Source organism: Sus scrofa, chromosome 12 (assembly GCF_000003025.6).
Source record: "Sus scrofa isolate TJ Tabasco breed Duroc chromosome 12, Sscrofa11.1, whole genome shotgun sequence".
Lineage (NCBI taxonomy): Eukaryota > Metazoa > Chordata > Mammalia > Artiodactyla > Suidae > Sus > Sus scrofa.
The window spans coordinates 21,007,521-21,075,746 of record NC_010454.4 but is presented as its reverse complement, the minus strand read 5'-3'; the positions used below and the strand labels follow the sequence as shown (position 1 = coordinate 21,075,746).

At 55.5% G+C, this 68,226-nt stretch overlaps 5 protein-coding genes across 5 annotated transcripts in view; all 5 read right to left on the bottom strand.

Annotated features, from left to right (window-relative positions):
- The window catches only part of LOC110255312 (keratin, type I cytoskeletal 14), a 4,429-nt gene extending 3,647 nt beyond the window's left edge, over positions 1-782 (bottom strand). Inside the window, exon 1 of the mRNA XM_021067000.1 lies at positions 171-782. Within this exon, the coding sequence (XP_020922659.1) occupies positions 171-701 (531 nt within the window). The 5' untranslated portion in view covers positions 702-782. The remainder of the gene's footprint in view (positions 1-170) is intronic.
- LOC110255900 (keratin, type I cytoskeletal 16-like) lies at positions 22,733-23,960 on the bottom strand (the record flags this gene model as incomplete). Its single annotated transcript, XM_021066307.1, is given in 5 exon segments — positions 22,733-22,798; positions 22,920-22,959; positions 23,056-23,276; positions 23,578-23,735; positions 23,807-23,960. Coding segments are annotated over 5 exon segments (639 nt in total), but the record flags the coding sequence as incomplete, so codon positions are not given.
- Positions 34,004-38,398, bottom strand: LOC110255272 (keratin, type I cytoskeletal 14-like). Its single transcript, XM_021067002.1, has 8 exons — positions 37,812-38,398; positions 36,509-36,591; positions 35,786-35,942; positions 35,451-35,612; positions 35,240-35,365; positions 34,934-35,154; positions 34,783-34,829; positions 34,004-34,248 (listed from the first exon to the last, which is right to left on the bottom strand). Exons 1-8 carry the CDS (start codon positions 38,340-38,342, stop codon positions 34,157-34,159), a joined length of 1,419 nt encoding a protein of 472 aa, XP_020922661.1. The 5' UTR covers positions 38,343-38,398; the 3' UTR covers positions 34,004-34,156.
- On the bottom strand, positions 45,872-51,352 carry LOC100737113 (keratin, type I cytoskeletal 17). Its single transcript, XM_003482984.3, has 8 exons — positions 50,804-51,352; positions 49,661-49,743; positions 49,148-49,304; positions 48,394-48,555; positions 47,641-47,766; positions 47,325-47,545; positions 47,183-47,208; positions 45,872-46,105 (listed from the first exon to the last, which is right to left on the bottom strand). The coding sequence occupies exons 1-8, from the start codon at positions 51,278-51,280 to the stop codon at positions 46,011-46,013; spliced, it is 1,347 nt and encodes a 448-aa protein (XP_003483032.1). The 5' UTR covers positions 51,281-51,352; the 3' UTR covers positions 45,872-46,010.
- On the bottom strand, positions 53,624-61,565 carry LOC100737030 (keratin, type I cytoskeletal 42). The gene is made up of 8 exons (XM_003482983.3): positions 60,973-61,565; positions 57,688-57,770; positions 57,418-57,574; positions 56,165-56,326; positions 55,474-55,599; positions 55,074-55,294; positions 54,049-54,098; positions 53,624-53,920 (listed from the first exon to the last, which is right to left on the bottom strand). Exons 1-8 carry the CDS (start codon positions 61,432-61,434, stop codon positions 53,823-53,825), a joined length of 1,359 nt encoding a protein of 452 aa, XP_003483031.1. The 5' UTR covers positions 61,435-61,565; the 3' UTR covers positions 53,624-53,822.

Here is a 68,226-nt window from a genome sequence, read left to right as displayed (position 1 = left end):
GAAGGGAGGCCGTGTTCTCCGAGGCCAGCTCTGTGCGGGGCGTCCAGAGCCAGAAGGAGGGGTCTAGGGTTGGAGGCTCTCGTGTCTAGGAAGCTCAAGTTGCCCGTGGCCGTCTATTGCTCCTGAATGAAGTGGCTGGAAAGGCACCTCTTGTTGCCTGGCCCACGCACCTTGTTCCGCAGGTCCTCGATGGTCTTGAAGTAGGGGCTGTAGTCCTTGGACTCAGCCGGCCGCTGCCTCTGGTACCAGTCGCGGATCTTCACCTCCAGGTCGGCGTTGGCCTCCTCCAGGGCGCGCACCTTGTCCAGGTAGGAGGCCAGGCGGTCGTTGAGGTTCTGCATGGTCACCTTCTCGCTGCCCACCAGGAGCCCGTCACCACCCCCGAAGCCACCCCCGAAGCCACCACCGAAGCCACCACCGAAGCCGGCGCCAAGGCCACCGCCATATCCTCCACCGAAGCCGCTACCCAGGGCCCCACCGAAGCTGCTGCTGCTGCTGAAGCCGCCACCGTAGCCGCCCCCCAGCCCGCAGACCCCTCCGGAGGAGTAGCGGGAGGAGGTGACAGACAGGCCCCCGTAGGCGCTGGGGGCCCGGTAGGAGCCTCCGCCCAGGATGGAGGATATGCGGCTGGAGCCACCGCCAATGCCACAGGAGCCCTTCATGGAGCTGGAGGAGGTGAACTGGCGGCTGCAGGTGGCCATGGTGCCGAGGAGGGAGGTGAGCGAGCGAGTGAGCAAGTCGCAGAGAGAAGAGAAAGGAGCTCGGTGGCTGAGTTCGGAGAGGATGCCCGGCTTTATACTCCTCGGTAGGGGCGGGCCTGGCATTTTCCATTCCCCTTGGCTTTCATCACCCAGGAGCCTGTGCCAACTCCCAGGCAGATCCCTCCTCTCCTCCGCCTCATCATGTCTGTCATATTTTACTGGAAACTCATTGTTCGGGGTGTTTGGGGTTTCTTGTCCCGCCAGGTGTGATTCACAGGAGGAGGTGTGGACCTGCAGGCTACACTTTCCCTTCGGGCCCCAGGAGCCTGCTCGCCAGGCTCAGCCAGGCGGTGGGACTGGAGCCTCTCTGCACCGCAAACCTAGTGACCTGTTAGTTCCCCCATTAACTAGGGGGGCCTGTGACATCCACCTAGATGAAGCCCCCCGCTCCAGGTGACACCTGGCTGGAGGAGCATCAACATGGCAAGGTCACATCAGGCAGGAGGATGCCCACTCAGCAAGACCATCCATAAAAGAGGCAAGGTTCGGGGGACTCTGCTGGGCTTCGCTAAGGAGCTTGTTACATCCTGGAAACATGCCCAGCCAGTGGTCAGGGGGCTCAGGCTTCCATCCCGACACCCCTAGTAAAGGGGAAGGCAGACCACGCTCCCCAGCCCTGGGCTCAGACCCTAAGCCTCCATGCGCCTGTGGATGGGCTCACAGCATTGGCTGCTCAGTCTGGCCAAGGGCATGTGGTGTCCCAGGAAACATCAGGAAAGAGCATGGCATCAGGGGAGTTCCCGTTGTGGCGCAGGGGTTAACGAACCCGACTAGGAGCCATGAGGTTGCGGGTTGGATCCCTGGCCTTGCTCAGTGGGTTGATGATCCGGCGTTGCCGTGAGCTGTGGTGTAGGTCACAGACGCGGCTCGGATCCCGCGTTGCTGTAGCTCTGTCGTAGGCTAGTGGCTACAGCTCCGATTCGACCCCTAACCTGGGAACCTCCATATGCCGCAAGAGCGGCCCAAGAAAATGGCAAAAGGACAAAAAAAAAAAAGAGAGCATGGCATCAGATCAAGTCATGGCTCTGCTCTTTACTCCTGTGTGACCCAGGACCTGACACTTGGAGTCTCAGTGTGCTCGTCTGTAAAGTGGGAGTGAAGACCACCTGCCCTGCTGCTGCAGAGTCAGCTGTGAGAATCCAACATGGCTTTTGCCAAGTCAGATGTGGCACAAAGTCTGGGCAGCATTGCTGTAGGCTAGTCTGGGCCCCTGAGTGGGTGGAGCGACACCCCCCGGAACAGGACTGGAGGGTGCATCTTTGCTTTCAGACCCCCCAGGGCAGGCCCCACGGGAGGATCTGGCTCAGGCACTCTTGTTTGAGCCCTTTGTGAAGCTGACCCAAGGACTGTTTGGGGTTTTTTTTGGGGGGGTTGCATGCAGGCACCCAAAAGTGGACTCCAGGACCCTGGAGAACTGAGGCCCTGAAGGTCAGGGGACATTTCCAGGGGTCCATCTGCTTTTGCCTCAGAGATTTGTATGTCAGGACCTCGGCTAACCCACATCTCCCAGACAACCTCCAAAGGCACCCACCATCCCCAGCCTCACCCCCTCCTCCCGCCGCCCCTCCGCGCCACGGACCCCGGCAGGCATGTCAGCAGGAATGTGGTCGTGTCTGAGGCTGCCTGACACGTCCCATCTCCCCAGACAGGCCCCAACAGCCCCCGCTGGAGGCTCCAACCCTCCTAGGATCAACTGCTCCTGGAAGGGAAGCGGAGCCTCCTCCTCCTCCTCCTCCCCCTGCCCCCAGCCCCCACCTCCCCCACCTGCCAACGCCACCAAAGCAGACGTCAGGGAGCCGCCCTCCCCCCCCACCCACCCCCCACCCCCGACTCAGAAGCCAATGCTGAGACAGGCACTTGAGGCTGTGGGCTCCCCAGATCCGCCAGGCTGAGGACGCTCAAAGATGTGAGTAAGCCAGGGCCCCGCCCCTCCGCAGCCACCCTGACAGACACTCCTAATCTCCTTGCAGAGGAGGGTCCCCCACCCCGGCCCAGCCCTACAATTTCCTCAGTCAGAGGCAGCAGAGATTTCAGCTGAGGCCAAAATTAAGGATGCTTTTGTCAGGAGACATGTTGCCGTCGGCTGTGGGGTGGAGGGGTGGGGGTGGGGCTCTCCAGGAAAAAACAAAAAAAAACACGCAACATCCAGAGGGACCCGGTGAGCAGAGTGGGTGCAGAGCCCAACACCTGCGCCCTCCATCTCTCCCACCACCCTGCCTCCCTCCACCACCAGGGAGCCTGGGATAGAATCCCTGGAGCACTGCACACAGGAAAGGTTCTTCTTCTCTCTCTCCTGATTCAGTGGAACCCAAAAGAGGCGTCTTCCTTGCCCCTCTCCAAGGGCAATCCAAAAGCTAAAGAAGGCAGGGAACCCGGGACACAGAAACCCATGCACACAACCAGGAAGAGACTTTTGCCAGCGCCCCCTACCTCCATGAACCCTGGAACCCCAGTATGGGATGCAGGCCTGGTCTCTGCCACCCAAAATGAGAATCCTGGCTCAGATCCTAAAGCCACCCCCCCCACCCCACCCCACCCCGCCGTCGCGCCCCCTGCAGACATGGAACCAGGTGCAAATAGCCTAGTCTGGTGCTTCTGACATTTTGAAGAGAGGCGGCTTTCTGGGGCAGCAGATGTTAATGTCATGGACGGGTGGTTCTTCTGTTGGGGCTGGAGTACTCCTGACCTCTGCACTCCCAGGCAGGCTTTGTGTGGCAGTGGCGCCACTACTAACCCGTCCTCCAGCCGCCCCAGGAGGAAGGGTGCTGGTACAGGATGAGCCTGGGGCGGTGCCTCTTGTGGTTGGTGAGTCTCCCGGCACCAGCCCCGGGGGTGGGGGACCGAGGCCAATCCAAACAGGTGAAGGGACAGGGCCAGGCAGCCCCCCCCCCCCACAGAGCCTGCATTGTGTGCTGGGGACCGGGCTGGGCACTGAGGAGGGCACCCAGGGGACAGCCCAGTCTGAGGATGGAGGCACAGCCCCTGCCCTCAGAGCCTAGCCTAATGGAAGAGACAGTCCCTGGCCTTTGGAAACCCCCAGCCTGAGAGGGAAGAGAGGATACCCACCAAAATGATAAGAACAAACGTAAGCAAAGTGGGATTCATGTGTATTCGTTTCCTGGGGCTGCAGAAACAAATGACCACAAACGGAGTGGTTAAAAAGAACAGAAAGTCTTCTCTCCCAGTTCTTGAGTCCAGGAGTCTAAAATTAAGGGGTCGGCAGGGCCAAGCTCCCTCCGGAGGTGCGGGGGGAGAATCCTTCCTGGCCCCTCCCAGCTTCTGGCGGCTCCTGGCCTTCCTTGGTTTGAGGCAACAAAGCTCCGGCCCCTGCCTCTGTCCTCACGCTGTCTCAGTCTCTGCATGTCCTTTTCTCTTTCTTAACAAGGACACTCATTGGCTTTAGCGCCCTCCCTCACCCATGTATGATCTGCTCTCCATTCTCGCATCTGCAAAAGACTCTATTTCCAACTAAGTTCACGTTCAGAGGTTCCGGTGGCCGTGAATTTCAGGAGGGCTCTATTCACCCCGCTATGTGGTAGAACAGATCCAGAGCTAACTACGCCGCAGCAGTGAAAACTTGTTGGCGAGATATGGAGATAAGATGTGGGCAGGGCCAACCAGGAAGGCTTCTGGGAGAAGCTCAGCAAAGAAGAGGGCCGGGGAGCGGGCAGCAGGGATGCCCAGAGTCCCATCCATCTGCCCTTCCCATCACCCAGTTCTTCTGACTCCTTCACCAACAAACTCCTCTGGGAGCAAGGTAGCAAGCACTTTTTTTTCTTTCTTTCTTTCTTTTTTTTTTTTTTTTACTTTTTAGGTTGCAGCAATTTTTTTTTTCTTTTTCTTTTGAAACAATTTTTTTTCTTTTCTTTTTTTTTAGGACCACACCAGAGGCAAATGGGAGATCCCAGGCTAGAAGCTGAATCAAAGCTGCCACTGCTGGCATACAGCTCCCAGCAACGCCAGGTCCTGAACCTGCTGAGTGAGGTCAGGGATCAGATCTGCATCCTCATGGATACTAGTCAGGTTTGTAACTCGCTGAGCCACACGGGAACTCCCTTGAAACAACGTGAGACCTTCAGGAAGAGTTGCAAAAACGATACAGGTTTTCTGTGTACCCTTCACTCAGCTTCCTCTAATATTGAACATATCACAGAAACATGACCCAGGGAGTTCCCTGGTGGCCTAGCGATTGGGGATCTGGCATTGCCACTGCTGTGGCTCGGGTTCGATCCCTGGCCCGGGAACTTCCATATGCTGTAGGTGCGGCCAAAAAAGAAAAAGAGAGCTGACATAAACATTATACAATGATCAAAACCACTAAAGTAATGTTGATCCATTATTGTTAATTACCTACAGACCTTATGAAGTTCACTGGTTTTTCCACTAATGATTGTTTTCTGTCCAAAAACGATCCCAATCCAGGATTCCACTCCACTGGTTGTCATGTGTCCTGCAGTCTGTGACAGCCCTCGGTTTTTTTCCTTGTTTTTTAAGGCCTTGACACTTTTGAAGAGTCCAGATCAGTTGCTTTGTACAATATCCCTCAGTTTGGGTTCTTCTGCTATTTTTCTCAACATCAGATTGAGGCTGTGCACTTTGGCAAGAAAACCACAGAGGTGTCCTCGTGCTCTTTTCCGTGCATCATCTCAGGCATCTAAGACACGTGTGGGTGTGTCTCAGGGCTGGTGACCTTAACCTTGGTCGTTGTCTCTGGTGGGGTTTGCTAGAGTTCTCCACGGTAAGGTTACTGTTTTCTCATTGAAACTAATAAATACCTTGAGGAAGATGCTTTGAGACTATGCCACTTATCCTGCTTCACCTTAAGCCTTCACCCACTAGTTTTCACACTCTCCAAGGAAGGAGCCCTTGATGCCTGTTGGCTCCAGAGCCTCATTCACCCGGACTTCTTGAGGGTCTGTGGCCTTTTTTTTTTTTTTTTTTTGGTCTTTTTAGGGCCACACATGCAGCGTATGGAATTTCCCAGGCTAGGGGTCGAATCGGAGCTACAGACTACACTACACACAGGGGTCGAATCAGAGCTACAGACTACACTACAGCCACAGCAACTCAGGATCTGAGCCACGTCTGCAACCTATACCACAGCTCACGGCAACGACAGATCCTTAACCCACTGAGCAAGGCCAGGAATCAAACCCGCATCCTCATGGATACTAGTCGGGGCCTGTGGCTTTTATGAGAGACTAGGGGGAGGAGGCAGGTCCAGGCCCATGAAAGAGCCCTTTCTTCCTCTCTTGTCCAGCCCCAAAGCCAGCCTGGGCCTCCTCAAACCCTCTCTGTACCTTAAGGTATCCCTATGCCTCTTCCCTTGAAGAGATATCAAGTGGTTCTCTAACCATGAATGTCTAGAATTTTTTTTTTTGACCGCACCCACGGCATATGAAATTTCCCAGGCCAAGGACTGAATCAAAGCCACAGCTGCAACCTACACTGCAACTGCAGCAACTTGCCAGATCCTTTACCCCACTGCTCTGGGTTGGGGGTCAAACCTGCACCTCCACCGTGACCCAAGCCATTGCATTCAGATCCTTAACCCCTGTGCCACAGCGGGAACTTGGATATCTAGAGTCTTTTCCTAACCCCCACCATCCCTGGGGGAAAGGAGGGGACAGCCAGGTCCTCCCTGTGCCACAGATGGCAAGTCTGAGTCCCAGAGAGGCTCACGGTCAAGTGACTAGTTGGAGCCCTTCTTGTGGTTCTCAGACCCACCTGACTAGGGTCTGCCCAAAGCTGGGCTTCTTCTCTCCTCCTGGCAGAGCCCTGCATCCCCTGCCCTTCCTTCCCTGTCCCTCCACACCCACCCCCTGGCTTTGCCCATCCCTCTCCGCACCAACTAAGTCCCAGCCACCTGTGCCCAGTGAGGATAAATTCTTGCAAGGCTCAGAGTTCCCTGGGAGCCTAAGGGTTAAGGATCTGGCATTGTCACTGCTGTGGCTTAGGTGGCTACATGGTGCAGGTTCAATCCATGGCCCAGAAATTTCCATATGTCATGGGTACAGCCTACCCCTGCAAAAAAAAAGTCTTCTGGAGCAGAGGGCTGTCACTTCTAGGAATGACAAGCCAGGGCTTGAACTGATCTGCACCTCAGCCTCTGTCACCAGAAAGACAGGGCCAGCGCAGAGGTTGGGGGCAGGCTGGCAGGCAGCACTGCCAGCATAGGAGGCAATCGGGAGCCTGGAGCGTCGGGTTCCCCTTTCCTCTAGAAAGCTCTGCCACCCGCTGGTTTCCCTGACCAGCCTGCCTGTCTTGCGCCCAGCATCCTGTGAGAACCTGAGCTGACACAACAGATGGACCGAGCCAAGTGCTTCTGTGTCTACGGGCCAGTCTGAGCCTGCCAGCTGCGAGAGCTGACAGAATAGAGACTGACCGTCCCACGTCACGGGGACAGAACGTTCAAAGGATCAGGAAATCCCCAAGGGCCCGCATCGAGGAAGTTGCTCGGCCAGGATTCAATCCCATCTCTGCCTGGACTGCAAGCCTCGCACTTCAAAGACAGGTCCCCACCTGCTGGAGGGTCCCCAAAGTCAGAACCAGAATGGACCTCAGGGGTCCTCTAGACCAGTCTCTTAATTTTACAGAGGGGACAGCTGAGGGCCAGAGAGGGGAAGCGTCCAGTTCAAAGTCACACAGCAGAACCAATTTGAAAGTGCCAAGTGTTTAGCAATTGTCACTCAGGAATCTGAGCAAGCAGGGTGAGAATGTGTGGGGTGAAAAGAGCTGTGCCTGCCCCCCAGAATCACATTCAGGTTGCTAAGCACGTTCATGGTTAGGTGGCCAAAGGCCAGCAATAGAAAGGGTTCACTAGTCCTCTCTTAGCTCCCTATTTCAGGGGAAATAAGGCTTATGTTTTCCAGCCAATTGCTGGTGATGCCCAGTGCAAACGGACCTCCACCCCAAAAGTCCAGTCACCTCATTGACCCTACATCCCCACCCGGCTCCCAGCCTCTGCCTGAATTTCCACGTCTGTCTTCTCTTTCTGCCCAAGTCCATCACCCTCTTTGAGGGCAAGCCTCAGTTCAACCAACAAGTTTATGACATGATTTCTGTAGACTGCGTGGCATAAAGTAGATGTTCAATGAAAGACAGAAGAGAAAGAGAGAGGGGCAAAGAAGGGAGGTAGAGAGGAAAGGGAAGATGGTAAGGAAATATGGAAGGATGGCTGGATGGATGGATGGCTGGAAAGATGGATGGGCAGGTGGGTGGGCATTGGATGGATGGATAGAACACTAACAGATGAATAAATAGAATAATGGAAGGTGGATAGATGGTAAGCGGGTAGGTGGGCAGGTGGGTGAAGGATGGATGGAATACAGAGAAAGGGAAGTCATCCCACCCACCCCAGGGTGGGCGAGCATCCTAGAGGGGTTCTTAACTTAGCCGAACCTTGATGATAAACAGATGCTCAGGAAGTAAGGAAGGACATCCCGTTTGCTCGGGGAAGCACCTGAGCAAAGACGCAGAGGCATCGGGACATGGGTCTGATGGACAACGCAGGAACGGTAAGCATTGCTGGAGCGCCTAGCTGAAGGCTGGATCTGCCCGATGGAACAGAGCGGGGGCTGGGTGGTAAAGGCTGTGCTAAGGAGTTCAGACTTTATCCTGACCACTCTGGGAACAGTGAAGCGTTCTAAGCAGGGGCGTGACACCGTCAGATGTGTTTACAAGGGCTACTCTGGCATCCGTGTGGAACACGCTTTGGGAGAGGGGGCAGCTAAGGGAAAACCAGGAAAGAAGATGCCACTTGCCATTATCCAGGTAAGGAATAGTGTTGCCTCAGACCTATCCGCTTCCATGAAGTCCCGCGCCATCACCGCAGGCGACCTGTCTTTCCCTTTCTCAGGCCTCCCACCGCTTCTAAGGTCTGTGCAGCCCTCGGCTCCATTATACTTACTGCAGCACCTTAGGGGGCCACAAAGTGTCTCATGCAACTGATGTTCGGGGGGCATTAATGTCCTGTGAATGGTCTGGTCTGACAGGGGAGACAGTCCAAAAGCGCCCTTGGGGACATCCAGTCTGACAGAGGAGGGCGCATGAGCCTAGAGCTTTCTCTGCTCCATAGGCTGAGGGGAGCCCGGAGCTGAGGAACCACCAGGTGGGGTGGGTAGCACATGGAAGGCTTCTTGGAAAAGTTTGAGTCAGGTTTGAAAGAAAGAAGATCCCTGGCTGGGTGGAGTGGGAAAGGGCATTCCCAGGCAGGGGCGGGGCTGTGGGAACTCCAGCGCCAGCACTGCGCCGGTGAGTCGCCGGGAAGTCAGCACCTGGGAATTGCAATGGCTGCGTCAGGAAATTGAGCAATAGTCCAGCAGGACGGGGGAAAGGGCCAGAAAGGCAAGGGGCCCCTGGGCTGTTCCAGTCTCCAGGGTAGAAATGAAGGAATGGGTGGGGACGAGGTTCAGCGCCCTGCAACCCACTCCGTTCCCATCAACAGGCTGAGACAGTGAGGAGCCAGGGAGGGAGCAGGGCCTCCCAGGTCAGGCAGACTGGGGTTCCAGCCTGGGCTCCCCCACTGACCAGCTGTGTGACCTTGGACAAGTAGCCACACTCTCTGAGCCTGTTTCCTATCAAATGGGCATCATGATAATTCCTACCTCACAGGCCTATTGAAAGGAATAGATCCTTCATGACACATAGCTGGCAGGGTGCTTGGCACAGAGGAAATGATGAAAAACTTCCCTCACTTGAAGCCCTGGAGTTTGACCCACAGTGGGCAGGGGCTGAGCACCAACAGAAAACGGGCATCACAAATCCAGCAGAGAGGAGTTCCCATCGTGGATCAGTGATTAACAAATCCTACTAGGAACCATGAGGTTGTGGGTTCGATCCCTGGCCTCACTCAGTGGGTTAAGGATCCGCCATTGCCGTGAGCTATGGTGCAGTTTGTGGATATGGCTTGGATCTGGCCTCTCTATGTGGCTGTGGTGTAGGCTGGCAGCTGCAACTCCGATTCACCCTCTAGCCTGGGAATGCCCATATGGCACAGGTGCAGCCCTAAAAAGCAAAAAAAAATTTTTTGAATTTAAATTTTTTAAAAACCCAGCAGAGAAGTTTCCATCGTGGCTCAGTAGTTACCAGATACGACTAGGAACCACGAGGTTTCGGGTTTGATCCCTGGCCTTGCTCAGTGGGCTAAGGATCTGGTGTTGCCGTGAGCTGTGGTGTAGGTCGCAGATGCAGCTCGGATCCTGCATGGCCATGGCTGTGGCGTGGGCCGGCAGCTATAGCTCTGATTGGACCCCTAGCCTGGGAACCTCCACGTGCTGCAGGAGTGGCCCTAGAAAAGGCCAAAAAAAAAAAAAAAGAAAAGAAAAGAAAAGAAAAGAAAAGAAATCTAGCAGAGAGAGAGAGACTAAGAACAAAGAGGAGGAGTCCAGGATAGCGCTGGGGCATCAGAGTGACAGGGAAGGGAGGCCCTGGGAGAGCTGCTGAGCCCAGCAGGCCACAGTGATGAACCGGTGAGTCTGTGCGGGCCTGGCCGGGGTGGAGTCTCTGGGAACCGGCAGGCCTGGAAGCCCTGCTGAGGGAGAGTCAGCAGCACAGTCTGGGTGTGAGGAGAGAAGGCGGGGACCTGCCGATGGGTCCACGTTCTGAGGATGGAGGCTCAGCACCACCTCCCCCTGGCCTGGGAGGGAGGGAGGTGGGGAAGCAGCCACTCAGGGGTTCCACTGGGGTCCCGAGGTGGGGAAATCCCTCTGGCCAATCATCATCACCCAGGGCCTGGCTCTTCTCCTAGACCCGCTCTCTGTGCAAAGGGGGCAGCATCTCTCTGCGCGCGTGCACGCATGCGCACACACACACACACACACACACACACACACACACACACACCATTGCTGTGTCACTCACTTCCAAAAGAGGAGACTGGGCATCTTATGAGAAAAGACACGCGTACAGCGGAGCAAAGGAAACTTTAAGCAAAATGTAAAGATAACCCACAGGCTGGGAGAAAATATTTGCAAGCTACGCAATAAAAGGTTAACTTCCAAACTATACAGACAGCTCAATATCAAAAACAAACAAACAACCCAAATCAAAAAATGTGCAGGAGTTCCCGTCGTGGCTCAGCAGAAATGAAGCTGGGAGTTCCTGTCGTGGCGAAGTGGTTAACGAATCTGACTAGGAACCATGAGGTTGCGAGTTCGGTCCCTGGCCTTGCTCAGTGGATTAAGGATCTGGCGTTGCCCTGAGCTGTGGTGTAGATTACAGACGCGGCTGGGATCCCGCGTTGCTGTGGCTCTGGCATAGGCCAGCGGCTGCAGCTCCGATTCAACCCCTAGCCTGGGAACCTCCATATGCTGCGGAAGCAGCCCAAAGAAATAGCAAAAAGACAAAGAAAGAAAGAAAGAAAGGAAGGAAGCTGACGAGCATCCATGAGGTTGTGGGTTCGATCCCTGGCCTCGCTCAGTGGGTTAAGGATCTGATGTTGCTGTGAGCTGTGGTACAGGTTGCAAATGGGGCTCAAATCCTGCATTGCTGTGGTGTAGACCAGCAGCTTTAGTTCCAGTTAGACCCCTAGCCTGGGAAACACTCTATGCCTTGGGTGTGGACCTGAAAAGCCAAAAGAAAAGGGCGGGGGGTAGAAGCAAGCTGTGGCATAGGTCGTAGATGCAGCTCAGATCCAATGTTGCCATGGCTGTGGTGCAGGCCTCAGCTGCAGCTCCAACTCAACCCCTAGGCCAGGAACTTCCATATGTCCCAGGTGCAACCGTAAAAAGAAAAAAAAATGGGCAGAAGAACTACATAGACATCTTTCCAACGAAGACATACCAATGGCCAATAGGCACAAGAAAAGATGCTCAACATTGCTAATTATTAGAGAAATGCAAATTAACACTCTGATGAGGTATCATCTCACACCAGTCAGAAGAGCCATTATCGAAAGTTCTACAAATAGTAAATGCTGAAGAGGGTGTGAAGAAAAGGGATACCTCCCACACTCTTGTTGGGAACGTAAGTTGGTGCAGTTACTGTGGAAAACAGTATGGAGGTTCCTCAAAAAGTGAAAAATAGAGTTGCCATATGATCCAGCAATTGCACTCCTGGGCCTATATGCAGAGAAAACAAAAACTCTGATTCAAAAAGATACATGCACCCCAATGTTCATAACAGCACTATTCACAATAGCTAAGACATGGAAGCCACCTAAGTGTGTCCATCAACAGAAGAATGGATCACGATATATATATAATGGAATACTACTCAGCCATAAAGAAGAATGAAGTCATGCCATTTGCAGCCACATGGGTGGACCTAGGGATCGTCATACCAAGTGAAGTAAGACAGAGAAAGACAAATACTATATATCACATATGTGGAATCTAAAAATATATGTATATATAAATCAACTTATTTCCAAAACAGAAACAGATTCACAGACATAAAAAAAAAAAAGTATGTGTACCAAAGAAACTGGGAATTGTAAAAGCTGCCAGGCTGGTGTTCCTGTTGTGGCTCAGCAGGGTAAGGACCAAAAGTTGTCTCTATGAAGATGTAGGTTCGATCCCTGGCCTTGCTCAGTGGGTTAAGTGGTTGTGGTATAGGCCAGCAGCTGCAGCTCAGGCCGCAGCTGCAGCTCCAGTTCAACCCCTGACCCAGGAACTCCCATATGCCTCAGGTGCAGGCATTAAAAATAAAAGAGGAAAAAAACCTCAAACTGAGTTTTCAGGTTTTAACTATATAAGCCAGTGGTATGCAGGTAAATGTTTAACTACCATATATCCAGGGGGAGGGGAAATATATATATGTATATTTTGTGTATTATTTTTAAATTATATATTATAATTTTACTGATATATAATTATATAATTTTATAATATATGTATGTATTATATAATAATACATGTTACAGATTATAGATGATAAATATATAATTTGATAATATATAAAATTACTATATACTACACATAATATATTATATAGTGTATATGATATATTATAATGTATTATTGGTTATTAATTACTTAATATATTAATATGCTCTTGATATTATATATTAAATATTATAAATATGTAATAGTCATATAATAATATATTGTGATAATATATAGACAATACATAATATACAAATTTTATAGTCATATATTTTATGAATTTATACTTAGTATATTATAAATTATGTATTTATAGTAATATTTCTAAATTGTATAGATATAAATATATAATCTATAAATTTTACTGATCTCAGGGATGTTTAGCACTCAATTTACAAATATTAAGATACACTCTTTCATTATAATTTCATTATAGGGTCAAACGATTCCCATAGGATGCTTTCATCATTTTGCCAAACTCGTGCAACTATAACCAAGCAGGACCCCATGAGCCTTCTCAGAATAAACCCCCACCCATGTCTTCTGCTTGCCTTTTTTGTCTGTAGAAAAACTTTCATTAAAGAAGCAATTTAATCAGAGAAGAAACAAAATGCAAAAAGAACCAAAAACAGTCAAGCGAGAAAATATAATAATAGTTTAGCCATTCAACAAAGCCAGGGACACTTAGTTCTCCCTCAAGGGCTGCAGATGATGTTCTGAGCCATGCCCTCGGAGCTGTTTGGCAGGTACTGAAGCCCCCACCGTGTGGAAGAAGTTCGCTATCTGCTCCCCACAAGCACGTAACCCCAGGCCACTTGGAATCAGAAGGTTGGTGAGGTTGACTCCCAATTACGTCACCACCAACCAATCAGAATGATGTCCACGAGCTAACCATGCCCTGCTCCTTGAACACTCTAAGATCCCTCACTGCCCCCCTGGCGAGGGCAAGGGCACACAATTGTGAAGGCACTGCCTGCTTTGGCCCCCTTTGCCTGGCAAAGCAACAAAGCGACTCTTTTCTACTTTACCCAAAACTCTGTCTCCGTGATCCCGTTCAGTGCCAGCGTACAAGGGGCCAAGTTTTCGCAACACAACGTCTGGTTGCATCTGATAAACAAGTATTGTTCTGACATGAACACAGGTGAAATGTGTGTTTCTGTTAAGGGATAAGATAAGAATGAAACAACAAAGACCTAGGTCCTAACTTCAGTCATTTGTCAGTGAGGTGGGTCTTTTTCTTTTCTTTCTTTCTTTATTATTATTATTATGGTCATGATTATGGTCTTTTTAGGGCCACACCCATGGCATAGGGAAGCTCCCAGGCCAGGGGTTGAATCCAAGCTGTAGCTGCCGGCCTACACCACAGCCAGAGCAACGCGGGATCCGAGCTGAGTCTGTGAGCTACGCCACAGCTCATGGCAACACCAGATCCTTAGCCCACTGAGCAAGGCATGGGATGGAACCCAAGTCCTCATGGATGCTAGTCAGGTTCATCGCCCCTGAGCCATGACAGGAACTCCCGAGTGATTCTTTTCTAAGTCGGATAGCAGATTCCAAATCCTAAAGGTGTATTTTCTTAAATTTTTTACTAGTTACGGTTCAATGGCTACAGACATAATTTTCAGATCAATCTGCATTATTTTTAACTTTTTTCCCTTGAAATGGTAAAGTCTGGACTTTAAGTCATCACAATCAATAAAACCCAGCAAATCAAGCCCAGATTTGTAGCGCTGACCATTTCCACGGGGTAAATGCCCACCGCCTTACCTAGAGGAGGAGGAAGGGAAGCAGAGGCATCAGCCAAGACCTGGCTGCCAAGGGAGCCCTTGCCCACTGTGAGCACTGCCCCCTCTGCACACACCAGGAGCACCCTTAGGAAAAGGACAAAGAGTGCCAGTCCCTGCACAGAAGCTGTAAATCAGTGCCCATTGATCCCTGTAACCCCTGCCCTGCGCCCACTCTGAGCCCAGCAGCTTTCAAGTGGATGTGAGCTGAGCTCACCGGGCTTCTGCAGGAACTCGCCTTCTCCGTGACCTGATCTAGTCTGCTTAGGCCAGTGGTCTGCTCATCTGGAAGATCGACACTGAGGTGCATTGGAGGGGGGTTCTTCACTGGGACACCCCACCTACCAGCCACGTAACCTTGGGCAAGTTGCTCATTCCTCCTTGAGCCTCAGTTTCCTCACCTGTAAAATGGGACGAGTGCACAACAGGGAGACAGCGAGGAGTCTTGGCAGAAAGGGGGTGTTGAGGTGGGGGCGGGGGTCGGGGGGAAGGAGGGGGAATTTTTGCTCCAGCTCAGCCTTAGCAGGCAGGACACAGCGCCTGCAAGAATCAAAGGAGGCGACAACAGGTCGGGCTGCTTTGAAAACTGTTTAAGAGAGGGAAGGCGCTCGCCAACATTTCTTGGGGGCCTACTGTGTGCTCTGGCCACTTTTTATCTCCTTTAATCCTTGCAGGACACCTTCAGGTAGATTTCAACAATTTAGACAAATTTAGATAAATTTATCCTAAATTGACAGAAAAGGAAACGGAGGCTCAGAGAGACGAAGGCATCTGCTCCAGGTCACGCTCCGAGTTTAATCCATGTGGTCCTCTTGCCTCCTTCCAGCATCCACGTTACCTTCTGCAGGCACTGCCATCTGGCTTTACACTTTTCTTTCTCTTCTTTTCAGTGAGCACTTTTTTTTTTGCTTTTTAGGGCCACACGTGTGGCATATGGACGTTCCCCGGCTAGGAGTTGACTCGGAGCTGCTGCCACCGGCCGCAGCCACAGCCACAGCAATGAAGGAGCCGTGTCTGTGATGTACACCACAGCTCACCGGATCCTTAACCCACTGAGCAAGGCCAGGGATCGAACCCGCATCCTCTTGGTTCCTAGTCGGGTTTGGTACCACTGAGCCACAACAGGAACTCCCTTGGGTATCACTTTTAATGTATATAGTTATATTATTATCTAAATACAAGGTGAATTTTAAAATCTATTCAGTGGTGTCGCATGCCACAATGTGAATGACCCTAGAGGACATTATGCTGAGCAAAATGAGCCAGGCACCGGAAGGACAATTACTGCGTGACTCCAGTCGTATAAGACCCTAGAGGAGTCGGCATCATGGAAACAGAACGTAGGAAGCTGGTAACCAAGGCCTGGGAGGAGGGAGGAGAGAGAATTAGGGTTTGGTGGGTTTCAGTGTTGCAAGATGAACGTCCTCAGCTCTGCTGCACGACAAAGTGACTATATTTAACACTACCGAACTGCACACTTAGAAATTATTAAGATGGGTGTTTTGGTTTTTTTTTCCTGTCTTTTGTCTTTTTAGGACCGCACCCACAGCATATGGAGGTTCCCAGGCTAGGGGTCTAATTGGAGCTGTAGCCGCCGGCCTACACCACAGCCACAGCAATGCCGGATCCTTAACCCACTGAGCGAGGCCAGGGATCAAACCCGCAACCTCAAGGTTCCTAGTCAGATTCGTTTCCACTGCACCAAGACGGGAACTCCAGGTTTTTAAAATCTATTACGTAGCACTCTAAAATTGACAGGGCAGGGTATTGGTGTGGGTAATCTGTTTATAACTAGGAATTTGACATGGTAGTCAACAAATTAACTGATTCTGTGGCTTTTAAAACTTTTGTTTTCTTTGTCCATAGACACACATACACAATTTTAGGGAGATACATATATATCCATAAAAATATATATATAAATAAATATATATATATATACATATATATGGAGTTCCCTGGTGGCTCAGTAGGTTAAGGATCTGGCATTGCCACTGCTATGGGATGGGTTCGATTGCCTCATGCTGCAGGCTCAGCCCCAAAAAAAAAGTATGCCGTCTTTTTTTCCTTTCCTGTTTTTCTTGGATACCCTCTTCCTTTCTACTCCCCCCCCCACATCAGCCTCCCACCCCACTCCCAGGTAATCCATGCTAATCACATCACAAGTACTCATTCACATGTCTGGTGCTCATGTAATTGTACACACACGAATACGCATTTACATAGACGGGGGACTGGGCTTTGTTTACCCACACGTGTGAGGTCAGTATCCTGCATGTGCTTTTCTGCATGGGACATTTCCCTTCCCACAATGCCTTGAGGCCTCTCTCTTGCCATCCGACGTAGCTCCGATTTACTGATTGCGATGCCTGCTGACTACTCCATAGAGTGGACCGTTACCTACTCGACTGTGGACTTCCTATGCTTGTCACTCGGTTTTCCATGTTCAGTGACTGCAAAGAAGGCAGCAATAGGAGTTCCCCTCGTAGCTCAGCAGTTAACAAACCTGACTAGGATCCATGAGGATGCAGGTTTGATCCCTGGCCTCGCTCAGGGAGTTAAGGATCCGACGTTGCCAGGAGCTGTGGTGTAGGTCACAGAGGCAGCTCGGATCCTGCATTGCTGTGGCTCTGTTGCAGGCTAGCAGCTACAGCTCCGATGTGACCCCTAGCCTGGGAACCTCCATATGCCATGGGTGTGGCCGTAAAAAGAGACACACACACACACAAAAGTATTCAATATTCAAAAAAAGGATTCAATATTCAAGTATTCAATAAAAAATACTTTTGAAAAGATCAAAATCATCTTTGTCCCTGCACTCACACACAATAAGGCCAGAATGGAGCCTGGAAGAATTAAAAACCCTGGGGACAGAACAATGGATGAATGTTTTTATTTTTTTATTTTTATATTATGTTTATAATATTTTGTATTTATATACTATATTTTATATAATATTTTATATTTTTATATTATGTTTATAATATTTTAAATATTTTATGTTTATAATATTTATACAACATTTCATGTTATGTTTATAATATTTTATTTATTTTTTATATTATGTTTATAGTATTTTGTTTTTAATATTTTATATAAAATTATAAATATATTATGTAAATAATATTTTTATGTTTTTGTTTGTGTTGTCACAGGGGGCAGATACAAGATGGAAGGAACCAAACATATCTGTGTTCTGTGTGATAATCCTATCATGATAGGAAAGAGGAATCTTTGGATTCTAGTAAGGGGTTAACAGGGAACAGAGTTAGAAATGGACTCTCCTTCTAAATAGCCATTTGTGCTTTAATATCCCTTGATCTGCTTAAAGCCCTTCCCAGGTCCTGGGCACTGGGGGAAGCTACGCCTGCCCAAGAGAGTGACCACACAGCACATGAGAGGAAAGCCAGATAAAGAGCTGCCTTGCTCGGTGTCTCAGCTCTCCCAGACCTGGCTCCATCCCTCCACGGTTCAAAAAGAGACCTGCTCTCTCCTCCGGGGCAGGTCATCAACACCGACTCCTGGCGGCTGCCTGGGACCAAGGTGATGAAAGCACGCGGAATCCAGAGAAGCCAGTCCCCAAGAAACTTGCTTAGGAGAGGTTTGGAGACCAGACCAGAGGAGCTTTGGAGACCAGAACTGCAGAGGCTTCTATACCAAATCCATGGCTTGGCTTCTCAAATCATAGGTGTCCCTTACATGCCAGGTGCTGCTAAGTGTGCTGGGGACAGGCAAAGCAAAAAGCTTCATTTGTGTTTATGTTTCAGGAAGCCTGGCAGCAGATTTTAACGAGCTCCAGCAGTGGGAAGGCAAACAGAAGAAATCACTTATCTCAGATACCAGGAGTGACACTGTGTTTTTAATAGCTCTTCGCCAACAATGGGCCCAAAGAAAGCAAAACCTTACAAGCTTACCAGTAAGCTCTTGACATCAGCAGATATGCTTTATGGGCTATCATTAATTCTCACTCTAGCCATTGTTTTAGCACTCTGTGCAATTACCTAAAACAGTATTTCACAAACTTTGATACTAACTCAAGCATCAGGAATCCAAGGGTGTGTTCAATACAGATGAGTTACCGGGAACATTCGAGAGCACTCAACCTCCTCATCTCAGGCACCAGGATCTTAGGAAGTGGGCAAGGCCAGGCAAGAGCAAAATGCAGTCTGCTTTGGGGCTTGAATCTTAGCTTGAGAAATCCGGGCATTTCCAGATGGAAAAGCTGCTGCCTTTACTGAAGAGGAAACTCACATTGGTTTCAATAGTGTTTTTCTTTAAACCCCGGGCTCATGGCCCGGAATCAAGATGGTGGGATAGAAAGACATGAAGCTCACCTCCTCCCAATATATCAAAAATCCATTTGCATGTGGAATAATTCTCACAGAGTACCTACTGAACGCTGGCAGAAGACCTCAGACACCCGGAAGTGCAGGAAAGACCTGCATGTCACCAGGTAGGAGGACAGAAAAAACAAAAGAGAAGGACGTGGGATGGGACCTGTGCCCCAGGAGGCAACTGTGGCAGAGGAAAGGTTCCCATATTCTGGGCAGATCTTTTACCAGCTAGAGGATCAGCTGGGACAGAAAGGGAGTTTGAGAGGCTAGGAGAGCACAGCAGCCGGTTTGCAGCAGGCAGAACAGAGAGAGACCAGCACAGAGGAGCCAGGCAACCTCGCTGCACTTCCCAGTCAGAGAGGTATGCCTGCTGCTACGTATAGGGTCTGAGCGCTGATACTCAGGCTTCAGAGAACAGACCTAGGGATTGTTAGGTGGTAATTGTAGGATGGAAAAGAACTGAAATGTGGCAAAAGCCGGAGCGGCCTCGGAACAAAGATTCTCATGAAACAAAGCTTCAAGACAAAAACAGCCGGAGAAACTGTGAAATTGCAACAGTATAGCCTGTATCGTCCCGTTTCTTCCTGCATCACAAACCTGTGCTAAAAATAGAATCTGCTAAAAGTAGAAACTATCCCTTTCCCTATATAACTAGCTGCTCCCTGAGCCGGGATCTTGAGTCCTCTCTACGCACTGGTCTCAGCCACGCTGTTGGGCGATAAACCTGCTTGAGATCTCATCGCTCTAGTCTCTGCCTCCTCCTTCCCCGCCGTTTCTAACAGGAATAGGACTGGGGTTGGCTGCACAGAGACAGCCTGAAGGGGCCAGAGCGTGGGCGTACACAGAAAAAGTCCAAGGCCGAGATATAAGCAAAGCGCCGTCGTTAGGGGGCGTGGGAAGGGAGGGGCCCCTGGCAGCCTCTCTCTTTGCCGGCCCACAGTGGGCGTGGCTTGCCCGTGAAACCTCATTGGTAATGATCGCCTGGGAAGGGAGGGGCGGGGCCACCGTCGCAGCCTCCCAGGTTCTCAGCTGGTTTGGCGCCACCTTGAGGAGCTCTGGGAGCCTGCAAGTGCCAGCCCGCACAAAGACGTGGGGATGACATCAGATCTGATCCCCAAAGGCCCCGCAACTTAGGAAGCAGAGCTGAAAGCTGAGCCCTCTCCTCATAGCTATGCCATCCTCAGATTTATACTACTGGCACTGGCTTTGTACACTCAGCCTCTGAGGGTGATCTGAGAGGACAACCCGTGCTCCAGTGGCTGAAACAGGTCTAGACATAGCAGCTGTAGGTTTTGTGGGTGTGCACACATGGAGGTTGGGCCAGGGTCTGGGCTGCTTCCATAGCTCCCACAGGGGGTCCAGGTATACAAGTACTGCAGTCCTGGTACCTGACTTCAGTGAATCAGCACCTACAGATCTGCGTTGGTGGCATTGTGACACAGTGCCTGAGCAACACTGGTGCTGACTGCCTGCATTCTCACAGTTGAGGCAGGGCCAAGGGCAGGGCCAACACCAGTGTACTTTGTGAGAACAACAGGCGACAGGTGACACCACAAAGCACACTCCCTGGTGAACAGCTCTGGTGGAGGAACACTCAGTGGCTTCTCTTTCAGCAGCAGTGCTCCAATCCCACCTACCGCACACTGCAGCTTAGAAAGGGATCTGGGGGCTTCTACTCCAATATCTAGGGAGCAGATCCGGCCCCCAACAGGGCTGCAACAACCACAGAGCAAAGAGGAGGCCCCACTCAATACCCAGTGCAGGCTCTGGTCACCATAACACCAGTGACATCCCTTATCAAGGGAATAATAATTAGCACACACTGAGGAAAAATGTGGCTGACATCCATACTAAAAACAGCCCCACACCAAAAATATTAAACCCACACCAGCTCGAGAGGGGCACACTCACATAAAAATAGCTCTCCAAGACCACAGCAGATAATTGTTTCTCCTGAACTCATATTGTAAGAGAAATATAAGGAAAGTGAAGAAGCAGAGGAATGACTCGCAATTAAAAGATCAAGAGAATTCTCCTGAGGAGTTCCTGTCGTGGCTTAGTGGTTAATGAATCTAACTAGGAACCATGAGGTTGTGGGTTCGATCCCTGGCCTTGCTCAGTGGGTTAAGGATCCAGCATTGCCATGAGCTGTGGTGTAGGTGGCAGACGAGGCTCAGATCCTGAGTTGCTGTGGCTCTGGTGGAGGCCAGCAGCTACAGCTCGGATTCGACCCCTAGCCTGGGAACCTCCATATGCTGCAGTAGTGGCCCAAGACATGGCAAAAAGACAAAAAAAAAAAAAAAAAAAAAAAAAAGAGAGAGAGAGAGAGAGAATTCCCCTGAAAGAACAATGTAACAAATCTCTCCAATTTCACAGACACCGAGTTCAAGGGGGAGGTAATAAAAATCCTGAAGGAATTAAGAAGGGCTATAAAAAGGAACTTAGGAACTATAAAGAGGAACTAAAAAGCAAAAAAAAAAAGAAAGAAAGAAAGAAAAAGAAAGAAAGAAAGAAAGAAAGAAAGAAAGAAAGAAAGAAAGAAAGAAAGAAAGAAAGAAAATAGCATTAGACTTCTCAACTGCAATACTGGAAGAAACAATACTTTCCAAATGCTGAGAAAAATTATTTCCAACCTAGATTTCCATACCCAGCCAAACTATTAGTCAGGAGACTAACAATATTTTTCAACAATGAAAAGTCTCAAAAAATTTAACCCCTATGAATCTTTTTTTGGGGGGGCTGCACCCACAGTATATGAAGGTTCCCAGGCTAGGGGTCTAATCAGAGACACAGCTGCCGGCCTATGCCACAGCCACAGTAACTCAGGATCTGAGCTGTGTCTGCAACCTACACCACAGCTCAGGGCAACGCCAGATCCTTAACCCATTGAGCAAGGCCAGGGATCGAATCTGCATCCTCATGGATACTAGTAGGATTTGTTTCCACTTCACCACAATGGGAACTCCCTAGATAAATGTTTAATGTTTACATTATTATGACTATTTAAATATTTTTCCCAGTCAAGTCATATTTTGTACTAAATTAAATTTCCTCATAATAAATATGTTTGCAGCCCTAAAAAGCAAAAAAAAAAAAATTGTCTAAGGCCAATAAGAATATTCTTGTTGAGGAGAGGCAGAATTCCCATCGTGGCACATCAGAAACAAATCCAACTAGAAACATGAGGTTGTGGGTTCGATCCCTGGCCTCCCTCAGTGAATTAAGGGTCTGGCATTGCCCTGAGCTGTGGTGTAGATCACAGATGTGGCTTGGATCTGGCATTGCTGTGACTGTGGTATAGGCCAGCAGCTATGGCTCCAATTCCACCCCTAGCCTGGGAACTTCCATATGCCACAGGTGCAGCACCCACCCCCCCCAAAAAAAAGACAAAAAAAAATTCATGTGTAAATGTGAGGTAAAGAGCTCAAACTGTGGAGTCTTTGGGTGAAACTATCTAAAAAGAAGAGCCATATAAAAGAAAGGCATGGACTTTGCAGCAAGACAGACCTGGGTGTGAGCCACAATCATGCCGCTTACTGTCCATGGGGCTTGAAGCAAAAAAAAAAAAAAAGAACCCAACCACACCCTCCTCACAGAGCTGCCTAGGGAGTCAGAGGAAAGAACCCCTCGTTGTAAAATGCCTCGCCCAGCAACTGTCAACACATGGGAGCTCCCTCCCATCCCGGGTCCGAATGCCCAGTTTCTGTGACGGCACGGAGGTCTAGGAAGACGCTACAAGCTCTTCTGAGCTTTGTTCTCTCCTGCATCCCTCAGGCTGGGAGGTTCCAGAAGGCTCCTGGGAAGCACTTCCAACAACCTGTCTATCAGCAAGAACAGAGGAGACACAGTTTCTCAGGAACAGAGACCACACAGATTTGTTGCATCAACCAGAACGTCAGCTTTATTAGCCCACCACCATCGGAGAGGAAATAGAGGGAGCTGGGGGCTGCACTGGGGGAGCAGGAGCTGGACCCAAGCCTTCAGGAGGCCAGGCTGGCAGGTGGGCAGGAGGCTCTGGTAGAGACCGTTCAGGGCTTGGAGCTCTGGTCCTGGCAGAGTCTGGATGAGCCCTGCTCCTTGATGATGAGCTGGGTCTGGCAGTCAAGGGAGGATGGTGAGGAGGAGGAGAAGACTGTGGGGAGAGAGAGGAGGTGAGAAGGGCTCTGGGAGGGAGGGCTGGGGCTCTAGAATGATGCGGACCTTCAGGAGCCTTACCTCTAAAGGAAGAATTGTTTCCCTGTGCAGGGAAGAGAGGCTGTGGGCAAGAAGAGGCAGAGCAGTGAGATGTCTCAGGGGGGCAAAGGTGGGGCTGAAGGGTCTGTGGGGCAGGACAGGGAGTCCAGGCACTCACTGGGCATCCTCGCCCTCCAGCAGGCGGCGGTAGGTGGCGATCTCCTGCTCCAGCCATGACTTCACATCCAACAGGATCTGGTACTCTTGGTTCTGCTGCTCCATCTCGCAGCGCAGCTACGCCAGCTGCTCCTTCACACCACTGATCAGCTCCTGGATCTGGGCAAGCTGCATGCAGTAGCGGCCTTTGGTCTCCTCCAGGCTGTTCTCCAGGGATGCTTTCTGCAAGTGGGAGAGAGAGAAAAAGAAAGTCAACGGAGGTGGTCCCCCCACCCCAAATCCCTGGGCACCTTCCTGAGAGGTGCATGGATGCTGACCCCAGGATGGGCCAGACAGACAACGTGGGGAAAACTTTTCCACCATTGGTTCTGGGCCTTGATTTTGCCATCTATAGAGTGGGTACAATAAGCCCTCCAACCCACTCCTAGGAAAAGAGAGATACAACTGTACTGTGGCCATGTTCCACGGCAGGGTGGTGCCCTTGCTGGTGACTTGGGGGTGGGGCTGGCCTGGTGCCTCATACCATGCCGAGCTGGGACTGCAGTTCCACTTCCAGGCCCTGAAGCACCCTCCGGAGCTCATTCAACTCATGGTAGCAGTTCTGCACCTGCTCGCTGTTAGAGGCCACTTCTCTGTTCAGACCCTCCGTCAGAGATAGGAAAGAACAAAAGGTGTGAGGCCCTCCAGAGGCGCCCTGGCTGGGAAGTCCTACAGGAGAGCTGAGGACCCGGGTCCCACCTGGCTCAGGAAGCAGGCCTCAGCATCTCTGCGGTTCTTATCTGCCATCTTCTCATACTGGTCTCGCATCTCATTGAGGATGCGGCTCAGGTCCACACCGGAAGCCGCATCCATCTCCACATTGACGTCCCCGCCAGACAACTGAAGAATGGGCGCCGTGAAACTCAAGAGAACGTTAACACAAAACAAGACACAGAGACATTTATCTTAATTAAAGGTGGGAACCAGGGGACTCAAGGTCTCAGGGACCAAGAGCCCCACCTCAAGAAACCTCACTGCTTCTATTGTGCTCTTTAGGATTATGTCAAGTGAGGAGGAGGTTGTAGGTGCAGGATATAGTTTTTTTATTATTATTATTTTAAAAGTCATGTAGCTGGTAGCTGGTCAAGCTTCTACTCCGACCTTTAGGCATTTAACAATCATTAGCATTGAGGAAGCCTGGCATCAGCTGTTTATGTATAGCATCTAAAGAATCACCATTGTGCTTCTGCAGACACAGCAGGCAGTGTGCCTATCTTTGGGGCGTGCCTGTGTCTCCGTGCTGATGCATATCCTGCTAACGACCCTTCATAAACCCCCCGGGGCCATGAGATTCCTCTTTCTCTTATTTTAACAGGACATATCATGCTGTGCAAAGGAGGGTGCCAATCTGCACAGGTCCCCCATGCCTAGACCCACGCATTATGTCTTCATTCAGCTGACCACATGAATAACTAATGCCTTTAGGTCTTTCTTCTGAAGTCATTTACCAGCACAGTTTTTCAAGCAGGAATATAGGATAAAGTCAAGCAGGACAAAATGGAGTTTTCTGCATAGAAACTAGAAGCCGAGAGGCTATGAAACGATTGTAGAAACCGGTCTCCCGACAGTGGTAGCAATAATAATATGGTTCTCGTAGCACGGGTTGCAAGACAGAAGGTCTGCCATTCAGGGGCTTGATGTGTGTGACGGTGAAGACGTCCGTGAAAGCCGTGTGATGGACTGACTCAGACATCAGTTGGGACAATGACAAGGCTCTGCCTTGATGGTTGCTGGCAAGAGAAATACACTGGGAGATGGTGGTGGAGACAGGAAATCTCTCTGCCGTTCCCCACGCGCGGCTTCTGCGGACTGGAGCAGGGACACGACTCTGTTTTCCCTCATCCCACCTGCCCTGGGGCTGGAGTTTCTCAGAAACTCTGAGACGAGCTGCGTCTGTCTTCAGTGGGAGCCCCACCTAGAAGTTCTGTGCCCAGCGGAGGAAGGTGTGTCGGGGGACCCTGGCCACCCCATCAGCGACCCTCAGAGGTCACTAGCTCTTCCCACCATGGATGCAGCACTATGGTCAGGGAATTCTAGGTACTGTGACCTCCTCTTGGAAACTCGATGCACTTTTAAAAAAAAAAAAAAAACAAAGGCTTTTAAAAGTCTTGCCAATATAGAAAACTGGCTGCTGCCACGGTGGGATGGGGGGGGGCTGTATGCTTGCCCAGCCCCCCGTCCCTCCCATCACCCACTGCTCTCACCGCATCCTTCAGCCAGGACCAAGCCCCTTATCTGCCTCCAGCGCTAGACTGTGAGCCCCATGGGGAAAACGGACCTCATCTATTTTTTTCACAATTGTATTGATTTCCAACCCCTGACACAGAAAAGGCACCGATAAATATTTGTCAAATGAATGAACACATGAATGAATGATCTGAAGAAGGGATTAAAACAGACTCTAGGAGTTCCCATCGTGGCACAGTGGTTAACGAATCCGACTAGGAACCATGAGGTTGTGGGTTCGATCCCTGCCCTTGCTCAGTGGGTTAAGGATCTGGCATTGCCATGAGCTGTGGTGTGGGTCACAGATGCAGCTCGGATCTCACATTGCTGTGGCTGTGGCATAGCCAGTGGCTACAGCTCCGATAAGACCCCTAGCCTGGGCACCTCCATATGCCACGGGTGTGGCCCTAGAAAAGGCAAAAAGACAAAAAATAATAATAATTAAAATAAAATAGAATTAGAGATTTTCGTAAAGAGGGACACAGGCCACACCTACCTTTCCTCACTATCTTCTAACCTCACACTGGGTTGTTTCTGCTGGGTTTTATTGGTTGGTGATGGTGGTGGCCCATTCCCTTGAACTTTCTCTTTGGTTTCACGAGCCTCCCCTCAGATAGTCCCAGTGGTTCTCAGTCTAGTAAAAGTCACAAGGATCCAGCATTACCATGAGCTGCAGCGTAGGTTGCAGACGCAGGCTCAGATCCCACGTGGCTGTGGCTGTGGTCTAGCCTGGCAGCTGCAATTACAATTCACCCCCAGCCTAGGAATTTCCATATGCCACAGCTATGGCCCTAAAATAAAAAAAGAAAGAAAAAGCCAAAAAAAAAAAGAGGGAAACTGATTTTGTTCCCGAGAGCACCTCAGGAACCCGAGGCGGAGAGGGCCAGCAGCAGCCTCAACATGTAGGAGGGACTCGGGGGGAAGGGAAACTCGGGGAGATCAAAGCACACGAGGTTATGAATGAGGTTTACGAGGGTTGGAGTGATAGGTGTTGGAGCCAGGATTCTCAGGGGCACCCAGCTGTCACTCTCATTCCTCCACTCTCCGCTTGGTTACCCCGTCCTCCCGTGGGCCGGCCCAGAGCCAGGACCTTCTGGGGGCCCCCGAGGACCCGGGAAAGCATCCACAGGCAGAAGGTCGCCCATCTCCTTCCCAGCTCTTTGTACAATCACTGCTTCCCCCAGGAGGAGATTCTGACAAAACTTTGCCTCTTGTGTCTCTGAATTCAGGGGGGGCTCAAGAGTTGTTGGAGATCAGAGAGGGCAGGAAAAAAAGCACCAGCTTTGGAGCCAGGCCAAACTGGACTTCAGCTTTTATTTAGTCACGGACAAGCTGTGTTGCCTTATTCACGTTATTCACACGTTATTCACCCTCTCTGAGCTACAGCATCTTCATCTGTAAAATGGTCATAATAATCCTGCTTTGCTGGATCGGACCTCTTTTTTTTTTTTTTTTTTTTTTTTTTTTTTTTTTTTTTTTTTTTTTTTTTTTTTTTTTAGGGCTGCACCTGCAGCACCTGGAAGCTCCCAGGCTACAGGTCACATTAGAGCTGCAGCTTCCAGCCTACACCACAGCCACAGCAATGTTGGATCTGAGCCACATCTGCGACCTACACCACAGCTCATGGCCACGCCGGATCCTTAACCCACTGAGCGAGGCCAGGGATCAAAACTGCATCTCGCAGAGATTGCACTGGGTTCTTAACACTGGGAACTCCGTGACCTCTTATTTTAGATCCTGGCTCCACCACTTGGAAGCTGTGTGATCTTTGGGGGCAAGTCATTTAATCCCTCTCAGCAAGTTTGCTCATGTGTGAAATGAAATATGAACAGCAGGAGTTCCCTGGTGGCTCAGTGGGTTCAGGATCCGGCATTATCATTGCTTGCAGCTCAGGTTGCTGCTGTGGCAAGAGTTCAGTCCCCGGCCTGAGAACTTCTGCATTGCAGTGGGTGCATCCAAAAAAAAAAAAAAAAGGAGTTCCCGTAGTGGCACACTGGTTAATGAATCCGACTAGGAACCATGAGGTTGCGGGTTCGATCCCTGCCCTTGCTCAGTGGGTTAACAATCCGGCGTTGCCATGAGCTGTGGTGTAGGTTGCAGACGAGGCTCGGATCCCGTGTTGCTGTGGCTCTGGTGTAGGCGGGTGGCTACAGCTCTGATTCGACCTCTAGCCTGGGAACCTCCATATGCTGCAGGAGCAGCCCGAGAAATGGCAAAAAGACAAAATAATAATAATAATAGTAAATCACTTGGTGAAAAAAATATTTCCTTTCTCCATTTTTTAATCTTCTGCTCAGTCAAGGAGAACTTCTCAGACCCTAGGGCCCCGCTTACACCCTTCCACGCTTGACAATCGCCCTGCTTAACAAAACCAAAGCCAGCCTTGGAGTCAGCACACTTAGGAATCAATCGTATCTAGCTGGAAGTGAAGTATTTATTTCTATCATTCCCTTCTATTTCTGGCAAGTGATTCTGATTTTCATTTTGGGGTTGTAACATAGGATTTTCTTCATGTTAGATGTCTTTGTTGAAATGAAAGCTGAACTGGCCCTTGGGGTTGATAGATGCAAACCATTGTATTTAGGATGGATAAGCAAGGAGGTCCTGCTGTACAGCACAGGGAACTCTATCCAGTCACTTGGGATAGAACATGATGGAAGATAATATAAGAAAAAGAATGTACATATGTCTGACTGGGTCACTTTGCTGAGCAGCGGAAATTGACAGATCATTGCAACTCAACTATAATAAAAAAACATTCTTTAAAGAAATGAAAGGGGCGTTCATATAACAAAATGTTTTAAATAATTTAATGGCTAGGAGGACTAAATATGTTAAATAAAAAATGAAAGAGGGGAGTTCCCGTTGTGGCTCAGTGGCAATGAACCTAACTAGTATCTATGAGGACTTGGGTTCGATCCCTTGCCTCCACTCAGCAGGTTAAGGATGCCATGAGCTGTGGTGCAGGTCGCAGACATGGCTCGGATCTGGCATGGCTGTGGCTGTGGCATAGGCCAGCGGCTACAGCTCCAATTCCATCCCCTGTCTGGGAACTTCCACATGCTGTGGGTGCGGCCCTAAAAAGACAAAAAAAAAAAAAGGAAAGAAAGAGATAGTACAAAAAGTACTGAAGGCATTTTGTGAATGCCTAATACCTGGGAACTTCTTAGCCCAAAGTCAGTGGCAAGTGTGTTGGTTAGAAACCTTTTCAAAGTTTCCCTCCAAGCTCTGCCTGTGAGCCCAGCATCCACCTGCAATGTGATTAAGGGACCTGGGAAGGCCCTATTCCAGGCCTGAGCCCACTGCTATGGTCCTTTATGCATCTTCCTCCCATCCCCATGCTGAGGCTGCTACAGTGGAATGGAAAACCCAGGGCCAGCTAGATGGAGCAGAGGTTGGGCAGAGCCAGGGGGAGCCGACAAGGGGAGAGCCGGCCAAGCAGCACCTCTGGGGCCCTGCATGTACATCCCCTGCAAATACATTCACGCTGGGGGATCCTAAGGACCAGGCCCCTCTGTATCAGGGTAGCGGAGACCTGCCTGGCTGACCAGAAGCTCTTGGCTATGGCACCCCTGGTCAGCTGGCTCTAGAGAGAATGGCCTATTTCCAGCCCTGATCCCAAGCCCACCAATCCCTGCGCTCAGCCACCTCCTCGACTTCCCACCCTCCAGGCTTGCCCTAAGTCGCATTCAGCCCAGAGCAGTGGGCCCCTGTTCTCAGGATTCCATTGCAGCTGCCCAGGAAGGCCGAGCGCCCGTGGGGACCGCTGCACAGCCAGCCCTCTCCCCACACCCTCTTCCCGGAGTCAGCAAGATGGGACTCGACAGTCTGTTTGCTCAGGGTTGGCCGTTCTCTCCCGAGGCCACCTCTGCGCTCACTATCTGGCCTCCCCACTAGGAGGTGCTTCCCAGCCCCACCCCTGGGGCCTTGGCCTGGGTTTCCTCACGAGCAGCCCCTTCTTGCAGAGTTGTCAGGGGCCATAAAGACAGTGCGTGTGAAGGAGTTCCCATTGTGGCGCAGCGGCAATGAACCTGACTGGTATCCATGAGAATGCAGGTTCAATCCCTGGCCTCGCTCAGTGGGTTAAGTTTCCAGCATTGCCAGGAGCTATGGTGTAGGTCACAGATATGGCTCAGATCCCTAGTTGCTGTGGCTATGATGTCGGCCAGCAGCCACAGCCCTGATTCAACCCCTAGCCTGGGAACTTCCATATGCCGCAGTCTCCCTCCTCTCCAGCTCTCTGTCTGGCCCAGGGAACCAAATTGGACAAGCTGGGGTCAAGGATGAGGGTAGTTGGCACAGCCCTGGCTCAACCAAGCAATTTCCTCTAGGTCATGTGACCTGGCTACCTCTTCTACTCTCTCGGGGCTCGGGGGCTACCCTCTGAGCCCATATCCAACACCCCGGTGGGAAACTTCCACCGCATGGGCAAGAACAGGTGCTCCTACCGCTCAGGAGACTGAGACCCAGGCTGAGCCACCTCTGCAGCCCCATGGGCAAGGCTGCACCTTCACTGCAGTGCCAGCCTCCCCCATGCCAGCCTTGCCCTTGGAGCGCAGAGCCGCTCGGGGTGAGAAAGGGCTGCGAGGACCCAGGCAGACAAAGGAGCAGAGAGGGAACCACACAGTTCCACCTATAAGTGTCCCCAGAGGGCAGGTGGGCGGGTGGAGACTTAGGGGTCAAAGACAGCCTTTCTTGGGCCACAGGAACTCCATGGCTTGCCTGTTACCAGCTGCCCTCACTTCCCACCTGCCTCCCCTGCCGCGACTCGCTGTCTGTCACTGAGCCCAGGTGGGACCGAGGGAGGGCCCTGAGTCATGTGTAGCTGGTTGCTGAGGGAGGAGGACAGGAGTGGCACCTGGGCCCACCCCTCCATTAGCCACCTAAGCAGGGCCAAGGCGCCTGCACATTCTGTCAACGCTGATTCCTTACTCACACTTTAGGCACTTGCCACCACCCCACCCAACCAGACTCCCGCCCAGCCACCCACAAGACCAAGGGGCAAGGGCTGGTGGGGGTGGGTAGGCCCTCAGAAGGTTCCCCCCTGAGCTTAGACCACCCCCAAAGCCCTGGGTCTGTGAGGACACATGCAGCAGAGGAATTCCAGGCACTGGCTTTGGAGCCGGCCACTTCTGAGTCTAAAGTCAAGTTCTTCTACTTAATTTGGAGAAAGTCACTACCCCTCTCCGAACCTCAATTTCCTCCCTCTAGGTCTGGGTTCAGCCTTTATGGAGCCCCTACATGTGCCAGGCCTGTTCTGAGTTTTGGGGATGAGGTCAAGAGCAAGTCAGACAGAACCCCTACCTTCTTGGGCAGCTAGGGAACCAAACAGACCCGCAGAATAAATATGGCGAGGCTGAGCGCTGTCAGTAGGAAAACGGGGTGCACACAATGAAGGTGTGGCACACGTAGGGAGATGGGGGCCTGAGAAAGAGACACTTGAGTGAATGGTGAGTATGAGCCAGTAGAAGGCGCTGGGGTGGGGGTGGGGCAGACAGAGCATGTGCAAATGTCCTGGGGTGGGAAGGAGCACAAGGGCAGAAGGCCAGCGTGGCCAAGGAGCAAAGAGTTGTCAAGCAAAGGATTTGGGTGGTGAAAAGTAGTTCTAGGAATTCCCATCACAGCACAGTAGTTAAGAACCCAACTGAGATCCATGAGGATGTGGGTTTGATCCCTGACCCCGCTCAGTGGGTTAAGGATCCGGCATTGCCATGAGCTGTGGTGTAGGTCACAGATGAGCTTAGATCTGGCATTGCTATGGCTGTGGTGTAGCCTGGCAGCTGTAGCTCGAATTCAGTCCCTAGCCTGGGAACTTCCACATGCTGTGGGTTCAGCCCTAAAAAGCAAAAAAAAAAAAAAAAAAAAAAAAAAAAAAAGTTCTGTCGTCAGTGGGATGCTGGGAAGCTCAAAAGGTATGTAAAGGTGCAGGTATGAATCCAGCCCACAGAGGGACCTTCTCCTGACTGTCAGTGGCATCGTGTCCATGCCCTGTGAGCTGTGGTGTGGGATGCAGACGAGGTTCGCATCTGGCTTTGCTGTGGCTGTGGTGCAGGCCAGTAGCTGCAGCTCTGATTCAGCGCTTAGCCTGGGAACTTCCATATGCCACAGGTTCAGCCTTTAAAAAAAAAAAAAAGAGAGAGAGAGAGAGAGAAAGAAAGAAATTAAAAACGGAGTCAAAGAAACACAGGATAGTGAAGGCCCTGGGCTTGGACCAAATTGTGAGGCTCGTTCATTCATTCACATGCATTTATTAACGCTCACTGTTCCGGGTGCGGGGAAACCTCAGGATGAATTGAGACAGGCTGAACAAGGAGAGGGACAAAGTGGGGAGGAAGGCGGAGAGGAGCCCCGCGAGAGTGAGGCAGCGGGTGGAAGGGGAGCCCCGGGCCTTGAGCCCATCTTAACTCCCACTCACCCGGGGGCACAGCCCTTCCACCTCCTTGTTCAGCTCTATGACTGTGGCCAAGGTGCTTACCCTCTCCGAGCCTCAGTTTGGTCACTTGTAAAGCAACAGTCAAATTAGCAGCGATCTCAGATTAAATACAACCGGGCAGGCAAAGCAACAGGGAGTCTGACCTGCAGGCCTGGCGGGTCTTTGACGGAAGGAACCCCGGGCCTCCAGCCTTTGTGTGCCTTTCTCCCCAGCCCCACTCAGCGCGGGTGAAGGGGGGCTCACCAGACGACAAGGATGGATCAGTGAGAGGGCTGAACCTCAAGTTGTCCACGGAGCCCAAGGGGAAGTCCGGGCGCAGGCACGAGGCCACTGACAGTCAGGAGAAAGTCCCTCTGTGGGCTGGATTCATACCTGCACCTTTACAATGTCAGCTCTTTTGAGCTTCCCAGGCACCCATTGAGGACAGATCTTTTGGGGAGGGGGGAAAAGGCAGTGGGGGAGGTGGTCTTTCCTTTGTCCAAGTGAATGGCCCAGGACTTTTGTTGAATACCCATGGCACCAGCCCATGTAGAAAGGAGCACAGGTCAGCAGCTGGACCCTGGGTCCCCAGGCCCCAGCATCCCTAGGAGTCTCCTGCAGTCCCTCCCCCACCCAGGGTCCTATCACTTTAAGGGCCCCGGAACCCCCCCTTCCCAGATTCCAAGGAAGCTCCTCCTTCAAAACTCCTTCCTCCCTGAACTGCCCCCCGATACCTCCAAAACTCTGTCATTCAGCCCCAAAGTGGACCACTCTAGTAAAATGACCTCCCGGAGTTCCAGGTATCTCTCCCCTGGGGTGAAGACAAGGTCCAAAGAAAACAACGTCACCTATTCCTTTTCCTAATCACCCACCCTCTTCCGCTTCCATTTATAGAGCACCAACTGTGTGCCAACCACGAGGCTAAACTTGTTGCCGCATGAGATCATTTGAGCCTCCGTGGCCGTGTGTCGTGAGGGTTTCATTCCCCGTCTCCCTCGCAAAAGAGGATCTTGTCCAAAACCCTTCCAGGCTGGTCGGTGAAGGAGCATGACTCCAACTCAGGATGGCTGATTCCTAAGCCCAGGTTTTTAGCCCCCTGGCCTTCAAAGACTGTCTTTCCTTTCATCCTAGTCCCACCCTTGACCCTCCCCTCGCAGCTTCATTTCTGCCGCCAAATGAATGAGCTCTTGAAGTCAACTCAGGGACTAGTCAACTCTTTCCTAGCCCAGGGCAGTGAGCCCTGCCCTCCTCTGGAATCTCTGCTACTCACTCGGGCTACGTCTCCCCTTTTCCCTCTCTTTCCAGCCCCCCAAAAGGGAGGAAAAGGCACTCCCCACCAGAAGAGGCTCCTACAAGCCTGGTTCTTGCAGTGTGTTCACTCACTGAACCCCGTATCAATTCCTAGAGGCTTAGTGGATAACTGGGGAGACCGAGACGCCAAGGTCCCAGCACTAATTCAGAGCAGTATCAGCCTTATAAACGAGTCGCTCTGTTCCCAGAGCCTCTAAAACACCCTCATTATGGACGAGAGTCTCCATGTCCTAGAGACAGCTCAGAGAAGAGACTCACTTTCACAGCCGGGCCCTGAGCCTGCACTGTGCCAGGCACTGTGCTCCAGGGCTGACATGCGAAGCCTGGCAACAAGCTTTCAGGGGAGGCACTGTCATTATGCCCACCTTACAGATGTGGAAACGAGAGGCTCATCAACTTGTTCACTAAGAGCCAGCAGAATGCACACCCAGCTCTGGAGGCAAGAGCAGATGGGATGGAGGGAGACAAAACTCCTTGTAAACATAGGTTCTCTCTGGATTCCCGGACCTCCATGGATGAGCTGCAGGAGACCCGGGAATGTCATGAGTTGTATGCAAATGTGTGTATGCGTCTTCGGGTTGGGAAGAGATCTATAGCTTTCAATAGCTACTCAAAGGAATCCCTAAAGACAACCTAGGTGAAGCATCCCTATCCTAGCACCGTGCCTGGCACACAAAAGGCCCTCAGCAGTACCTGGGGAATGAATGAATAAATAAGAAAATGGAAGAGTGAGGGAATGAATGAATGCTCCTCCTGCTCCAGGAGACTCCGCCCATGACCTGCTACACACACCCATCTTCTGAGATGACGAAGGCAACCCTGGGACCTGAGCCCAGTCCACCCCCAGGTCCTTTCTCCCGGTCCCAGAGGCCATAGCCAGGTGCTCTGAGAGCTCCAAAAAGACGCTTCCCCCGCTCTCTTCCCACCTCCACCCCTGACCATGACCAGGCAGAGGCAGGAGTTGTGCAACTCAGAATGAAGCTTTATTGATTGCTGGGAGGGGCAGGGGTGAAACTGGACTCAGGTATGAAGTGCTCGAGGTGGGGGGAGAGGGGATCCCCCAGTGTCATCTGCGGGGGGGCGGCTTCCTAGGCCTGAGCTGAGCAGAGCAGCCTTAGTTATGGCGAATGATTTGATTCTGGGAAGACACCACCTTGCCGTCGTGCACGTCCATGACTTGGGTGCGGATCTGGCGAGTGGAGGTCACTGGGGAAGCGGAGAGAGAGGGCGTCATCCGTGGTGGGCAGACCATGGAGAAATCAGGAGTGGGGAGGCCAAGAGCTAAAGGAACTTGAAGGGACTCTCTCGCTGCTGCCCTCTGCCCTGATGACCGCTTCACTCACTGCTCCTGCCTCCGCACGGAGAGTATCAGCACGTCTCTTTCAGGCTAGGGCTCCCTGAGGTGTCCTCAGACTGGGACTCCCTATTAACTCAGACCAAAGTGGTTCGGTCTGCATCTGCCCAGACGGCTTGGTCTTGGTGGGAAGACCCACGTGGGGCTCTGTCCCTGGTGCTGACCACCAGAACGAGGGGGTCTGGCACAAACATCAGGCCTCTAGCAGCTAACCCCAAGGAGGGTTTAGCAGAATGCCTTCTTCTATCCAAAGAGGTGCATGAGGAAGGGATCCTGGGCGGGAAAACCCTAGTTCGACTCCTCCAGAGCCCCCACCCAACATCCTACACCTGCTGGGAGACAGGGGGTGGTCCTGAGTCCAGGTTTGATGAGGAGGAAGGTCTTACCATCTCTGGATGACTGAGAGCCAGAGGAGAACTGCGAGGAAGAGAGGCTGTGAAGACAGAAAGGGGCAAGAGCGTTAGACACCTGGGGGCACTGAGTGAACAGTCGCAGGCAGGACGGGGAGGGGGAGGGGGGCTCCCCCAGAGCACTCACTGGGCATCCTCGCCCTCCAGCAGGCGGCGGTAGGTGGCGATCTCCTGCTCCAGCCGCGTCTTCACGTCCAGCAGGATCTTGTATTCCTGGTTCTGCTGCTCCATCTCGCAGCGCAGCTGCGCCAGCTGCTCCTCCACGCCACTGATCAGCTCCTGGATCTGGGCGAGCTGCATGCAGTAGCGGCCTTTGGTCTCCTCCAGGCTGTTCTCCAGAGACGCTTTCTGCGAAGGAAGGAAAGAAGATGGGGAGTCATTCCCTCCCTCCAGGGCGCGGTGAGCGCACCCCGGGCCCGGCAGCGCCCCCTACCATGCTGAGCTGGGACTGCAGCTCGATCTCGAGGTTCTGCACGGTGCGCCGGAGCTCGGAGATCTCGCTCTTGCCGCTCTGCACCAGCTCGCTGTTGGTGGCCACCTCGCGGTTCAGCTCCTCCGTCTGCAGCAGAGAAACCAGCGTTCACAATGCAACTTCCGGGAGGCGGACGTCCCGGGAGGCAGGGGCCCCTCAGAAAGCCACCCACCTTGCTGAAGAACCAGGCCTCGGCATCCTTGCGGTTCTTCTCGGCCATCTTCTCGTACTGGTCGCGCATCTCGTTCAGGATGCGGCTCAGGTCCACGCCGGGGGCGGCGTCCATCTCCACGTTGACGTCCCCGCCCACCTGGCCTCGCAGGGCGTTCATCTCCTGCACGGCCAAAGAAGAGTCAGGCCACAGTCAGGCGCTTCCGTGTGGCAGCCTATTAGGGCTCCCTAGGCAGACATGCCCTGGCCCGGACCCTGTCCTCCGCCATCGCAATTCCGCGCCCCCCCTCCACCCGCCCCGCCCCGCCCCCCAGCTATCCCTCGAGGCTGGCTCACCTCCTCGTGGTTCTTTCGGAGGTAGGCCAGCTCCTCCTTGAGGCTCTCGATCTGCATCTCCAGGTCGGCTCTGGCCAGGGTCAGCTCGTCCAGCACCCTGCGCAGCCCGTTGATGTCGGCCTCCACGCTCATGCGCAGGTTCAGCTCCGTCTCGTACCTGGAATGACCCAAGAGAAAAGGAATGAGACACCCATCCTGGCCGAACTGAAGGCTCTCTTCTCTTCCGCCTGCAGCTCCTGCTGGTAGTTGGCATTCCGCCGGTGATTCAGGGAGCCAGTCTTAACAACCGCATGGACAGACTTGGGGCCCATTATTGCTCAGATCCGAATATTCCAGGGGCAGGACTCCGTGCCAGGAATGAGACAGCTCAACGTGCTATAGAATGTACAGAGGCAAGATGCTTCCGGCTTCAGCCAACCAGTAGCACACAAGCACCCAAATATGACTCCCTCCTGCACTTCGGGGGCAGGTGGGAAGTGGGAGCGCCTCTCCCCAAGGCAGTGGCTCCCTAATCTGGCTGTAGATCAGAATCACCCAAGTACCCTGTAAAAAATAACTGAATCAGAATCCCAAGGGTGGGGCCCAAGAGCCTTGCATTTTTACAAGCACCCCAAGGGGTTTTCACACAGCCTCCCTGGCACTGGCCAGTTCTGTTTAGAGAACATTCCAAAACTGCCCCATCCCGGGGAGACTGGATGCTCTGGGCCACCGCTGCAAACTCACTTGGTGCGGAAGTCATCAGCGGCCAGGCGGGCATTGTCGATCTGCAGCACGACATTAGCGTTGTCCACAGTGGCCACGAGGATCTGCAGATGAAAAGAGCAGAGGTCCCTGGTCAAATGGACGGCACCAGCCACACTGGACTGCAGCCTGCATCGGCCTTTGGTTTCATGCTTTGGCCTGAGTCCCCCCTACTCCCCACAAGCCTTTGCACAGCAGCCTGAACGATAGCCCCCAGAGGCCCAGCTTTGACTCAGGACTTGCTTGACTCCTGGTCAGGAGAATGAGTAGAATGGATAGAAAGAGCCCGGGCCTCAGAATCAAAAGCCCTTGAGTTCTGGTCCTGGTGCTACCAGTGACTTGTTGCAGTGATGGATCTCCGGGCCTCAAATTCCCTACGCACAGAGGAGGGGAGAAACCAGGCTCTCCAGACCCCCTTCCCGTCCCGAATCCCCCTCTCTGCCCAAGCCAGCCCCGCCAGTCCTCTGTAGGCACCTACACTCCTCTGCAAGCCCGCAGCACACAGGACCTCAAGTGAGGCTTTCCCAAACATGGAGATTCAGCTTCGAAAAGAAGCAGGAGAAAAAAAGAAAAAAATTGATTGACCCAGGATGGGCTGCAGCTCCCTCCCTCATGGCCTAATCTCCCTAATCCATGCAGAGCACCAGAACCTGGAAGCAGGATCAGCTCCGGGGGTGAGGTGGAAGCAGGGGGCTGGAGTCAGAGGACACACGTGCCCCTGGTGCCCTCCTGTGCAGGGCATGTAAGGTGGGTCACCACTGATTGTCTCTGTGGGTTTTTCCTTGCCCTCCTGGCTGTGGGGAGGGGCCGCCCGTGCCAGGGCTCATGGGCGGCAGCCGCCACAGCCCAGACTAATGAGCTCATGAGCAGGATGGGTGTCTAGCCCTGTCCCGTTACAGCCTCGCTCCTCCCCTGCGCTGGAGGACAGGTAGCCGCCTCCTGGGCTGGCAGGAGGAGAGAAGCATCCTTGCCTTGGCTCTGCCATTCATTTGCTGTAGGACCTTGGGCAGACAGCCCCCAATTTCAACTTCTTCCTCTGCAACGGGTAAGGGTGGGAACCCCTGGCCTTTCCCAGTCTAAGGACCTGGAGCCTAGAGGGGCATGAGCGAGATGGGGAAGGGAGGCCGTGTTCTCCGAGGCCAGCTCTGTGCGGGGCGTCCAGAGCCAGAAGGAGGGGTCTAGGGTTGGAGGCTCTCGTGTCTAGGAAGCTCAAGTTGCCCGTGGCCGTCTATTGCTCCTGAATGAAGTGGCTGGAAAGGCACCTCTTGTTGCCTGGCCCACGCACCTTGTTCCGCAGGTCCTCGATGGTCTTGAAGTAGGGGCTGTAGTCCTTGGACTCAGCCGGCCGCTGCCTCTGGTACCAGTCGCGGATCTTCACCTCCAGGTCGGCGTTGGCCTCCTCCAGGGCGCGCACCTTGTCCAGGTAGGAGGCCAGGCGGTCGTTGAGGTTCTGCATGGTCACCTTCTCGCTGCCCACCAGGAGCCCGTCACCACCCCCGAAGCCACCCCCGAAGCCACCACCGAAGCCACCACCGAAGCCGGCGCCAAGGCCACCGCCATATCCTCCACCGAAGCCGCTACCCAGGGCCCCACCGAAGCTGCTGCTGCTGCTGAAGCCGCCGCCGTAGCCGCCCCCCAGCCCGCAGACCCCTCCGGAGGAGTAGCGGGAGGAGGTGACAGACAGGCCCCCGTAGGCGCTGGGGGCCTGGTAGGAGCCTCCGCCCAGGACGGAGGATATGCGGCTGGAGCCACCGCCAATGCCACAGGAGCCCTTCATGGAGCTGGAGGAGGTGAACTGGCGGCTGCAGGTGGCCATGGTGCCGAGGAGGGAGGTGAGCGAGCGAGTGGAGGAGAGAAGAGAAAGGAGCTCAGGGAGGCTGGGCGGATGCTGAGGCTGCCTCAAACCCCAGGGAGCTTTATACCCACCTGGGGAAGGCGGAGCCCTCGTACTGCTGACTCGGGGCTCCTGAGTTCCATCCCCCCTCTGGATTATTCAGCCAAAGGTTGACTCTGCAGTTTGGGGGGGAGGGGGTGGAGCCAAGAGAAAACACACCAACTTGCGTCCGTGGTGACTCAGGCTGGGTGCTGAGAATCTGGCTCCTGTTCTTGGAGCCTGAGGGGACAGCAGGGCCCTGGCTCAGGAGGCTTTGTGGTGACTGTGTCCCCAGACAGTGAGTCACATGCACAGAGGGGCTCCTTGCCCCACGGTGACAGCCTTGGATGAAATGGCCTCAGCATTGCTGTCCCCGGGCTGGCTTGGGATGCAGCTATGGGGATCCCACAGGGCTTGCTGTGGACAGAAGAGCCGGGTCCCTGGCCCACTCTGCTTTGCTCGCTGTGTGACCTGAGACCCTTCATCTACCTTTTCTGGGCCTTTGTTTGCCCTCAGTAAAGTGACAAGGCTGGACTGGGCCATCTCTGAGTTCTTCTTAATTCTAAAAATTGAAAAACAAAAACAAAAACAAAAAAATGGCATTCACATTGTGTCTCAGCAGTAACAGACCCAACCAGTATCCATGAGGACGCAGGTTCGATCCATGGCCACACTCAGAGGGTTAAAGATCCGGCATTGCCATGTGCTATGGTGTAGGTCGAAGATGTGGCTCAGATCCTGCTACGTTCCTGTGCCTGTGGTGTAGGCCAACAGCTGTAGTTCTAATTCAACCCCTAGCCTGGGAACCTCCATATGCTGCAGATGCGGCCCAAATAAACAAATAAATAATAATCCCATGGCTCTCTTTCCTTTACTGGATGCAATCCCAGTTTCAGAGGCTGCCTTTGAGCCCCCAGGGCCTCCAGAAGTTTTCTGTGTCCCATGAAACCAGCAGGTAGCGGCTTGAATCCCTGCTCTACCCCTTACAAGCTGCACAGCACAGGCAGTCCTTTAGCCTATGAGCCTCTGGGCCTCAGTTTTCTCATCTGCTATAGGGGAGGACATACCACCAGCCACAAAAGAATATGCATGGAAGACCCTGCTGGCCCCTCCCCCCCACCGGCCCCCCAGCCTTCCTTTCTGACCCAGCTACCCCTCCCCCACCCCTGCCCGCTCCCCTGCTCCCCCCACACTCCCACACTTTGAGCAGCCCACCCCCAGCACATTGCTTCACTGAATCATGGGCACCCACCATCAACTGTAGTGGGAGGGAGTCCTCAGCCTGCTGTTGGTACCACCAGTGACCCCTGACCCCGCCACAGGCCTCTGAGCCCCACACTGTATCGAGGGCTCGATTCCCAGCAGTTTTCTCCCCAGTGTCCACAGATTCCAGGCTGGACTTGGCAGCTTTATTCATTCAGTCGAGGAAGGGGGATGGAGGGCAGGTGTCTGTCACCTGCCATGCTCAGGTATGGAATGGAGTGCCCTCCATGTGCCACACAGGTCTCTGAGCGCCCTGAGTCCTGCCCCCAGTTCACAGATGAGGAGCTCGGAAGGGTAGGTGGGCTTCCCAAGACCCCAGTCAGTGGGGAACTGAGGCTTGAACCCCTGTTTGTGTGCTCACCCAGCCTGAGCCCTTTCCACATCCTGAAGCACTCTCTGTGCCTCCAACATACATCTTTGCCTTGACTCAACCCTGTGAGCTGAGGAGAGGAAGAGAGAACCAGAGAGAACCAGAGGTGGGGGTGATTGGCCCAAAGTCACCGGGTTTAAACTGAAGGGCCGAGACTAGAGCCCAGTGCTTGGGCAGTCCCCACTCTCCCACAATGCCTTGCGGGTGGGGCCAGGTGTGTCCATTCTCCTCTTGCGTCCACAGGTGCCTGGGATGAGCACCGCCTACGGTGGGTATAATTTTGGCCTGAGGACTGGAGGTAGGCTCGGGGGCGTCTGGACTCCAAAATGGAGGCCTCCTTGGGGTGCCCTGGGGGTGACCCACAGAGCTGGCCATGTCTGGCTCTGGAGGACCTCTGCGGAGGTGGGAGGAGGCAGAAAAGGGCTTGCCGCCGCCGCCGCCTGAGCCCAGCTGGGCGATACCACCTTGAACCTTAGGGCTGGCAATTCTCTCTTTCAACATAACCAGGCTTTGCTTCTGCTGCATCATGTCCCTGGGCTGTAGGCACAGGGCCTAGAGGGATGAGCACCCGTCTTCTGGGTCAGGCCTAGGGAGGGAACCTGCTGTCCCCCCCCAACACCCCCCAAAATGGGCAAAAGGGATCCTGAAACCTTGAACAAAAGCCCCACCATCCCAGGCATCAGGATGGGCCTGGAGTTCAGGTCGAACCACAGACTCATCCCTTTTGGACCTGGGAACAGCCTTCAAGGTCCACGAAGACCACCAAGCCCCAACCAGAGAGAGCGAAAGACGTGTCGCAAGTTAAACAGGACAGAAGCAGAGGAGCAGAGACTCAAACCCAAGTCCACACTGACGCTCCCAGTGGTCTCTGGGGGATCCTCCTTCTCTGTGCCCCCACACCCTGCACCTCCCTGCTCAAGGGCTCGCCACCCCTCCTCCCATTCCTGGAAGAGTCGGGGGTGGGATTACACACAGGCCCAGCCCTGGTGGTCAGGGATCCATGCAGGCTGAGAAGCTGCAGCAAGCTGCCGACCAACTCATCAGACCACTCAGTCACACTATGTGTCCAGCAATTGGGGTGCAGGGGCGGAGGGGGGGAGATGGCAACATGGTCTCTGACTTTGGAACTTACCATTTGACCCTGGAGATAAAACTTTTAAGACTGAGAATACAACACAGTGCAGCAGGAAACCTGGGACGCTTGGCCCGCGGCACACAGCTGGCATTCCCTCCGTGCCAGCCAGATGCACCTGCCCCAAGGTTGCCAAGAGCCAGAGTCACCAAGCCTGGTCGGCACAGGGCACAGACTCCCACCAACCGCTCCGGGCAGTAGGTTCCTTCCTCCACCCAGGCCTCTTTCCTCTCTCTCTCTTTGGCTCAGCCCCATCCCAGGTATGAGGCCATCACATACCTGAGTTGGCCAGGAAATATTATTGGCCAATGCCACGCCTCAACTTGCAGTGATTCCTAAACTTGATTGATCACCAGAATCCCTGTACAGGAGTTTCCGTCATGGCTCAGCAGTAACGAACCCAATTAGTATCCATGAGGATTCAGGTTCGATCCCTGGCCTTGCTCAGTGGGTTAAGGATCTGGCATTGCTGTGGCTGTGGGGTGTAGGCTGGCAGCTGAAGCTCCAATTCTCCCCCTAGCCTGGGAACCACCATATGCCGTAAAAGGACAAAAAAAAAAAAAAAAAAAAAAAAAGAAAGAAAGAAAGAAAGAAAGAATCCCTGTACAGATTCCTAGGCTCTGCTCTGTCCCAATTCATCAGCATTGCCCAGGACAAGGCTAACTGGGGCTTAGGTGGTGGGGGGACTTTTTTATAAACTCCCAGGGATTCTGGCCAACAAGCCAGGCTGGGGGACAAGCAGCAGCTGGCCAGGAGGCAGGGGAAGGAAACTCCAGGGAGAGAAGAGGCCACTGCAGAGCCCCCAGCCCCTGCTGGCAGCCAGAGCCACAGGCTTCAGGGCGGGATGAAGACAGAGAGGAGACTGGACGAGCCAGGACAGAGCCGGCTGGAGGCGGGCAAGCAGAGGCCCAGTACTGGGCAAGTCGGTCCCCTTGGAGCCTGAGTTTCTTTCTCTGGGAAATGGGAACAGCCGCACTGCTTCACGGGCGTGTTAGAGGGGAAGAAACAAAGCTGCTGGCACAGACTGGCGGCTTCTGCTGCATCTATCCATGGGTGTTTATAAAGCACCTACTGTGTGCCGCACATCGTGTGGGTGCTCAGATGCGAAGAACAGAGAGGCCCTTAGGGCAGAAGGTCCGGAGGAGCGTTCAGGCCATCGTGGGGTGAAGGGGGCCTGCAGGGAGGGGGCGGGCTCTCTGCGAGTGAATAAATGCCCCCCATGCAGCCTCAGGTCCCAGACCTGGGTGAATCTGTGAGCACCAGACCCACCTCAGGGGCTCCTCCCCAACCCCCACCCCCACCCAGTTCCCATTGCCATGTCTGATGCCCCTCCTTCCAAGGTGGGGGCTCTCACAGCCCCTCACCATGGTCTGCACAACCACGGGGCCTCAGAGGAACCTGTGACTGGGTCACACTGGGTTACAGCCTGGGCTCTGTGCCTGGTAGCAGAACCTGGCTCTGGTCCCTCTTTCCTCTCAGCCCCGCAGAGCCCCGGGAGGCACAGGACGCCAGCACTGCAGAAGGGCCGAAGAAGTATTGTCAGGCCTGCTGCTATGCCCAGCTCACCAGCCCCAGACTGGGGTGGCTCCAGACTCAGGCACCCGGGTCTCTTCCTTCCCCCAGGCCCAGTGCAGACCCAGGCACAGGGTGATGCACTGCCGTGGACAGCGTTACTGCCGTGTCATTTCCCTGCAGAAAGTGCTGCCAGGTCACCCTTCCAGGCCGTAGGCATCATGGAGGAAGATTCAGGAGGACTGGCTCCCACTGGCCTGGGAATCAGGTGTGTGTCCATCACCTGAGAGCAGGTGAGACAGTGCCAAGGGCAGTCACAGACCGGTTCACTGAAACTTTTTGTGCAGGAGGTGGTGGGTGGGTGTAGACGACCTGTGAGTCCCTCTGGAGAGTCCCACCACTGGGTCCCCACAATCTAGCCACAGGCACATGTCTCCAGCCGCTGGGGTCAGCCAAGAGGACCTGGACAAAGCCATCAGATTTGCCCACACTGGAGCTCCCATGGTGGCTCAGAGGTAACAAGCCAGACTTGTGACCAAAAGGACGCAGATTCAATCCCTGGCCTTGCTCAGTGGGTTAAAGATCAGGCATTGCTGTGAGCTATGGTGGAGGTTGGAGACGCATCCTGGATCTGGCATTGCTGTGGCTGTGGCTGCGGCCAGCAGCTGCAGCTCCTATTTGACCCCTAGCCTGGGAACTTCCATAGGCCCCGGGTGTGGCCCTAAAAAGAAAAAAAATTGCCCACACCATCTCCAAGGGGACCCCAGGCTGCCACCCCTAGTCACTCTGTCCTGCGGCCCCCACATGCGCAGGCCTAGGCTGAGCACTTCTGGAAAGGGTGGGGCTTTGCCCCCAACCATGCCCTGCCGACCCCCAACCTCAGCACTGCGCCCACTGCCCCTCCTGGCACAGCTCCTGGCACACCTGGCCACTCCTCCTCTGTGGCCTCCTGACCAACCACCCACCCACTCACTTTGTGGGCAGGGGCTTCTTCCCCAGCAGGAAAGTGAAGTCCGGGACCGCCTCTGGGCAGCCCCACACTCTGACCCCTCCTCACTTACTCCATCAGTAAGAGTTGAACCCCCAGAGTCTCCAGGGGGCGGGGAAAGGCCCCTGCCCAAGACCCTGGGGTTGGGCAGAAGTGGGGAGCTCTCAGCTGCTCTTCCCAGCACAGCCACCTCCCCTGCTCCACCCCTGACATGCCAGGCTCCGGACAGGGGCTGAGTCACTGCTCCTTGGAGCCTCAGTATCCCCATCCACACAATGGGACACCTCTTCCCCCACCCTCCCTGCTCCCCAGATATCATTGTTCAGATAAATGAGATCACCCTGCTCGTGAGCCCGGGGCTGGTTGTGGCCGGATGTACGGTGGGGGCCAGGCGGGGCAGGGTATAAAGGGCCTCATTCCCCCTCACTCTGATTGCTGCCCAGGCAGCTGGAGGTGCCAGCACCTGATGGAGCAGAGCCCACACCCCCAGCCTGCTTCGAGTCCTATAGTTGACTCTGTTGGCACAGCCCCTGGACCCCAGGCCGTGGTCCCCGCTACGGGAAAAAAAAACCCACTGTCTTCCACGTCTCTGTGATTGAGGCTGGAAGGGCCATTAGCTAGAGCTCATCCTTCACTGTGGCTTCTGTGATCCAGAGACGGCCTGTGACCTGCCCGAAGCCCTCACACCCACTGCCCACTTCATAGACAGCAGGTCTCCCGGGCCTCTGTTGGTCCCAAACCCCCACCACGCCACGCCTCCCCGGGGCTCTGGCGGCTCCTGGCTCCTCCCTGCCCCGGACCCCAACTTCAGTCTCCAGGCCCCAGGAGACAGCAGGTGGGGGGCCCTGGTGTGGTTCTGCAGCTATGGAGTCCAGACCTGTTGGTCAACTGGGGGGCGGGGCATCTCGTTCCTCCTTAACCCCTTCCATGTACGCCCACTTCTTGAAGAAAACTGGGAAATCGGGTGCCCTGCCCAGTGGTTTCCTGATTTACTCAAAGGAAGACTTCCAGGTTTCGGGGCTCCTCCCCTGCTGGCTCAGCGCCTGCTCCAGAGTGAGGGGGCGGGGCAGGTGCTGGAGCATCCAGGGTCAGGCTGCCCCTTCTCTGTCCCCAGGAGGCAGCCTCCCATCCTCTCCAGCCTCCAAGCTGCTGGAACCGAGGGGGACAATCTGGGGGAGGTTGGCGCTGCCCCTGGGGCACAACCACCCCTGAACGCCCCAACCATTTGAGGAAACAGCCCTGGCAGAGGCCCCACCCTCTCTCCCTGACACCACCCTTCTCTGGAAGCACAGGTTTTAGCGCATAGTCCTGGGGATGAGGCAACAGGAACCCTCAAGCCACAAACCCCTTCCGGGGGTTTCCGGAGACTCACGCAGAACCCTGGGCCCTGATCATCCAGGCTGCCTCCCCCGCCCCCCATTTCCCCCCCCTCCCGGGACTCCCAGGAGGATCCTGATTCCTGTCCTGGCCCTCCTCCCCACCCCCACCCCACTCCTGCATCCCCCTCGCCTCATCCCCTCTTGGAGGAGGAGGGCTCACAGGACTGCAAGGAGCAGCCGATTCATGCTTTACCCCTGTGCCTCCTGAGACCTTCTTGTCCATGTATGGATACGAAAATGAGGTTCAGCGAGAGGAAGGAATTGCCCAAGGTCACAGACCTAATCCTAGGGCAAGAAGAGGCCAGCTCTGGAGTTCCTGTTGTGGCTCAGCGGGTTGCAAACCTGACTAGTCTCCATGAGGATACGGGTTCAATCCCTGGCCTCCCTCAGTGGGCGAAGGAGCCGGCATTGCCGTGAGCTGTGGTGTAGGTTGCCAATGCGGCTTGGATCCTGCGTTTCTGTGGCTGTGACATAGGCCAGGAGCTACAGCTCTGCTTCCACCCCTTGCCTGAGAACTTCCATATGCCACATGGGTGGCCCTTAAAAAAAAAAAAAAGAGGCCATCTAGGACCTCTCCCTGACACCCTGATATCACCCTGGGTCTGGCACTGCCTGGCCCTCCCTCCCTTGGGATCCCAGCCCCTTGGGAGATGCAAGCCATGCCCCCACCCGAGCTCTGGTCTTCACCTTGGTCTAAGATGACCCCTGAATTCCAAGTCAACCACAGATGGTGTCCAGGGACTCCTCCCTCTGCCCCCCTTCCTCCCACCCAAGCCCACCCCTTCCTCACTAGGGCCCTCCTCAGCGGTGGCCACAACCAGGAGGTAGTCCATGTCTGAGTCAACAAGCTTTATTAGTCAGGGAGGGGGGTGGGAAAGGGACTGATGCAGGGGGTGGTGCTGAGACTGAGGAGGCTGGAGGGCCAATGGGAGGGCCCCCAGTGGGGCTGGCCGAGGGAGCAGAGTTCTTAGCGGGTGGTCTGGTGCACCTGCTCGCGAGAGGAGATGACCTTGCCGTCCTGGACCTCTTCCACAATGGTGCGCACCTGGCGGGTGGTCACGGCTGCAGGAGACAGACACTCGGGTGGGCGGGGGCCAAGAGACCCCGGCTCAGCCCCCAGCCCCCTGAACAGAGCCAGCTCTTTCCCCCAGCACCTTGGTGTCCACGCCTCTGCTGGCCCCTCAACATCACATCCGCACAGGCATCCCTCGAGCTTGCCGCTCCCTCCCTTCTATCCCGTCCCTTGCTGGTGCCCCTGGGTGAGTCCTGCCTCCCCCATAGATGGTTAGATTCTTTTTTTTTTTTTTTTTTTGTCTTTGTTTTGCTATTTCTTGGGCCGCTCCCGCGGCATATGGAGGTTCCCAGGCTAGGGGTCGAATCGGAGCTGTAGCCACTGGCCTACACCAGAGCCACAGCAACGCGGGATCCGAGCCGTGTCTGCAACCTACACCACAGCTCACGGCAATGCCGGATCGTTAACCCACTGAGCAAGGGCAGGGACCGAACCCGCAACCTCATGGTTCCTAGTCTGATTCGTTAACCACTGCGCCACGACGGGAATTCCGATGGTTAGATTCTGACCCCCACGTCCTTCTGCGGGAGGAAGACTACACAAAATGGGGTCTACCTCCATTTCTCTCCAGTCTCCAGAGCGTGGACTGTGCTCCCTTGAGACCAGGATCTTCAAGACAAGAACCTGGTCCCATCACCCCATTAGACTGGATGTCCCAGAGCTGGGGTCTTATCTCCCCCCATCAGACTGGGATCTGGAGGACAAGGACCAAGTCCCTTTCTGCCATCAGACAAGAGACCTGAGACACAAGACTGCTTTTGCTCATCTGTAGGGTCTCAAGAGCAAAGATTATGAGACCATTTTCCTATCTTCCCATCAGAGAAGAGTCTCTGGAGCGGGGCCCACATCTCCAGCCTCAAAGTAAAGGCCGCCTCCCTGGTCCACTCCCGTCAGACCTGACAGTGACTCCCTCACCTGATCAGGACTCTGAGCTCTATGGGTCCCTTCCCCCTACCCCTGCTGCGGATCAGCCATCATTTGCCGGAGCTCCTGGGGACCCTCCCCTGCAATGAGCAGATGGGTCGCCAGCCCCATGTAGCCCTGCCCTCAACTCCCAAGATGCTTACGTTCTTTGGGCTTGTACTGAGTCAGGCTGCAAAAAAAAAAGAAAAAAGAAACACAGAGAAGATTAGATGTGGGTCTGAGCCTCACTCCTGCCCCAGGCCCCCAGGCCCCCAGCCCTGGCCCCTTCCCCCCGCCCCCACTCACTGGGCATCCTCGCCCTCCAGCAGGCGGCGGTAGGTGGCGATCTCCTGCTCCAGCCGCGTCTTCACGTCCAGCAGGATCTTGTATTCCTGGTTCTGTTGCTCCATCTCGCAGCGCAGCTGCGCCAGCTGCTCCTCCACGCCACCGATCAGCCCCTGGATCTGGGACAGCTGCACGCAGTAGCGGTTCTCTGTCTCTGCCAGGCTACCCTCCAAGGATGCTTTCTGCAGCAGAGCCGGAGGAGCAGGGGTCAGCGAGGGTGCCCAGGGCCCCCTCCAGGGCCCTGTGGGCGCACCCCGGGCCCGGCAGCGCCCCCTACCATGCTGAGCTGGGACTGCAGCTCGATCTCCAGCGCCTGCATGGTGCGCCGGAGCTCGGAGATCTCGCTCTTGCCGCTCTGCACCAGCTCGCTGTTGGTGGCCACCTCGCGGTTCAGCTCCTCCGTCTGCAGACAGAACACAGGACAGGCAGCGTGAGCCTGGCTTCCCTTCCCCAAGTCACACGACCCCCGTGACGTCGAACGCTCAGCTCAGCGCAGAGCCCGCTGCGTGCCCAGACCCACGCCTGCGCTCCCCCCCCACCCCACCCCCACCACGGCCACGTTCCCGACCTCCCCTAGGTTTCTCAGGCCTCCTCCCAAACCTAACAGTGGACGTAGTGCCCTCTCACCAGCTTCCCACTTCCCTAAACCCAGAAGCCTTTGAAATGATGTTAAGTTTTATCTCTAATCCCTGCAAGTAAGTGGAAGGAGCAAGAGTAGAAAAATTCAGAACCCGCCAGGACAGTAGCCAGGCCCCCTGGTGCTAGTCCCTGACTTCTTCAGAGAGAGGTGGAAGCTCCCTGGGTCTGGACCCTCTGGCTTTATTCCTGGGAGGGATGCTCCCACCCACTCCCGGATCTCAGCTTCAGCCAAGCTCCAGGCCTGTGGATGCAACAGGGGACCCTGACCCCTGGGGTCCGGGTGGCTCCCTGGGGATAAGGCACTCGAGATGCCAGGCGCTGGCTTACTGTGGGGACTCAGACCTTGCCCCCGACCCCTGGGAGAGGCCTCTGGCCTGCAGCAGCCACCCACCTTGCTGAAGAACCAGTCCTCGGCATCCTTGCGGTTCTTCTCGGCCATCTTCTCGTACTGGTCGCGCATCTCGTTCAGGATGCGGCTCAGGTCCACGCCGGGGGCGGCGTCCATCTCCACGTTGATCTCGCCGCCCACCTGGCCTCGCAGGGCGTTCATCTCCTGTGGAGGAAGGGACGGTGGTGTGAGCCTCTGGATGCCAATCCCAGCCCTTCCTGGGCAAGCTCTCCGGATGCCTCCCACGGACTCCTTTGTTCTGCCCGCCCTCTTCCCTCTGACCCTCCTTTGGTTCACCTGCCCTGTGTGGGCTCTGCCGCCACTATTGGACTAGGGCATTCCCTGGGGACAGAAGCTGTGTTTCCCCCATTCAGCTGAGGGCTCTCCAAAGAGAAATCTAATTCTTAGGCCCAAGCCCCCAAAACATCCTCTCTAATTTCCAAATTTCACCATTGGGTCCAGACTTGAGGGGTGTGAGCTGGGGCAAGGAGGTGATTCCCACTATCCCCTGTCCCAGTGAGGAAGGCCAAGACGGGCAGAAGATGCCTCTGCAGGCCCAAGGAGGTTCCCGGACGCAGGGGAGCAAGGTGGCACATGGGGGAGGCTGCCCTGTGTGGGGTCAGGGCCCTGGAGACAGAGCAACACTTGTGACCAGCCCGGGCACCTGTGCTCATCCCGTAGCCTCAGCCTTGGCTCGGCCCCAGAGCACCACCACCCACTCAGCTGCCTCTCTGACCTACTGCCCCAGCCACCTCACCTCCTCGTGGTTCTTTCGGAGGTAGGCCAGCTCCTCCTTGAGGTTCTCGATCTGCATCTCCAGATCGGCTCTGGCCAGGGTCAGCTCATCCAGCACCCTGCGCAGCCCATTGATGTCGGCCTCCACGCTCACACGCAGGGCCTGCTCCGTCTCGAACCTGCCAAGGGAACCAGAGACTTCAGCCACCATGCCTAGCCTGGCAGGTGCATCTTTGGATGATGAGGGGATGGAGTGGAAGCCAATCCCAGCCTTGGGGCCCCGGGACCACGCAGGGCCAGGCCCCACCCCAACCTGGCTTCCTTACGTCCCTCCTCTCTGTGTCCTGCCTCTGCTTCCTCTCGTCCATCCCCTAAGCCCAGAACCTCTGAGCACTTGCTGTGTTTGCTGCATCCTGGACCAAGAGGGGACCCCCTCCACCCCCGGCTCCTGGACCTTGCCACCAATAACTGAGGCATCCTGGGGTGGTGGTGGGGGGGCCTCCAGGTCCTCCCCAACCCCCTGGCCAGGGCTCACTTGGTGCGGAAGTCGTCAGCAGCCAGACGAGCATTGTCAATCTGCAGCAGGATGTTGGCGTTGTCCACGGTGGCTGTGAGGATCTGCGGAGAGAGAGATCAGGTCACTGCGTGGGGGACACTCAGCCCAGACTGGGGTTCTGAGACGGGTCTTCCCACCCCGGGGGGGGGGGCCAGGATGTGGCTGCCTTCTCCAGGAAGCTGCCCTTCCCATCCAGCCTCACCCTTTAATGCCCTGGAGCTGAGGACAGAGGTGGGTCAGTCGGAGTCTGATGCGCTAAAACATGTCTCCCTCCCCCCCGGGACCTGCCTCCCCCTACACAGACCCCCCCACCCCACTCCAGACGCTGCCTTAAGCCAGAGCAGACAGCGGCTGGGAGTGCCAGGCTGGGGATGCGGGAGAGCCGGAAAGGAGCAGGAGGACACCCCGGGGCTGAAGCTGTCCTGAATCCCAGAAAGAGGATGTGGGAAGTGCCTCACTTTACAGCTGGGGCAGTGGTGCTCCTGAGAGGTTCTCCCCCAAGGAAGGTTTAACGAGCCCTCACCAACGAGTAGGTTCCAAATCTGAAGTTGTGACCCCTGCTAACCCCTGACCCCCAGCTCCAGCAGGCAGCCCTGCCCCCACCCCAAATGCAAGGAGCCTCAGTCTGGAGAGATGGGGAAGCCAGAAATATCCCCAAATAAGGTACTCGGGTGGCTTCCTAAAGTCCCGCCCCCTCTCTCCTGCCTCCTCCTCCCAGCAGGTGCCAGCAGGAGCTCACACAGGTCCCTGACTTCATCTTGGCCCCAAATGGCCTTCTTATCCCAAGCACAGGCACCTGAGTATCAGGCAGCCCATGGGCCCAGCCCTCCACATGCGCCCTCTCCTCTTATCCTGTAACCACAAGGGGGCAAAAAGCTCTGTGATGGGAAACTGAGGCTCACGGGAGCTCCACGGGGCCTGCTTGTGCCTAGCCCAGGCCGCTGCCTCCAAAAGGGACCCAAGATGGGCTCCCAGAGGCCAAGCCAGAGCCAAGCTGTCCTTGGCTCCCTGACACCCTGTGGCAGCCCCCAGGCTGGACTGCAGGCCTTGCTCAAGGGCAGGAGGGAAGGAGGGTAAAGCTGTGCCTCCCCCCAGCCGGGTTCCCTCCCACCAGAGCCCCACCTTGCTCTTCAGGTCCTCGATGGTCTTGAAGTAGTGGCTGTAGTCGGGAGCGGGCCCTGGGGCCTGCCTCTGGTACCAGTCGCGGATCTTCACCTCCAGGTCGGCGTTGGCCTCCTCCAGGGCGCGCACCTTGTCCAGGTAGGAGGCCAGGCGGTCATTGAGGTTCTGCATGGTGGCCTTCTCGCTTCCGGCCAGCAGCCCATCAACACCTCCAAAGCCACCACCATAGCCACCGCTGCCATAGCCACTGCTGCCATAGCCGCCACTGCCATAGCCACCACCAGAGCCGAAGCTGTAGCAGCTGGAATAGCTGCTGCCCCCGAGGGCGCTGCCCAGGCCGCTGGCAGACCCCAGCCGGCAGGAGCCGGCACCCAGGCTGCCAGACAGCCGGCAGGAGGTGCGGGATGAGCCGCCCCCCAGGCCAGAGGAGCCCTTGATGGAGCTGGAGGAGGAGAACTGGCGGATGGTGGTGGTCATGGTGGCGGCAGCGGGTGACAGGCAGACACAGAGCGAGAGAGGAGAGAGGCCCAAGGTGCGTGTGGCTGCCGGGGCTCGCCCGCCTGCTTTATAGCCCGGCAAGTGGGCGTAGTGATTACGACAGGCCCGCTCCCCTGTTTCCATTCCCCTGGGCTTTCATCACCGCTGGCCACATGCCAACTCCCAGGTGGCTCTGGGCCCCCTCCCCTCCCACCGTCGGGGCTTTGCCTCATTTCTCCGAACCCCCGTGCTGGGCGTCTGCGTGTGTGTGTGTGTGTGTGTGTGTGTGTGTGTGCCTGTCTCTGGTCTCAGGCCCGTCACCTGTGATTCAGGCGGGCCCTCCAGCTACGCTTTCCCATGACCTAATACGGAGAAGAGGAGCAGGCAGGACGTCACCGTCACCAGGCCCTCCCAGGCAGCTGCCACCCCAGCCACACCCGCCTGGACCCTGCATCTGGCAGGCAAAGGTGTTTGGGAAACGCAGGCAACCCCCAGCCACACAGCACCCGCGCGCAGTCGTGGCCCCGGGCTGGGAGCCGGGGAGATGGCGAGGACCGAGACCCCTCCTTGCCTCCGAGGCTGGACCCCAACCCACTGTAGCTCAGCCAAGTCGGATGGGGGGCCAACTCTAGATGGGGGAGGGGAGTTTCTGTAAATACCGCCACCCATTTATAGAAAGGAAACTGGGGCTGCCCACCTAACCCAGAACCGGGCTGGTGGGGACCCTTCTTTCCTGGTGTTGGGGACATGGCTCAGATCGTCAGTGTCGGAACACGAGACACGTGAACACGGGGAGATCTCGACAAGGCTCTTTACTTCTGCAGAGGGGGCGCGGGTGCTCAAAAAGCGCGTGCAAAGAAGAAAAGACCCTCCCCATTGATCCCTAACGCAGGTGATGGACCTGTCCCTTTCCCATGGGTCAGGTCAGGGCACACATTCTTCCCGGTCGGCTAATCGGAAACGAATTGTTACTGGGAGAAGAGGGAAAGAGAAAGGGTGGCAGGAGGGCGTTTTCAGCCGAAACTGGAGCAAAATGGAGCCACCAAGATTCCCTTTGATAGAAAAGACATTATGTTACTTTCCACACGCGCGCCCAGCCACGACACCCTTACACCTCCCTGGGGGCCTCTGGCGCACTGTCCCCCACCTCCACAGAGCCCTGACACCAAGAAACACTGCAGGGGCTATGTTCCATCGGGCCCGTGTTCTGACCCTGTCCACATCCGCGGAACCCACTGGGGACCCGGCCTCCTTCTCTGACCTTTCGCCAACTTTCTCTCGCAGGTGGGGAGTCCTGGCCAGAGTGGGCAAAGGGGAGCTTAGCTCAGGCTTGGGGCAGGGGGTGGGGTGGTGGCTGGGAGGGGATGGGGTAGTAAAGGGAACAGGAAGAATTGTGAGGGGTAGGTAAACTCCACCCTTACCCTTCCTGCACCCCAAGAGGCCCCCAGTGAGGGGCATTTGCCTTCAAGGTCCCAGCCAGCCCCAAACCTAAAGGACACTGCTCAACAAGAAGTGCTTCCTAATGATCCCCCCCAGACGGTCCCCTCCCCCGCAGCCCCCTCCAGGAGGCCCCACCCCCATCCCCTAACCTGGCCTCTCAGGATGGGCCAGGTGCCTGCCCCACAGCCCCGCCCTGCCCTGCCCACCACCCCCAGCCCAGCCCAGCCCTCCATCCCAGGGTCCCGGCAGGCCCGCTGGGTGGAATGTGTTTGTGCCTCAGACTGCCGAGGCCTTCCACTTCCCGGACAGGCCCAGACAGCCCCTGCCAGCAGCTGAGCGATTCCCCAATGGCCCAGCAGCTGCCAAGTCACCAAAGGAAACAGGACGCCCCCCCCCCACTCAGCCGCAGGGCAGTCACCCTGCTCCCCTCCCCACCTGCAAGCTGGACAGAGCCTATCTGGTTTCCCTGGCTGGCCATGCCACTGCCACCCCTTTAGTACCCTGGATCACTCCTTTGGAGAGCCCCCCCGCACCCCCTCCCCCACCTCTGATCTTGACCCTGCACCCGCCTCAGGCTGAGGCAGGGAGCTCTCTGTAACAGGTGTGGCTGCCCGGAAACTCTACGGGAACCTCCCAGAGACCAGCCACAGGCAATGGGGACCCAGGGGCTGATTCTCGGAAACTTTCCCAGCCCGATGGGCTGCCCCATCCCTCCTGCCTCCCTCCTTTGAGCCCCAGGCCAGGATGGGTTGGGCAGAACAGCTTGGCAAGTGACAAGCAGCCCCACATCCTCAGCAAACCCTCCTTGTCTTCCCCCACCTCTGCACGGTCTCTCAGCCCCCACTGCCCAAGCCAATGACAAGACAAAATCACAGGAGGCATTGAACTTCACGCAAAGCTTTAATTGCAGTCACCGGGGCAAAGCCAGGAGGCACCCTTCCCCGCTTGGTGAGGGGCTGTAGGAAGCAGAGAGAGAAAGGCAACAGCTCTTGGGTGGTGGCCCAGACGGGCACTGGGGGCGCAGCAAATAGCAGGCTGGGAGCTGGAGGCCAGGGCTGCCCCTTGACCCTGGAGGCTGGGCTGCCGCAAGTGGAAAGGGGCCTCAGTGGGTAGAGCGATGGACCTGCTCGCGGGAGGAGACCACCTTGCCGTCCTGGACTTCCTCCATGATGGTACGCACCTGACGGGTGGTCACCGTGGCTGCGGGCGGAGGAGGAGGGAGACACAGGGAAGCTCAGGCCAGAGGCACTGCCCAAGCCCCCCCCCACACACACAAGGGTCCTCAGCCTCACCCCACCCGCCCTGGGCAGGACGGGGCAGGCGCTTACCTTCCCGGGTGGGCTGTGAGACCAGGGACGAGGAGTATTGGGCGGCCAGGCTGCAGGGAGACAGGGCAAAAGGGGGACCTGTCAGCCCCAGGGGGTAGCAGTTGGGAGCCCAGCCCCCTGGGAGGAGGGGCAGCTGAGAAGACCAGAGCAAAGGGAGAGAGGTCCCAGCAAATCCAAGAGAAGTCCCAGCAGGGAGCGCACGGGAAAGGATGGCAACCATGGGTCAAAAGGCACAGGCTCAGTGGGCAGGAGTAAGGAAAGGGACCCTTCCAGCAGAAGACCCAGAGGCACTTTGTGGCCAAGCAGGGATTCACAAGAAGCTGAGCGAGTGGTTTTTCCATATCCAGAAGGGTCCCCCAAGTAGACTGAATTGAAGCAGGAAAGACTGTGGTTAGACTACGGATGGACTTAGCCATCGTCGGGGGCAAAAAGCTGGGATGTATGACTAAGCATAGAGACTCCAGGACATTCTCAGCCCCTTCACACTGGGGCTGATCACCGTCCCAGCTCCCAACCAGATTGTCACCCCTCCCAGGCCATGGCATCACCCACCACACAGTCATTGGAACAAGAAACCCAGGGTCATCGTGTGCTCACTCAATATTTAATGAGTCCCACCTTCGAGCCACGCTCACCCCGAGTTCAGGCATCCAGACCTGCTGTTTTTTGCTATAAGACGTCCTCTTGATGCTCCACCTGCCCTTCCCTGCCCTCCACCCTGCCTTATGGCAGAACTTCTCTGGCCTCATTCGCTGCAGCAGCCTCCTGACAGGCCTCCCTGACCCCTACGCTGGTCCCTCCTGCATTTCTCCCTCTGCAGCCAGAGTGACTGTTCTAACGTATCTTGATGAGCCTAACTCTGCACAAAATCCCTCCCCTCCACCCATGGCTCCCCAGAGCCTACACCATCTAGTCTGATGCCAGCTTCCCTTCCTGCAAACCTCCACCCCTCCCCCTGCCTTGGCAAGTGCTGCCCTCCCCCGACCCCCCCCGGGGCGAGGCCTCCCACCGAGCCCCCCACTCACTGGGCATCCTCGCCCTCCAGCAGGCGGCGGTAGGTGGCGATCTCCTGCTCCAGCCGCGTCTTCACGTCCAGCAGCACCTGGTACTCGTGGTTCTGGCGCTCCATGTCACAGCGCAGCTCGCACAGCTGCTGCTCGATGCTGCTGATGAGCCCCTGCAGCTGGGCCAGCTGAGCCCCGTAGCGCGCCTCGGTCTCCGCCAGGCTGCCCTCCAGCGATGCTTTCTATGAACCAAGGTGTAGGTGGCCGGTGAGACCCAGCTGGGACCCTTCCCCCACGGGGGAGCAGCCTGAGTGCTGCCAGCGTGGTGGGGCAGGGAGACAATGGTTCTCTGAGTGGGGGTCCACGAGGCGGGGGCCACCCTGGGTGACGGGTACAGGGCAGGGAGGGGCGGAGACCCTACCATGCTGAGCTGGGACTGCAGCTCGATCTCCAGGTTCTGCACCGACCGCCGCAGCTCCGTGATCTCAGTACGGCTGCTCTGCAGGGCCTCGGTGTTGGTGGCCACCTCGCGGTTCAGCTCCTCCGTCTGGAAGGCAGGGTGGACCCCAGGGGGATTGAGAAGGTTTGCAGAGGTGGGACCCAGACCTGCCCACCCACGGTCTCTGGGGGGGCCGGCCCGGAGCCCACCTGCACACAGACAGCCTCTGTGTCCAATACTGGAACTTGCAGGATTCAGCTAGTTCTGCGAGCATTTGCTTCATTACTGGGCTGCAAGCGTTGCTCAAGGGCAGGCCCCGGGTTTTACTCTTTGCGTGCCTGTCACTGGGCACTGCGGGTGCACAGTGCCTGCTTACTGAGGACATGCAGAGCCAAACACATGCCTACCTATGAATGCCCAGGCTGAGAATCCCTAGTGCCGTCAGGAGACCTGGATCTGCTCCCCAGGCCACAGTGAAGGGTTGTATGAGTGTGAGGCCTCTCCCAGCCTCCCCATCTCCCCCAGATCGTGAGGGGGTTGGTCTGACTAGTTTCCAAAGGTCTTTCCAGCTGGGAATCCTTTGGATCTGTGAGTTTTCCAGCCCCTGCTCAGCACCCAGCCCAGGCATGCACATGTGTGCACACCTGCACACCTGCTCACGCTGGCCACCCACCTTGCTGAAGAACCAGTCCTCAGCATCCTTGCGGTTCTTCTCGGCGATCTTCTCGTATTGGTCGCGCATCTCGTTCAGGATGCGGCTCAGGTCCACGCCGGGGGCGGCGTCCATCTCCACGTTGACGTCCCCGCCCACCTGGCCTCGCAGGGCATTCATTTCCTGGGCAGAGAGGGGATCAGGAGCTCACCCAGGGCCATCCTGGGGAGGGTCCCTGGGGCTGCCTCTACCGCCTCGGGGAGATGGGTGCAGAGGACAGACAGACAGACGCAGACACGCCAAGTGCTCCAACCCCTGAAGATGGAGGCAGACGTGGTCACGTCTCAAACGTGCAGGGCTGCGGATGTTGACAATCTCCCCGAACACACTCGGAGAGGTGGACTCTGCCCAGTCCGGATGTGTGCCCGGGGCAGGAGAATGGCAGCTCCCCCATCACGGTGGGGGATGAGCCCCACCCCCTTGCCCCCCCCCACCAACCATGCAGTACAGGCGGGGGAAAGCGGCCCCACGTCCATCCTGGGGAGTCAGACCTCACCAGGAAATGCGAATCTGCTGGGGAGATGGGTACAATCCCCATAACCAGCCTCAAAGCCAAGTGGAGACACTTTATGGACTCCTGCTGCTCAGACAACCTCAGGGAGGAACTCAGATCAGGCCAGCCCAGAGGTCCGATGGGAAGGAAGCCACAGGCTCAGTGCCCCTGCAGGGTCTTGGATGTCCATCCTGGGAGGCGGGAAACGCGGCAGAGGGATGGAGCCGGAGCTGGATGTGGATATGGCTCAGACAGCCCCTGTGCAGCCTTGCATAAACTCCTTGACCTCTCTGAACCTCCGTTTCCTCCTTGGTAAAAGGCTGATTTGCTCCTTTCTCCCAGTGATACTGTCAGTATCAGCTGAGATAATCGCTGCAATTCACTTGTAACGTGCTGGGCAGGTGCTCCTTGCTGTTATGACTGGCGCTATTACCATTAATTATAATAATTAGCACGCATGTTCTTAGACGGATGCGCCCATTAGATAGTTAACTGTCACCACCCGGTAGACTGCACCTCGAGGGACAAGAAAAGTATCTTTGTGGGAACAGGGTCCCCCAGGCCTCACCCAGGGCCCTCTGGGGGTCTCCCAGGGTCACAGCCAGATCCCACCAGAAGTGGGAACTGGGTGGAGAGCACAGCCCTGGCCCAGGCAGATGTGGAGGTCCCAGCCGTGCTTAATCCCAGGCGAGTTTGTCCTGTACCCCTGAGCCGGCCTCACCTCCTCGTGGTTCTTTCGGAGGTAGGCCAGCTCCTCCTTGAGGTTCTCGATCTGCATCTCCAGGTCGGCTCTGGCCAGGGTCAGCTCGTCCAGCACCCTGCGCAGCCCGTTGATGTCGGCCTCCACGCTCATGCGCAGGTTCAGCTCCGTCTCGTACCTGGTGGGGGGTGGGGGGGGCAGGGAGCAGGGAAGCATGAGCCATGGGGTGCCTGTGGGAGGCAGAGCCGGACCCCCACCAGCCCCCGAGGTGCCCCTGAGGCCCAGACTCACTTGGTGCGGAAGTCGTCAGCTGCCAGGCGGGCGTTATCGATCTGCAGCACCAAGTTGGCATTGTCGATGGTGGCTGCCAGGATCTGGGGGGACACGGCGGGCTTGGTGAGCAAGCACCCCCAGCAGCCCCAGGAAGGCCTCGCAACAGCCCTCTTGCAGCGCTTTGGAGAGTGGGCCAGAGTGAGGGGGATCAGGATCCCTATGGTCTCCTCCCAGCTCCCTATGGGGGGGCTCACGAGGGGTGGGGGCACCCTGCCCAGGCTCCCATAACCATGACGTCAGGAGCGGAAGCCATGGGGCACCCCTCTCCTGCCATGGGGGTCACTGCCCAAGCTGCCGGACCCTCACTCCATCTTCCCCAAAGAAATTCACCACTTTGGGTGAATTTGCCCAAAGAGGCAAATTTAAGCTCAGTTGCCCCCTCCTCCAGGAAGCCCTCTTGGATTACCTGGGTCCTTCCTCCCTGTCATAGCTTCCCTTGGCCCATGTCTTTTAGACAGTACTTCTCCCATGCATGATTTTTTTTTTTCTCTTTTTAGGGTCACACCTGCCGCGAATAGAAATTCCCAGGCTAGGGGTTAAATCAGAGCTGCAGCAACCAACCTATGCCACAGCAACGCCAGATCCTTAACCTACTGAGAGAGGCCAGGGATCGAACCCTCATCCTTATGGATACTAGTTGGGTTAGTTACTGCTGAGCCGCAACAGAAATTCCAAGTACAATTTTTTTCCATGACTTTTTTGTGTTGTTTTTTTTTTTTTTTCCCTCCTCCACTGGACTCTGTGCTCCAAAGGAACAAGGCCGGGCCTGTCTCCTTCTCTTTGGCATTCCCAGCCCCAGGCACGGTGCCTGGCCAGAGTCAGCCCCCGGGAAACATTAGTTTAATTAAATGATGAATTAATGAATGAATAAGGTTATGAGCAGCCCCACCTCAAACACAGGGCAAAGTTTTCGTTTCCCCCAGGGACACCCGGGAGGTTTAAACGATAACAGGGAAGGGAGGGGCTCTGGAAGGAGCAGAGGGTTGGTTACTATTATTGCTGCCTTTGTTGTTGTTGTGAGAAACGCCTGAGAGAGGCTCCACTCAAGGGCCATGGGGATGGGAGGAGGGCAAGGTCCCTCCTCACTGCCCAGAAGAAACAGAGAGGAGGTGTGGGTGGAGGTGGGGAGAACTGGGAATTTTTTTTTTTTTAATTTTTATTTATTTATTTACTTATTGGTCTTTTTCTAGGGCCGCTCCCACGGCATATGGAGGTTCCCAAGGCTAGGGGTCAAAGTGGAGCTGTAGCCACCGGCCTACACCACAGCCACAGCAACGCGGGATCCTTAACCCACTGAGCAAGGCCAGGGATCAAACCCACAACCTCATGGTTCCTAGTCAGATTCGTTAACCACTGTCATGGTTCCTAGTCAGATTCGTTAACCACTGCGCCATGATAGGAACTCCAGAACTGGGAATTTTTTAAGACTTGAAGGCTAAAGAGTAGATGTTAAGAGAGGGCAGCACCCAGGAGGCAAAAGCAATAAACACGTCCTGGGCCTCAGAGCCCATCTGGGGCCCTAGGTTCTGAGACGTGATGCTGGGCAAAGCTCGGGTTCCAGACTGAGCCCAAGGCCAGTTTGTTACCAGCCCCAGGGCCTCAGAGGGACCATCTGGACCCGCCCCTCACCCATCTCCCTGCACTGGCGGCTGATTGAACCCAGAGAGGCCGGTCAGTGACTCAGAGGCCTGGTTCACTGGGCTCTCGGGGTTGGTGGAGAGGAGCTGGCTGACCCCAGAGCTCAGCCCACTGACTCACCAGGGCTCCCCTGGGCTCCCTGCTGCCCGGACCAAGCCCAGTATCTGATCTGGCACTCCCAGCAGCTCTGTTTCCAGGGAGCAATTGCAGGAATTCCCTTCCTGGCGCGGATCCCTGGCAGGAGCAGTCACAGCCCCTCACAGGGGCCAACGGTGGGCCTGGTTCTCCACCAGGAAACCAAGCAGACCTGACCCCCCGCCAGCCAGTCCCAGACCCAGCGCTTCCCAAGCCCTTGGCTCTCGCACCTCTTTGACCTCTCACCTGCCTCGGAAGGCTGCAGCCCTGTAGGAACCTCCAGGGGCAAGGCCTGTGCAAAAGACCCAGGTGCCACGTTTACAGAATGCCAAGGTCACGTCCCTAAAGGTCAGGAGTGTGTGGTGTGTGTGTGTGTGTGTGTGTGTGTATGCGTGCGTGTGTGTGTGTGTGTGTGTGTGTGTGTGTGTGTGTGTGTGTGTTGTCTCCTCCAGCAGATTAAGTCAGAAAAAATCTTCCCCCTGTGTGCTTCCAGTCTGAGTGAGAAGGCATAGCTCTGGGAGTTCCTGTCGTGGCACAGTGGTTAACGAATCCGACTAGGAACCATGAGGTTGCAGGTTCGATCCCTGCCCTTGCTCAGTGGGTTGACGATCCGGCATTGCCGTGAGCTGTGGTGTAGGTTGCAGACGTGGCTTGGATCCCACGTTGCTGTGGCTCTGGCATAGGCCAGGGGCTACAGCTCCGATTAGACCCCTAGCCTGGGAACCTCCATATGCCGCGGGAGCGGCCCTAGAAAAAAAGGCAAAAAGACAAAAAAAAAAAAAAAAAAGAAAGAAAGAAAAGAAGAAAACACAGCTCCTTTCCCCAGGGACTCCTGCCTCAGTCTGCAAGGAGAGACAGCCTCTGCCCTTAGGGACACCCAGAGGGACCATCACAGAAGGAGTAAGAAGGACCCACAACCAAAGCAGCTGTGAGAACATGTCAGACTCAGTGAAATCAGCACAGTGAGCAAAGCACAGGTGGAACCTCAAAGTGTAGAAGGGACCCCAAGATCTGAGGATAAAAGCCAAGTGCCATCCATTCAAGGAGGACTGCCTGGAGGAGGTGAGGCAGGCGAGGGAGTGGAGAGGATTCAGAAGGGTATGGGATCATGAAAAGGAGACATCCAGCCTCATCCCCCAGCAGCCACCTGGGTCCATGCTAATCTCCATACCCGGAAGGCCTTCTGCTGCCCTCAAGGTTCTGAAGCCTTCCCTGCCCACGTCCCCATCACCCACCCCAAATGCCCTCGCCCAGAAGGAGGCGCTCCAAACAGCCACCCGGTATGGGACGTCCTCCAGGACTTGGACCAGTGGCGGGCACAGGGCTGTGATCCAGAGCAAGGGAGAGAGTGAAGGAATGAAGGAAGGAAGGATGGAGACGTAGCAGGGAGAAGAAATGTCTGCCAGGTCCAAAGCTGAGACGGCGTGAGTCAGAAGCAGGTACCAAGGACAGAGGCCCGGCCGCTCCCACCTTGCTCCGCAGGTCCTCGATGGTCTTGAAGTAGGCGCTGTAGTCGCGGGCAGGCCCGGGGCCCTGCTTCTTGTACCAGTCGTGGATCTTCACCTCCAGGTCGGCGTTGGCCTCCTCCAGGGCGCGCACCTTGTCCAGGTAGGAGGCCAGGCGGTCGTTGAGGTTCTGCATGGTCTCCTTCTCACTGCCCCCCAGCAGGGCGTCGGCCACGCCAAAGCTGGAGCCGAAGCCCCCGCCCAGGCTGCAGGTGTAGCCCCCGCTGTAGCCACCCCCCAACCCCGCGGAGAAGCGGGACGAGGCCATGGACATGTTGCCGCAGGTACCGGCTCCCAGGAGGCTGGGGGCCCGGCAGGCGCCCCCAACGCGGATGGAGGAGACCCGAGAGAAACCCCCGCCGGGCACACACAGGCCCTTGACGGAGCCGGAGGTTGAGAACTGGCGGATGCTGGTCGTGGTGGCCATGGTGTCCACAAGTCGGATGGAGGATCTGGTCTGGACAGAGACCCCGGGCAGCCCTTTATAGCCAGGCTCAAAGGGGGGCTGGGTCCCTGGCCCTTGAAGTCAGAGCCAAACCCCCAGCCATGTAATTTGCTGCCACACCAGCCGCCCAGGGCCTGGGGCTCAGGCCGGACACACAGATCTCATCCGTGGGCCCCCTCCCCCGGCAGGAGCCTGGCCTGGGCACGAGGGCCTCTCAGCAGCCCATTGTCTGTTGGAAACAAAAGTGGGGCTGGAGCCGCAGCCCCGGGGCAGGGTGATCCTCCATCCTCAGCGGCAATTAGGCGGCTGAGCTCATTCTTGGGGGGAGACTAGAGAACAAGGCTCCACAGGCCTGGAGCCTGGGGCTGGGCTAGCCCCTCGCCCAGGATTCCTGAGTTCCAGATGCGGGCGCGCAGCCTCTCCCAGGCACAACCGGGCCCTGAGGCCACTCCCCAGGCTGGAGGGGGTGGGGGGGCGAAGCAGCCTCTGATCTGAGGGCCTCCCCCACTCCCACCCCATCTCCTGGGGTCATTCTAGGTCTGTGGGAGGAGAGGCACCCCTGGCCTGGACGCTGCCCTATCAGAGGCAAACAGACAGCAGAGCTTCAGATGCAAGCTTTCGGGAATCCGGTCCAAGAGCCTCAGTTGCCTCGTTTGTAAAATAAGGGTAAGGCCTGCTTCCCACAGTCTTTGACACCTGGGAGCCAGGAGGTCACCCTCGGGTGAGTCTGTGACATCGGTCAAGCTGGGCTGATGGAGAGGAAGCAGCAGAGTTTCGGGTGACCGCTCCTGCTCATCGCCCCCCACCCTGTACCCCTGTACCTGAGGAAAGACACTCCCCAGGGGCTCCCCGAGGAAGTGTGGGGTGCAGGGCCTGTGTGGCGGGCAGCTCTCCACCCATGGCGCCACGCCCTGGGGAAGGGCGGCCCCTGCGAGGGAAAAAGCGCAATCCCACATCCTGGCTGCTGGCACCTGCCCGCACCGACAAAGAGATTACCAACCTAATCTCCTCGGTGCTAATGATTTAGGCGCTGCCAGGACCCTGGCGTCTGCACGGGGCCTGTCTGAATGGGGAGCTTCCAGGGGCGGCGAGGCCCTGGGGCCAGGCAGGGGTGGGAGTGGGGGGGGCACGTGGGTGGCCTGGGCTCTCAGCCCACCCACAGGGACAGGGAGGGAGTTGGGGTTCCACGAGGATCAGAGCTGTTGTGCTGAGGCCAGACTGCTGGGCGGACTTCCTGCCTAGAAAGTGGGTGGCCTCGCTCGCAAGGGTGTCTCCTTGCTTGGACAGTGGGGGCTGCACGAGCTACTGAGAGAGGGACAACCTGGACTTTATCCTGCTCCCACCCTGCCCGTAAAGTCCGGGGGTCCCCAGGGTTGCTGGAGGTGGGGAGGGGGCCTCAAAGCCAAGACTAGGGAGCACGTCAGATCACCAGGGCTCCTCCAGGTCAGGAATCAGGGAGGACTTCTGCTCCTCCAGGAGAGTCTTGGGGGAGGGAACCAAGAGAACCCGGGGTCACCTGAGTGGGTCAGAGGCCAGCCTTGCACCAGCCTCACAGGGAATGACCTTCCCCCTCCCTGCTGCCAGGAACCCCTCTCCCTCTGACGGCCCTCGATCCTCCAGGCAGGCCTCCCTCGGTTCAGAGAAGTAAACTTGTTTGGTTTGGTTTGGTTTGCTTTGGTTTTGTCTTTTTCAGGCTGCACCTGCATATGGAAGTTCCCAGGCTAGGGGTCAAACCGGAGCTGCAGCTGCCCAGCCTACACCTCAGCCACAGTAACACGGGATCTAAGCCACATCTGCGACCTACACCACAGCTCACGGCAACACTGGATCCTTAACCCACTGAGCAAGGCCAGGATTCGAACCTGCGCCCTCGTGGATATTAATCGGGTTCGTTTCCGCTGAGCCGGGACGGGAACTCCAAGGGGTAGAGAATTTATGAACCTTCCTTTCTCCATCCCAGGTCACCAAGACTTCACCACCCCGCCCCCAAATCACTACGTCAGAGGTCTGGGCCTCGGTTTCCCACACCAGTGACCCCCCAGGCCCTTGGCCTCTGGGCTTTGGAGACTCCACCACCTGTGGGCTCCCTCTGGCACCTCACCCCAGAGGGCCTCCCTGGCTGAAGGGCAGGCCCAGCTCAGCCCCTGATCCCCAGGGGGAAAGGCGGAGTTAGACCCTCCAGAGAGCGAGGCCAGCCCGGGCAGGCCTACGATGACCTAGACATTCCTCCTGCACAGCTCAGGACAGCCCCGGCCAGACCCTCCCAAGCGCACCGCGAGGGACTGAGGCACGGGGTGCCTGAGCCGCAGGCAGGCAGGCAGGCAGGCGGGTGGGGCCCGGCGCCTCCGCAGAGCCGGGCCTGAAGCCAGAGCCACAGCAGCGCCCACTCTCCCCGCCAGGGGAGGAAAGCCTGGCAGGAGCCGGGCGGAGGGCTGTACCGAGGTCCTCTCGGCCATGACTCCTCCTGCCCAGGCCTGTCCTCCGCCCCCGGCAGGGAGAGGCCCCTGGCGGCTGGAGGGGCAGCACCGGGCCCACAGCCCCCGTGGTTGTCAGCAGCATGGCCCCCAAGGTGGAGGAGAGAAAAAGGAGGAGGCGACCCAGCCCCAGAGGCTGCTGGAGTCCCACACAGTGGGGAGGGGACAGGAGGAGGCCCAGGGAGCTGGCCCGGATGGCTCCCGGCATATCCCCGTGTCCTCACACCAGCCCCAAGCATGACGGAGCCCACAGGCCCTGGGTCTCCTCTCCAGAGGCTGCTGAATAGCCGTCGTGCTCTTGGGTTGAGACAGGCCTGGCCTTGGATCTGAGCAGGACCAGGGTGTTGGAGGGGGGTCCCCGGAACTTCACCCACCCTGTGATGTTGACAGGAGGTGTAAGGTGGGAGTTCCCGTCGTGGCGCGGTGGTTAACAAATCTGACTAGGAACCATGAGGTTGCGGGTTCGGTCCCTGCCCTTGCTCAGTGGGTTAAGGATCCGGCGTTGCCGTGAACTGTGGTGTAGATTGCAGACGCAGCTTGGATCCGGCGTTGCTGTGGCTGTGGTGTAGGCCAGCAGCTACAGCTCCGATTGGACCCCTAGGCTGGGAACCTCCATATGCCACAGGAACAGCCCAAAAAATGGCAAAAAGACAAAAAAAAAAAAAAGGTGTAAGGTGTAGAGTGACCTGGTGGGGAGGCTGGGGGGGGGGGGCGGGGGTCCTGTATACAGCTGATGTTCAATCGATGCCTATCAATGTTGACAAATGTCCTGCCACCTTGGCTCCTATCAGCCCTCCAAGCATCCACTGTCACCCCCCCAGGACAGTGCCCACCCCCCACCCCATCCCAGGGCACAGCGTGCACACAGCAGGTGCTCTGTAGGTGCTTGTCGTGTGGTTAGGAACAGGGAGCCCGGGCTGCGACTGGGGTGGAGACAGGGACCCAGGAAGGGGAGACGCAGCCACCGACCCTCCCCGCAAAGGGAAAGGTCCATGTCAGGGCCCTGGGGTGGGGTGCTCCCAGCTGGCACCTCGGCTTGGCTCTGGAGGAGAGGACCCCCCACATCCTTGCGGGGTCCCAAAGACCTTGACTCCACCCCCCAGCCCCTGCCACCAGGGCCCATCAGGCTCTCTCCTCACAGACACTGAGCCCCTCTCACGGTGCCCAGGGTAGGTTGGGATGCTCAGGGCCACCAAGGAGCCCACAGGGGCCCCACCCCTTACATCACCCCTGATGCTCCCCCTCCCCAGCCAGGCCCCCACCCCCTCCGAAGTGCACCTGCACCAGCCACGCCTGCCCTCAAGTGGCAACCTCTTCTCCCTCTATTCTGTTTCCTCGGCCTCTGTCCTGAGGCCCCAGGGCCACCCTGCCCAGATCCACCCACTAATGATTTGTGTTTGGCTCCAAAGAAGGCCCCACCCTCCACCTACGGGAGAAGGTGGGGGGACTGTGGGAGATGCGGAAGCTTCCTGGGGCTCAGGGGAGGAGTCAGAGGCAAGGGGTCCTCCAGAACCCCCTGCACACCAGGAGCCCCCAGGTGTCCCGCCCCGCCCAGGGACAAGGGCCCCAGCCAGCTCCCTCTAACTGGTTTCCAGGAAATATCTGCCTGGGTGGACCCAAGACAGGACTCAGCCACCTGGGGATAGGGGACCCTCCGCCTTTCCAGGCAGAGCCATACCAGGGACCCAGGGTCCCTCCCCAAGAAGGGCCCGGAAGCTCTAGTGGGACCCAGGCCAGGAAGAAAGGGCAAGGGACAGACCAGACCAGCGGGAATGGGTGCGGAAAGGTCTGGAAAGGGAACCCAGGCCTGAGGGAGACACACTGGGAACACTTGCTGCCTCCCACGGGCTGGAAGATGCTGGCTCGACAGGGCAGGCTTGTCCCCCAGCCCCTCCCCCTTGCCTCTCCCCCCTCCCCAGGCCTGGGGGAGGGGTGGGGGAGGGGTGGGGGAGGCTGAGAGGGGGCCCCCCATGGGTGGGTTCCCTCTTGGGCCTCAGGTTCACCCCCTCACCACCTTGCCCTGCAGACAGGCTCAAGGGGCCCTGAGGCCCTGGGGAGCCAAGAGAGGACCCTAAAGGGGCTTCACGCTCCTTCTCACCTTGCAGACCCCAGCCCCCCAGGCCTCTGGGCCCTGCCCCCACCCCCGACTCTGCCCTTGGCCCTCTGTCCCTGGCTCTTTGTCTCCGGGCTGACAGCCAGCCCACCACGACGTGACCCACACACCTGACCCCTGAGGGGGAGGCTTGGGATGGAGGATCCTGGAAGGAGCAGGAAAGGGGGGTCAGGGAGGAGGGACCGGAGCAGGAGGATGTGTGCAGGCCAGGGGAGGCAGCAGGGCCTTTAATCCCCCTGCTCCAGCCCCAGGAGGTCCATGCGGCAAGGGAGGTCGTCCGTCCTGCCCAAGGGCAAAGTGGGACAACAGGTAGGAGCACATCTGTGGCTTTAAGCTTCTAAAATTGGGTGCTCCCATAATGGCACAGCGGAAACGAATCCAACTAGTATTCATGAGGATGCGGGTTCAATCCCTGGCCTCGCTCAGTGGGTTGAGGATCCAGCATGGCCGTGAGCTGTGGTGTAGGTCGCAGACGCAGCTCAGATCCCCCCATTGCTGTGGCTGTGGTGTCGGCTGGCAGCTGCAGCTCCAATTTGACCCCTAGCCTGGGAACCTCCGTTTGCTGCAGGTGCAGCCCTAAAAAGAAAGCAAAAAGCACGTAAGAAGAAGAAGAAGCTTCTAAAATTGTAATTTGGCTGAAATAACATGTAACATATATTATAAATGTTTCTTGGAAATCGATTTTATGTTCACAAGAAAAAAAAAAAACAGGTCTGCAAGTAAATAATAAAGAACACGTCTTTTGTGATAGCCCCAAGAGAGTAAAACAACTTGCTGAACTAAAAATTAATTACTTAATTAGGTATTTGGAAGTTTCCTTGTGGCTCAGCACATGAAGGATCCAGGGTTGTCACTGCTGTGGCTCAAGTCACTGCTATGACACAGGTTCGATCCCTGGCCTGGGAATTTCCACATGCCATGGGCACAGCCAAATATATTTTTTTTAATTTTTAACTTTTTTATTAAAGCATAGTTGATTTACAACATTGTGCCAATTTCTGCTGTACAGGAGTGACCCAGTCTTCTACATATATACACATTCCCTTTCTTTTTTTTTTTTTTTTTTTTTATCTTTTAGGGCCGCATCCACCACACATGGAGTTTCCCAGGCTACGGGCTGAATCAGAGCTATAGCCGCCGACCTACACCACAGCCACAGCAACGCCAGATCCGAGCCGCGTCTGCAACCCACACCACAGCTCACGGCAACACCAGATCCTTAACCCGCTGAGCGAGGCCAGGGATCGAACCTGCGTCCTCATGCTTACTAGTCAGTTTCGTTTCCGCTGTGCCATGACAGGAACTCCCCTATACATTCCCTTTCTTATCTTCCATCATGGTCTATCCCAAAGGTTGGATCGAGTTCCCTGTACTGAACAGTAGGACCTCACTGCTTATCCATCCTAAATGTAACAGTTTGCATCCACCAACCCTCAAACTCCCAGTCCATCCCGCTCCCTCCCCCTCCCCCCCTTGGCAACCACAGGTCTGTTCTCTACATCCGTGAGTCTGTTTCTGTTTTGTAGATAAGTTCATCTGTGCCATTTTAGATTCCAAACAAATAAAATTGTACTCTGTTCCGATAGCCATGGGAAACTGATACACTCCCCTCGCTCATTCTAGTACATGAGTGCTAGCCACTCTCATTTGTGTTAGAATTATCACAAATTAGAATTAGAATCCTTTTCCAATGTTTATTGCAGCACTATATGCAATAGCCAAGACCTGGAAACAACCTAAATGTCCATCGAGAGAGGAGTGGATCAAGAAGATGTGGTACATAGACACAATGGAATATTACTCAGCCATTAAAAGGAAAGAAATAACGGCATTTGCGACAACCTGGATGGACCTAGAAATGATCATGCTAAGTGAAGACAGTCAGACAATGAGACACCAGCATCAAATGCTATCACTTACATGTGAAATCTAAAAAAGGACTCAATGAACTTCTTTGCAGAACAAATACTGACTGACAGACTTGGAAAAACGTATGGTTTCCAAAGGAGACAGGTTGGGGGGTGGGGGGATGCACTGAGGGTTTGGGATGGACATGCTGTCCAATCTGGTTGTGATAACTGTTGTACATCTATAAATGTAATAAAATGCATTGAGTAATTTATAAAAAAAAGAATTAGAATACTTTCCCGCCAAAAGACAGATTTCTGTTCAACTCTGGACACACTC

Excerpts from the sequence above, each read along its gene's own strand:
- LOC110255272 (XM_021067002.1), bottom strand. The coding sequence starts at position 38,342 with ATGGCCACCTGCAGCCGCCAGTTCACCTCCTCCAGCTCCATGAAGGGC. Across the intron at positions 35,943-36,508 it reads GCTGATGACTTCCGCACCAA|GTACGAGACGGAGCTGAACC; the intron begins GTGAGTTTGCAG and ends GGGTCATTCCAG. Across the intron at positions 34,830-34,933 it reads CTGGAGGGCGAGGATGCCCA|CCTCTCTTCCTCGCAGTTCT; the intron begins GTGAGTGCTCTG and ends CTGTCTTCACAG.
- LOC100737113 (XM_003482984.3), bottom strand. The coding sequence starts at position 51,280 with ATGACCACCACCATCCGCCAGTTCTCCTCCTCCAGCTCCATCAAGGGC. Across the intron at positions 49,305-49,660 it reads GCTGACGACTTCCGCACCAA|GTTCGAGACGGAGCAGGCCC; the intron begins GTGAGCCCTGGC and ends TTCCCTTGGCAG. Across the intron at positions 47,767-48,393 it reads AGGACTGGTTCTTCAGCAAG|ACGGAGGAGCTGAACCGCGA; the intron begins GTGGGTGGCTGC and ends TTCTGTCTGCAG.
- LOC100737030 (XM_003482983.3), bottom strand. The coding sequence starts at position 61,434 with ATGGCCACCACGACCAGCATCCGCCAGTTCTCAACCTCCGGCTCCGTC. Across the intron at positions 57,575-57,687 it reads GCTGACGACTTCCGCACCAA|GTACGAGACGGAGCTGAACC; the intron begins GTGAGTCTGGGC and ends ACCCCCCACCAG. Across the intron at positions 55,295-55,473 it reads TGCAGTCCCAGCTCAGCATG|AAAGCATCGCTGGAGGGCAG; the intron begins GTAGGGTCTCCG and ends CTTGGTTCATAG.